At 34.6% G+C, this 61339-nt stretch overlaps 2 long non-coding RNA genes and 2 other non-coding genes across 6 annotated transcripts; 3 read left to right on the top strand and 1 right to left on the bottom strand.

Annotated features, from left to right (window-relative positions):
- Positions 1-6931: 6931 nt before the first annotated feature.
- LOC127064165 (uncharacterized) lies at positions 6932-59691 on the bottom strand. 3 transcript variants are annotated; one of them, XR_007781605.1, is made up of 4 exons: positions 59066-59663; positions 58237-58602; positions 12808-13475; positions 6932-7668 (listed from the first exon to the last, which is right to left on the bottom strand). It is a non-coding gene; the product is annotated as an uncharacterized LOC127064165 (long non-coding RNA). The 3 variants fall into 3 exon arrangements; XR_007781604.1 differs by lacking the exon at positions 6932-7668 and having other exon boundaries at positions 9045-13475; positions 58237-58535; positions 59066-59691; XR_007781603.1 differs by lacking the exon at positions 6932-7668 and having other exon boundaries at positions 9045-13475; positions 59066-59685.
- On the top strand, positions 13445-15008 carry LOC127064166 (uncharacterized). Its single transcript, XR_007781606.1, has 3 exons — positions 13445-13558; positions 14208-14287; positions 14364-15008. It is a non-coding gene; the product is annotated as an uncharacterized LOC127064166 (long non-coding RNA).
- Positions 37125-37197, top strand: Trnav-aac (transfer RNA valine (anticodon AAC)). Its single transcript has one exon. It is a non-coding gene; the product is annotated as a tRNA-Val (tRNA).
- On the top strand, positions 37478-37550 carry Trnav-aac (transfer RNA valine (anticodon AAC)). The gene has a single exon. It is a non-coding gene; the product is annotated as a tRNA-Val (tRNA).
- Positions 59692-61339: the final 1648 nt, after the last annotated feature.

Raw genomic sequence — 61339 nt, forward strand, 5'->3', positions numbered from 1 at the left:
AAGTAAACTATGTATAGAAGGAGGGAGAGAGAGAGAGAGAGAGAGAGAGAAAATTACGAGAAAAGAACATTAATAATTTATGTTACGAAGGACGTTTTGCGAAATGAAATTTTATCCAAAATATGATGTTTATTTAATATATAATCGTGAACGTAAATAGAACAGTTTCCTCGGTGGATAGACATTTGTTTTTGCAAACCCTATGCACGTATAGCTAGTATATACTACACATCAAAATATACCTGCGTACATCGAATAATATAAACATCACCGAGATATACGGTATTAAACGTATAATTTATGTGTTTCGAGTAATGAACCACCGATGTCTGATCTGATATAGTTCGTTACTACTTCCTCGATACGATTTCGTTGAAAAATATTGGGATTGCTTTCAGATTATTTTGCTAAAAACTACATGGATCATTAATCGGTGTTTTTTTTTCTTTTTTCCTTTCGAAATAAATCATTTCGAATCAGGAAGCAGTAAATTATTCTTATCATCCGTTTCGGACGGGTCTCTCGAATCAGCCATATCATTTCGCTCTCTCACGTCTTTCTTCATTCTGTCTCCCTTAGTCGAAAGATCTTTTCTTCCAACGGACTATTTCCTCCCATCATCGTGACGCCGTCGAGGAAACCCAAGATCCGCCCTTATAATGTAAACGAATCGGAAGGATTCGCTTTTATGTTTCTCGAAAATGGGATCCGTTTCGCTTCGTGTAGGCTTCCAAGTCGTTTCCTCAGCATACTCGAGAATTTCATTCTTCCGTAGCAATCTCTTATTCCTTGGTGTTCCTCCTCTTCACAGTGCCAGATACAAATTCGTCCAAGTCTAACTTCGTAACTCTTAACGTATCCGAAAGTAGTTCCAACGAGAGAGAAAATACGATCCCGATGATACCCACCCACATACATATCTTTTACTCGACGCGTAAAATTTAAATCACGTAAGACGGTAAACCGCATACTATCGATCGGAAGTTCCATTATTTTGGTAGCTTTTCGATCTCCTTCGAAAGGTATATAGATTTTTCTTCGTAATAATAAACGAGACAGACTACGAAGCCTGTCATAAATGATAATAATTAAACACGTTGTTCGAGCCTTCCGAAAGAAATTTCAATCAATCGATACCTTCGATCATCGCTACTCTTCCTTCATAATTTTCTTAACGACAAAGCTTAACTTCATACAATTTATACCGCATTTTCCTCTTATTATGATTTACGATCACATCATCATAAACGTCGACTCGCTAAGGGTTACGAACGTTGCTCGATTTCCTCCCTAGCTTTTCCTTTGGATTTTCCGAGATCGCACGGAACGAGAGAGAGACAGAGAGAAAGAGAAAGAGAGACAGACAGAGAGAGAGAGAGAGAAGGATAGCAAGAAAGGGCATCAACGAAAGACATCGTCCGAATGAAAGCGAACGGGAATGCACTGGAGATCATGAGAAAGGGACTCTATTTGCTACGCGCCTTTGGCAATTTTCATTTCCATGTTTACCTGGGAGACGACGAAAGAGGAATAAAAGGGAACGACGGATGTACGTGCTCGATGACGTTTTCAATGGTCGTCGACTCCTCCCCCTCCCTCTCTCACTCTCTCACCCTTTTCCTCTATCTCTTTCTGACCTTCTCCTTCCTCTCTTCATCTCCTCCCTCTCTCTCTCTCTCTCTCTCTCTCTCTCTCTCTCTCTCTCTCTCTCTCTCTCTCTCTAACACTGAACCGAAAATGGAAAGGCGAACGCAAATCTGGTAGAAACGATTTCAATTTCTACCGTTTACCTTATCTCGCGAACGATGTCGAGAGCATATGAATTATTTCTAGGCGTATAAGAGGAATTCAAATGTACCTAAGGGTAGCAAGAAAGTAAGAAACGAACGCGCGAGCCGAGAAGAGTTAGCGCGAATAGAGGATAGAACGGGCAGTGTGCCAGTGGAGTACCAAAACCCTTCATCGATCGCCTAACAACGTTCTCTGCTTCTCTGTCTTCGTACCCCTGGCTTAACTCTTTCCCACTTTCTACCATTTGCTCTCCCGGAGGCTACTGCCTTTACCCCTTCCTCTACTATTCTTTTCTCTCCTATTTTTCTCTCTTTTTTATTCATTCTTTCTTTCTTCGTTTCTTTCTTCCTTTCATTCTTTCTTTCATTCTTTCTTTCTTTCCTTCTTTCTTTCTTTCTTTCTTTCTTTCTTTCTTTCTTCGTCCTCTTTACGTTGCACACACCAGTACAAAAGACCGACATAGTGATGTACTTAACACCACTACCTGTCTCCGATTTTTCTCGTCTATCTCCTTTTCTCTTTTCTCATCTTGCTTCTTCTCTTAACCTCGTCTGGCTCGTTTGAGAACAGTTTTAAAGTGAGAAAATGACGAAGGATAAAATCTAGCACGGCATGGAGCAACTCGTGCGATGACGAAAATCCTCTTCCACGGATAAAAGAGACAACGATCGGTAAAAGTCGGTAGTAAAAGTCGAGGCGGAGAGGAAAAAAAAGAAAGAAAGAAAGAAAAAAAAAGAGAGAGAAAAAAAAAAGAAGAACATAGCAAGTCTTCTTTTTCTTTTTCTTCGTTTCGTTTCCTTCTGCTTGTTTCTCTTTTCTTTTCCTTCTTTCTTTTTTTTTTCATCTTCTTCGTATTTCAATGGGAGGCCATAAAGTCCGTGAGCTTCTGCTAATACTCGCTCTTAGAATTAATTACGCGGCTAACGACCCACGAGCCAACTGTTCACTCAGCTTTCGTTCGTTCGTTCGTTCGTTCGTTCGTTCGTTCATTCGTTCGTTCTCAATTGTTCTAACTCGGTTCTGGTCCCTCGTGGATGGAAACGATACCATCTCGTCCCTCTTCTTTCGCGATAAAAAAGTACATTCATCAAGCTGCTATTCTTTTCTCGCATTATTCATAAAGAGAGTAGGGTGAAATTGCAGCGAGCGCAGTTCGCGTCTCTTTCTCTCCCATTCTTTTTATAATCTTTAAGAGAGATAATATCGACGGATAACGGATAGAGAAAGAGAAAGAGAAAGAAAGAGTGACAGAGATAGAGATAGAGATAGAGAGAGAGAGAGAGAGAGAGAAACGAGAGAGAGATCGAGATGAGTGTGGTTTTGCATTCAACGTTAAATACGAATGCACCTCCTGGGAAGAGTAAGCATCTATAAGACAAGAGATTTTATTCACGATTTTCTTGGTCTATGTTGTCCTTCGGGTTAGGATGTGACCATGAGCGACCACTAACCACAAACTACCCAGTCTCGACTCTTCCAATTCCCTAAGCCAACTCGTGCCATTCTCTCCCAGAGGAGGACGACGAGTTGAACGTGAAGAGAACGAGAGAGGTAAATGAAGAGGTCGACTCTTGCGCGAGATACTGCTAGCAACTAGGGTGTAGTAACCATTAAACTAGGCGTCTAATAGTTCCTCTCGTCCACCCACGAACAATAGTCCGTGGCGAATGCCATCATCCTCTTACGACCCCTTTAGGAATAGTAGCGTTCTCCGTGGGCACCCGGTACACGTTTCAGCTTCCTCTATAAATTTCCTGTCACCCGTCGCTCTCGGACGATGTTTAAACCAGAACTATCGTTTTTAATATCTTTTGAAAATAAAATCTGAGATAAAATGAAAAAAAAAGAAAGAAAGAAAGAAAGAAAGAAATAGGGAAAAGAAAAGAAGAAGAGAATATCGAAAAAAAAGAAAAGAATAAAAGACGAGTGAGATAATATGGCGAAGTTAAAGCTTCGCCCTTTTTTGTCATTGAAATTTAACGAAAGTTCTTTTTCTTTTTTTTTCTTCTCTCTCTCTCTCTCTCCCTCTCTTTCTTTTTTTTTGTGAATAAATATTCCTCGCACACGAAGATTTTCTATTCTCTAGAACTCTCGTATTTCTTGAATGAGTAGGAACCGGTAGAAACTTCCATAGAAAGATGCCACAAACGTACTTATATAGTTCCTCCTAAGAGGGACGAGGCCAGCACCTTCTCTATACTCATACCAAAGCTTGAAGCAGGTGTACTTTGTTGAGCATATATCTCTGTCCGTAGCTAATAAATATTAACTAGTTGGCTGAACATATAGCTCTTGGACCAAACAACTTGCCGAGAGAACAGCTGAGTACCAGGGATATACATATATATATATATATATATATATATATGCGCACACCAATGCGTGTGCCTGCTCTTCTTTCCTTTCTTTCTTTTATTCTTCCTATTGTCATTCGTACGATTCTTTTTTCTTTCCTTTTTCTTCTTTCCTTTTTTGCGAAAATACGAAATAAACGCATTTTCGATCTCATTCAGCTATATTTAAAAGAGTTTAGCATTCATTTCTCTTTCCATTTATAATATATTATAGACAATGTTCCCTTTAGATCTGTCGTTTATAAAGAGATAGATAGAATGGATAGTTCGTATCAAAAGCTTCGTTCAAAACTTTTCGTAAACTTGAATTTAATTAAACTAAATTGCACGTTCCATTGAAGCGAGAAAGGCAGCATTCTTACGTCTAACGTAAAAGAAGCTGCAATGCGATCGCTCCCTTTTAACCTTTCTGTTCTTCTCTATTTATTTCTTTTTTTTCCGATTACAGTGAACAGAGCGAAACAATTACGGAAAGTCTCTTCGTCGATTTTCGATGTTCCAAACGATTCGTTGCCAACTGTTTGGCATTAACATTCACCCGGTATATTTATCATAGAAACAGCGAAGAAAGTTTTTCGATTCGGCCTTTTGGCCTTTTTGAACGAAGCCGACCGTTCGAAGTGAAAACTCAATTCCACTAACACCGTTAGAATAATTTCATTCTCGCTTTATCGAAACGAATCGAAAGTACCCTTCGAAAGTTGACGAACCAGATTTAATTACTTTCTTTCTAAATTATTTCAGGTGAAATTGAGGCTGCCGAAGTGTAATTAATTATGATCGATCAAGTACGCTTATCCAAAAATTCGGATTAGTCCAAAATTAGTTCCGGAAAGAGTTGCCTCAAAAAATATGGTCGAGCTGGTTAGAGTTTAAAAGCTTTCATTATTCGATGGATCATTTTTTTTTGGAGTAACCACAATTGGATCAGATTTAAACTGGTTCAATCGAAGGATAATTTTCGAATTTTTGAATATCTTTTCTATTTATCATCGAATCGAATTAATAAATGAATAAGGGATAAATTATTTCCAACAAAAATTTCATTATTTTAGATTCTTATTCCTATTAAATAATCATTATCCATGTATAAGAATATAATCAATCAGACGTTTTATCGTCAACATTTATTTATATGATGAATATAAAGATTAATCATCATTATTAACGGTTAATGCATCGAGTTTCGGATTTATCTCTCCATTATGATAGATGAAAATATCGTTATTTTTTTTTTCTTGAAAAACTGCTATTTTTTTCTTCTATTTAATGCTCATATAAGTGTGTGTGTGTGTGTGTGTGTGTGTCATATAACGAAGGAAAATCAAACACAAAAAGAAAAAGAGGAAGGGATCGAGAAAAAAAAGGAAGAAAAAGAGAAAACGAGAAAGGGAAGACAATATTTTGTAGGATGCGAACGTCGTATTATCCATGGATTAGTATTATGTAGAAACTTTCAAATGCGCCGTTCGCACGAACGCGTTTTATTTCGTCCATATTCAATAACATTATAAATGCATGTATAATCGAGCGAACGACCGAGCTTTTGGGAGATTACAAAGTTCCTCTGTGCGAACGAATATAACGATCGTTCTATTTACGACGGATATTATGAATATTTATTCGCTCACTCATTCTTTCTCTCTCTTTCTCTTTTTGCACTCTATAATCTTTTTCTCTTTCCTCTCTCTGTCTTTGTCTCCTTCTCTCTGTCTCTCTCTCTCCTTCTCTCTCTATATATACATACATATATATATATATATATATATATATATATATATATATATATATATATATATATGTATGTATGCATGTATGTATGCATGCATGTATGTATGAATGCATATATCTTTTTCGTTGATAAATAATCGCGAAATTAAAATCAAGCTGTTTAACCAACTTTATCCCAATTTTTGATCCATTCGATAAAGTTTACAGCTAAGAAATTCCGGTAGACGAGAAACTAAGCGATTAGAAGATATGAAGCTATGAGAGAAAAAAAAGAAAATAAAAAAAAAAAAAAAAATAGAAAAAAATAAAGAAACGAAAAGAGAGATTATTTTGTCAGGAATAGGAAAATACGGTTAGGTAGACGTTGAGGCGCGGAAATGAAAGTATTACCAGCAGGAAGCAATTAGGAATAGGTAGTAGGTGCCCAGGGATTAATTCCGAAAAAGCTTTGGGAATGGCTGCAAACGAGAAGAGGAAAAATGAAAAGAGAATAAGAAGAATATTAAAAAGGAAAAAAGAAAGGGAAGAAAAGGAAAAAAAAAATAATAAATAAATAAAAGAATAAAAAAAGAAGGAAAGATGTGAGAAAGAGGGGAAACGAGACTGGAAAAATGGCGAAGGCACAGAACGAAGTCGTTACGGAATAGAAAGGTGTGCAGGAAAGGCAACCTTTTCAGAATCTCAGAAAAGGTAGACCATTCAAAAGTATTCACGCTAAACATCTTTCTTTTTATCTTCTTTTTTTCCACTTGCATTATGTAATCTTAAGATTTAAATTCGGATTATGTACCGCCTTAGAACGATAGAAACGAACGTCGTTTTTATTTTCTTTACCATTAGTTTTCTAGAAAAATGCAATGAGATACGATCATAATCGTTGTTCCTTTCGCTTTAGTTTTAACGTCGATTAATCGATATTCCATTTTTCCCCATCGCCCATGAATAATGGACGATCGTCGATTCGGTATTCTCCATCGATGAAAAAAAAAAAAAAAGAAAGAAAAAAAAGAAAGAAATATATAAAAAAGGAGGGAAAAAGAAATGAAAAAAGAAAGAAAATTAAAATAATTTCATACACATAAAAAAACGTACAGTTACATATGTATATATGTATATATGGTAGAGAAAGAGGAAAGTAGATTATTGCTCTTTCTTAAGATAAAGGCAAACAACGTTTGAGAAAGTGTTGCTTAAAAAGAATAAAAAAGAAAGCTTCTTTTTCTTACGGTTTTAGGCGCTTTCGTTGACATCTCTCGCCTCTTGTACCTCGCGTGTCGAGTCACGCAAACGTGCCGTGGCAATAGCGGAGAACTACACTTTTCTCGAAGTACGCTCGATTTTTCTTCTTGTCCACCGAGCCATTTCTCCTCTCAAGCCCATATACAAATTTTCTTGCTTCCGACCATCCAGAGTTTCCTTTTTCCTTCCTACAGGACTCTTGTACGTGAGATGTGCTCGTATACGAAATGTGCTGTTTTTTTATCTCTATTCTTAATGAGCAGCGTCAAATTCTCCGAGACACTTTCTCTCTCTTTCTACCTTTCTTTTCCTTTCATCATTTTTGTTTCAAAGGTTTTGTGAAAGCTGCGAGATGCACCGATCTTAATTCCTAGTATGAAAATGAAGAACAGTCATCGAAACTGTTATTTTAAAATGATAAGGATAAGCAGTGTTTCTGCAATGGCGATTGTTGGTATATATAATTCTTGAAAAATAATCTCTTCGTCTAGTTCTGTCGGTTTTGTCCGAGAGGGTCTAATTGACAAATTGAGTTTCTAGTTTATCCAACAAGCTGGAAGATAGAGTTATAATTAGTAACAAGCCGCAATTTTCGTCTTGGTGCGTTGAAACGTGAGACGAAAACGATACGTCATTTGACGAAGTTAAAGAAAGTTTCGATGAGGAAGAACATAGTCTGAGAGTAAAGTATTTGGAAACCTAAAAGAGAATGAAAGCGAAAATGTTAGAAGGGTGTACGAAAGAAAGAGATAAATAGATAGATAGAGAAAAAGAAAGAGAGAAAAAGAGAAAGAGAGAGAGAGAGAGAGAGAGAAAGTTAAAGAAAAAAAGAAAATGAAAAGAAGAGAACATTTTCTCGTTGGTGTTGTGTGCTCTCGTCGAACAATACATACATATGAAACTTTCCACGAACGATAAACTTCTCTATTGTTTTTTTAGTCGAACTTTCAACGGACCGTACGATCTAATTAAACGAGTTTTACAATTTTCATTGATTATGAATTTTTCGAGTTTCGTTTCTTTAGATCCTTAATAGGATCTACGATTGAATTTTTTTCTACCGTAGGATAAAACTCGAATCCATTCGATATCCAGATGCTTCTATTTGATTTTGTCGACGAGCCGAGCCATCGGATTGCGTCGATTCATCATTCTGTGTAAATATAAACATTGCTAATCCATCGAGCGTAAATGCGCGTGCCGTGTATATATAAAATCAATAATAACATCGCGGAAAAAGATATACTAAGGAGTAGAATAAAATCAATATGTAATATAAATTTTACAAATCGTGCTATTCCGTAAATCTATGTGCAAGTATCTGGGTATTAAATTTTTTTTGTCTCTTCCTCTTTTTTTTTTTAACCTCCTGATACGAGTTCGAATGAAAATTCAGTGAAAATTCACGCTTAATTCATAAACATACCTACCGTTGCAAATATCTCTGCGAAAGAGATAAATGTCGAGGTACAATTTAGTAATATTATGTAGAGAATCGTAGGAAATAAATTTGGTACATATTCCTACATACGTTTGGAGAGACTTCGTTAATTTAAATGAGTTTTGCTTAGATCAACAAAAGTTATAGCGTAATCAATCACCTGGTAAAATTCGAAACGTTCGAAAAGGGCAAACACATACACATACACACACTCAGAACTTTCTGCTCGTTATTATTCGATCTGTTCGCATAGAAGCCGAGAAGCTCAGATAAAATACGAGCGACGGAATGGAATTTCTCGCGGGAGTAACAAGTTTTGTAAATGCTGTTTTTAAAGAATCGCAAGTTTTGCCTGTAAGTTTGTGGATTACGTACGAGACTCGCATACGAGTCTGTCTCAGAGACCCTAAGTGAGAAAAAAAGAAAAAAAAAAAAAGAAAAAGAAACGTTTCTCCTTTTCTGTGCAGGATAAAATATGTGATAAACGATTTGTAAAAAACGAAAAACTTCTGTTTTTTTTATTATTTTCGTTGTGCCGTGGGACCATTCAGAATCATTGTTCCGCATTCGCAAAGTGACCAATTATATTCGTCACTTTAATGATACGTCGTATAATAGGTAATTTATGTATCACGCATCTTACAAATGTCATTTGAATAGATTCAACATAAATTTTTTACGGAGTTTGTGCTGAAGATTAAAAAAAGAAAAAAAAAAACAAAAAAAAAGAGAGAGAGAGAAAAAAAGAAAATCTAATATTTTATTTATAACAAAGTATAGCGATCTATGTGTCAAAAATATCAAATCTAGGGAAGATAAAATTGAAATGTTATTAATAATGTTTAATCTAAGCGCATTAGGAAATATTTTCCTTCGTCGTATTCGTAGAGATCGATTATGGCAGTACTTTGAGTAATAATATCTAATAATAATAATAATGATAATAATAATAATAATAAAAATAATAATAATAATAACAATCACAACACCAACAACAACAATTAACAACGACAATAATAATAATAATAATAGTAGTAGTAATAATAATAATAATAATACAATAAGTTAATTATTTTTTTTGTTCCATGTATCGCGTGCATACATCTTTAGTTTTTGTTGATATTTTTTTAAGTCGGAAAAAATCTCAAATTTCTTCTTTTCTTTTTTCTTTTCTTTTTTTGCGAAAGGATCCTCTCTATTATAACTTATAATATTTCCTTTAGATTACAAGAGCGATATGTACCAACGGATAATTACACCTTAATCGTAAAATGTATGTATATAATATATAATTATATTTTATCATTTTTAATACTTTTCCATCTGAGTTTGTTCATTTAACTGCCGGCAAATCAGCGTGCATTTACATAGATATACTTTATACGCTTATCAAACGTATCGACTTCCTATGTAAATTCACGTTCTGCACCCGTTGCCTCTTATCGTCTAGATAATAATTTATACTATGTATACAAACTTCGTGTTCACTTTCATATCGATGGCCAATTACCTAGACACATATTCGAGGGAAAAAATTTCGATAGCACATTCGATACGTTCAAAATCGTATATTCAATAGAAATATCAAAAATTGTAAGTCGATAAGAGTATGTGCGTCGAGCTTAACCTGATCGTATTTGACAAAAGAAATAGAAAAAAGAAGAAGAAAAAAAAAATGTATGCCATTTCAATATTATCTCGGTTAAGTCATTTTTTTTTTATATTCGACATTGATAATATTATCTGATTCACGAATAAAGCTCGAAATGTATATCTACATATGTGATCAAACCGCATATTTACTAATTAAACGATCAAGAAACTTCCTATATATCGTTATTCTAACTCCTGTATCTATTAATCCTTATTCGTACTCTTACTTAGTTATCTATCGATAAATTCCCATTTCGCTCTCGCAATACATTTCTCTTGGGTTTAATCCGAACTCTTCAAACAAAAGTTCAACTCTCTGCGATATGCGTTTTCGCGAAACACCGGTTACAGTCAATGTCACACCTGTGAACGCATCTTGCAGAAGCAATTTAATCAGATCCTTTTGATCCTTAACCCAGCTGTGCTCGGTTGCCTTTTTAAACGAGAAAAGAAAGAGGAGAAGAAGTTTTTTTTTCAAGCGAATATATATATATTATATATATCAATATGCGTAAGTATATACATATTATGTATATGTATGTATACAAGAACGAAACGTAACAAGCCAAGGACAGCTGGGTTTTACGAGCTAGACTACAAGCTAGTCTTAACAAATTAATCCTAAGTCTAATATAATCTTACCATTATAAGTTCTTAGAAATCCTAGCCGAGGTTTGTAACTTAATGACAGTTCGATATATATATATATAAAGTAATTTTATTCGTTTTAAGTTCATATTCGTTTTGAAACCCTCGCGATTAGAACATTTAACGAACGTTCTTTATTAAGCGATATCTCTAAAACTTTCTTTTCGCGAGAGACGGTAATATTTTCGTTAACGTAATCGTTTCGATGACACCATCAGAGGTGTATTAGTATTCGTACGTTTGGCATCGTGATCTTTCGCGAATAATACGAAGGAAAGGAGGATGGGAATGGGAGAAGATAAGGGAAAACGAAAGAGAGAAGTAAAAGAAACGAAGCGATTCTTCGTAAGGACTCGGTTAGGAAAGTACGGTGTGAGTCGAGAAGAAGGTTAACGTGCCACTAATTAATTCCACGAAACTTTCTGATCGACGGATAAAATGGTCGAGTAAGTTTGGTAGTGGTGCTTCGGTAGGGGTTTCATGGTGGTAGTAAAGCTAGTGGTGGTTGGGTTGAGGGTAGTTGGTTGGTAGTGGTAATGGTAGAGAAAGTAGTGATATCGAAGAACGGCCAAGAGTTTCTAGAGTGCGCGCGCGTGTACGCGTGCGAGGATGGACGGAGGGGTAAGGAGGTTCTTCAGAGGCTATGGAAGAACGTTCATTTGTCTTCCGAGGGAGTACCGTGTGTTTCGTTTCATACCAAGATGGTGGGTGGCTCGCTACTTTCCATCGTGAAACAATACACCAGTCTTCCGGAGCTGTGGCCTGCAACAATGGCGGCCCTCGAAATGACAAGAGAATTTCGCAATTTCTCTTTTCGGGCCACCTTTTTAGATACTACTCTAGCGCCTCCTTCAGACTCAAGTGCCATCCATTGATCACGAGCGAAACGATCATTGTCTAGTCGAGTTCGATTTCAAAGATATTCCGACGATACTCTATTTTACGAGAAAAGAATGATGGAACAAGGACGAACGTAATTTCATCTATACATTCCTTCTCTCCCTTATCAATATCTACTTCAATATTCTTTTTGACGATTAGACGAACGAATCTTTGTGCCGACGATGTGTCCTTTTGTTTTCTTTTTTGTTTTCTTTTCTCTTCCCTTCTTTTATTTTTCCGTTTCTTTCTTTCTCTATTTTTCCTCCAGAAAAAATAACGTTACGAGAATGGTCTTAAGTATTTACGTAAGCAAGTATACATGTTCGTCAGTCAATCTCTCTTTTTTTTCTCTCTTCTTCTTTTTTCCCCCTCGCACGCGAGAAATCGATCACTTTTTATTTCTCCTAGCCGTTGATGCCAAAATTATGACAAAATATAAGCCTAAGTACTCTCGGTTCGCTTACGTCCAACTAAAGCGAAAGCAATTTCACTAAAACGAAGATTCAAAGGTGCCATTACGATGTAAGCGCGGCATGTAACTTAGCCAATAAAGCGACACCGGCTGACTGCCCTGTGATTAATTATGACGAATGAGCAACCTGAATTGCTGTGATCGCTTTCGCTTATTTCTACGACGTGTCACGCTGCTTCTCTCTTAATAATTTAACGCTTAGAAAGATAGTTTCCAAGTGACACTCTCTTTTATATTAGACAAACACGTAAGGTTTATTACGTTCTTAACGATTGTTATCTCTATCTCATGTCGTCCTTGTTTTTCTTTTTCTCTCTCTTTTTTTTTATAATTTTTTTCTCTCTTTTTTTACCTTTTTTTTTTTTTTTTTTTTTAATTTAATTATAGATACATCGCAAATAGTAACAGAATAGTTTTATAAATTGACTGACGCAGTTTATGTAACCTCCTATCAGTCTTGAATAAACGATCGATACCGATATCATATTTTCTCTCTCTCTTTTTTTTTTTAATAGAATAATATCATTCGTTACAAAATCGTTCTTTTCATTCTTTTCACAATCCAACTTGTATTCAGTTAACGCAACGTCCCTTACAAGAATTTGTTCCCTGTCTTAAACTCCACAATCGGCTTTCGATATATATATTTTTTTCTTTTACGTTTTTCTTCCTTCCTTCCTTCCTTCCTTTCTTCCTTTCTTTTTTTCTTTCTTTCTTTTTTTATCGATTCAATGCAAACTATCATTGATATCGAATTCTAATAATAACGATTCTCCGTGTTATCATTTATGGCTTATGCGCGGTAACGCTAGTAACTTCGACGTAAACTCGAGGAAATCGGTTTGCTATTTCTGTGGACATAGTAAATCGAGTGTATCAATGTTCGATGATGCGAGTCAACGTGCGAAAATAATCGGACGATTGTTCTTTCTCTTATCGTTTTTTTCGCACGAAACGATACGAGAAACGAAAGTGTTCATTTTAAATGATACATACACGCGATATCCTATAAACGCGTTAATTGTTTGCGAATTAATTTGACAAGAATAATTAGTATAATACGTCTTATGATTATGCGATGTGTTTGTGTTTCGTTGAGTTTTCTCTTGAAAACTTATCCCTCCGTTCGAATGGTTTCGTGTTTGGAAGAGGGATGATGGCCTTGGATAGTTCCCTATGAGAACTAGCAGTCGTCTTGCGTCGAAGATGACTGTAATAGAGCTGCCACACGCTCGGAAAACTCCCCCGAAACGGAATGCGAACACTGGAAAAAGAAAAAAAAAGAAGAGGAATGATACTGTGATTAATTACATTAGTATCGTTTGCTTCTCTCATTATTTATACGTGGTAAATGTAGACATGGGTCTCTTTTTATACGGTTTTTATACGTGCCGCATAAAAAAAAAAAAAAAAACTAAATAAATATCGTATAAAAAGAGTCACGCAAAAATTGATTTACAAAAAATATAAAACTTGTGTCAAACCGATGCAAACAATATATATAAAAGCAATTTAAAATAAAAAATGCATTTATTAAAAACAACATTGTGCTTCATATAGAAAGTTAATGCGTCGAGAAAAAAAATTTTTTTCTCTCTCAAATACGCGTATGATTTTCGTGAAATTTTCCCTAAATTAATCAATGCGTTAAGAAAATCGTATTATTATTAAAAAAAAAAAAAAAAAAAAAAAAAAGACCGTGCAAAAAGAGATCGAAATGTACATATATTATATTTGAAGTATATTAAAGCAACATCAACGTGCAATCATTTTCGGAGATATCTCTGATATATTCATTAGAGAAATTCAATGATATAGGATCGTATTGATTCGTAAAATTATAATGTTCGATATTATTCGAATGTTATACCTATCTACCTATTTACGTACATATATACGTATCAACAAAAGCAGAGTAATGAAAAATCGACAGTAAATACTTGGTATATACGCTCACCGATTAAAATCTTCAAATTTCATGTTGTTTCTGTTTTAGAAACGCATACTATCGCTGACAGTACAGAGAATGTTGATTTCCCGACGGAGATACCACCCATCTGAGAATCTATAGCTAAGGTTTGTTTTTCCAATACATGTGTGTCTGTGTTTATATCTACCAGCGATACGATAACACTCTCTGTTTTTCCTATAGGGGGAAAAAAAAAAGAAGGAAAAAAGACAAAAAAAAAAAACATCGACGATTTGCATTCGAAAGTTTATATATTCGAAGTGTCGTAACGAACAAAAGCCAAAAATAAAAACTTTAGTGAGATATTTTTATGAAATAAGGATTCCTTTTACAATAATGGAGGAAAGAAGAAAAATAAAGAAAGAAACAAACAAACAAACATAGTAAAAACTACGGATCGTGGGGAAAAATGAGGTTCAAGTTTCTTAAACTCGTTTTTCCAAATCGAACTGTCCCGTGCACACATTTTTCATTTACCGCCTGATTGTACCGCTGGAGCCTTGGAGGTGTCACAAGCTTTCTACATCTATATATTAATTAAAACTTTATGAGCTCAGCGTGAAGAAACGAAAAATTAAATTATTTAGAACTTTGAATTTTTTCCAAATGTTGTCAATCAGAGAAATATTCACACGGTAATTTTGGAAATCGTGAAATTCTTTTTCCCCTTCAAACATAAGCAAAGTTAAGTTATTCTTTTTTTTCCAACGTAATGACGACATTATAGATCTTGATATGTAAACAGAATTATTTTACATCTGCTAACAGATCCTAACAAATATTATAGCTTTGTTAACATACTATATTATTTGATATATTTTATATTTATCTATTTATACCTTTTATATATCAATTAAAAGATCTGAAATAACTTATTACATGATAGATTGATTTTAAAGATATTGACAGAATCGACAGGTAAGATAATTGGATCTATAAAAAACTATATATTTTTCTTAAAAAGAAAAAAAAAAGAAAAAAAAAGAAAAAAAAAGGAAAAAAAAAGAAGAAAAGAAAAAGAAAAAACAGAAGAGAAAGAAAATTATGGATAATTATTTAACAAATAGACGAGTATATCTCTGGACATGCTTAAATTCGAAACATTAAATTCCATTGTTTATGTTCACGTTTCGGAATTAGTAATATACAAATTCGTTAGATAATGATTAGCTGTGACAAATTAGATCATAGGTAAAGCAAGCGATAGTACTGTTATCGGTATAGTTTATACCTAGAGAATTGATATGCAAACTGCACCGAGGTCCTATTACGAACTAAATACACACTATATGGGTTACACAGTGTATGTATAAACATATACATCAAGATACGACCATACAATGCCGTATACATCGAATGCGCGCGCATTTATGCCAAGCATTGTGAAATTTAATTAATATTCAGTCAAGACACAACGATGTGCATCGTGTGTAACCTACAAGTTACAGTTTTCCTTGTGAGTCGTCCAAATTGTCCTTTCAAAGATTAAGAGAAATATGGGAGTTGCAAAGTATCTACGTGACGAGATTAGAAACTGTTCCAGAAACCTTCCTCGATATCATTATACTAGAAGAACGTTTTTTTCTTTTTTGTTTTTTCCTTCCGAATAAGTTACGGAGTAAACCGTTCTTCTTTTTTTCTTTTTCTTTTTTTTTTTTGGACGTTTCTCCGCGATATTTCTTTGTTCTTTTCGTGGCATCGCCACGACGAGCAATCGACTTGAAAGCTATCTTCAAAGAATAATGTGGACGTAGAGAGGACGTATTTCGTAAATTAACATTTCACCCCTTGAGAAATCTTCAAGGACGATTTACATGGACTTTTTTGTGGACTCTGCAAGTAATAACGATGAAAAAGAAAATGTCAAGTGGAGAGATGCTTTAAATATCTAAATATCCCTTTTACGAGATTGAAGAATATATATATATATATATATAATTATTAGAAACAAACATAAATTATTGTCAATAATTGACAATTGGATCGTTCGTCCGTGTATTAGAACGAGAAGTTTCCGATTGAGATGAAAAATCAAAGAAGCTCGTTTGGTCTGTTAAGAGTAAAGCGAGATAGTGATTGACTTAAACTTCGAGTAACTACTGACGTCATCGTTTGCCCATAGGGTAGTAATTATTCGTCAGTCAAGCGTAAGTTTCTAGCTACAGTCTCTCTCTCTCTCTCTCTCTCTCTCTCCCTCTTGTTTTTTCTCCTTCCGTTCTTCCACCTTCCATTTTCTTTCGTACACCCTATCCTTGCCTCTCTCATCTGACCTCTACTCCGTTCCGGTGAATAATGAATCCGTAGGATCGACGAGAACGACTTTCGCGTTACTTTCTTTTACTCCGTCACCGTGGCTTCGCTTTTTCTGCTACGTTGCAAAAGGTAAAACGAAGGAGGTAACGAACCTGCCTGTCCGTACCAACCGTTCGGTTATCCCGAACATCTTAGAAATCTTGGGTTAATTTACACGAAGAAAATTACTCGACGATAAAAACATTGAAATTATATATATATATATATATATATATATATATATATATATATAAAATATTATTTTAAATGCTAAATGTACGATTTTCAATATAATTTATTTATTTGTTCGAAATTACAAATGTAATTTTATTCGTGATTGAAATTGAAACGTCAATCGAACTGATGAAAATTAATATTTCAGTAGACATTTTATTTATTCGAAACAATGTGTAACTGTTCGTTTCTCGCTCTCTCTCTCTCTCTTCTCTTTCTCTTTCTCTCTCCTTCCCTTTCTCGTATAAATCCAATCAAGTAATCTATTTAACCAAAGTTGCTGCATAGCGAGAAATCTTGAAATGGTGAAGGACGTCGCGAAACGATGGGTGTAGGGGAAGATGGAGAACGTAGAAGAGGAGAGAGGGAGAAATGTTGGAGAAGGTGGTAGGCAAGCCTCAATCAACAGTGTATACATCCGATTTGGGGCGTCTCAGTCTGGTCCTTCTCAAGCAAGAGTTGAGCCAACTAGAACGTTCTAGGATCTTACAGTTCGTAACGACCCTTGACGGGCAAACAGTTACGATCCTTTCCGCTTTTTCTCTCTTCTCGTTGCTTCCCTTATCTTTTCTTTCTTTCTTTCTTCTTTCTCTTCTTTTTTCTTTCATTTTTCTTTTTTTTTTCTTTTTTTTTTTTTTTAATTTTACGTTCATCATTTCGTTCAACGTAATAAAGTGAAAAGATAAACGTTCCGACAAAATTTCACGCTGCATCGAAAGGGCGAATAAATTATTCATTCGAATAAAATATCAGGAAGATAATGTACGTATGTATGTATATACGAAAGCTCAAAAAGTTTTAATGGACAACGCATTAAATAAAGTAAAAGATTCTAAATGTACGTCGATAATGTGTTAATCTTAATAATTTTTTTCTCTTCCTGTTTATCTCTCTCTCTCTCTTTCTCTTTTTCTCCAGTATCTTTTTTTCTCTTTTAGAGTACACACAGTTTCACTATGATATTTGTACTTGTGCATAAATATGAAATTTGCCACGTGGAAAACCGCAGGCAGTTGTATTAATTAGCGTGGGAAAGTGCGCCGGTTGAATGCATTTTGAGTTCATTCATATTGATTCTAAAGAAAAAATATAACACGCGTCGACATTTAATTGAGGAGCTCCGAGCGAATTGATAGGAAAATTTAACCATATCAATTCCACGTGCCACGGATAGAGAATTAATTAGTGTTTCTAAGGATTGCACGAACTTCTTCGAAGAACTTTTTTGTGACCGTTCGTGAAAGTGTGTAAAAGTTTTGAGCTTTTTAGCTTAACTTTTTTTCTTTCTTTCTCTTTTTTTTTTCTTTCTTCGAAACACGTGGAGCTTTTTAAACCGAAACTCTTTATAAAAATCATGAAAGGAATATATATTTTTAATCTTTGTAAAGAAATTTTAACGCGATGTTATTATAGCCAAATTATCTTGTTATGTAATATCAGAGAGTTAGTAAGAGAAATCGTGTAGCTACGCTTATGTATATGTATCGTGTGTAGGTACTCGTCGAAGGGTTTGCAAGCGTGATATGTTGATAGGGCCTGTTGTTCTAATCAACCGGAAAACCGTAGGTACAACGTCCAGAAACAGAGCAATCGAATTAATTTCAGTAACAAGAAGGTTTCTAACCGCTAATGATAATTACGATTTGAATTCTCTTGCAAATTTAATTAGCCTGTCGATGCGAGCATTTAAATGAATCCTTTGAACTTCGAATTTTACTATTAAACTGAATTTCAAAATGTCATAGAACTAAGAACGATATCCCTATACCAAACTATTAAATAATTAAATAAAAGTAATATATATATATATATATATATATATATATATATTGAGAAATATCAAAAGCATACGACGTAAATTAACGGGAATATTACTACTTCAGTATAAAATACAAAATTTACATTTAGATTTGTATTACGTTTCCCAAGCTGGCTAAGCTATGACGTAAATGTACGTTTGTACTGCTCAAAGGGTTGTAGAAATGGTTTCGAGAAATCTTGGACACCTGCGCGAACACTTAGCAGTTGAAGCGAAGAAATTTAATCACCATTTGAGAACGGCTTTGGTTCGAATTATTTAACATTTCAAAAAGAAATTCATTCGATGGAAACGTCATGATAAGATTCCACGATAGTCCGAGGAGAAATTTAAACTTTCGCAATCCCGGCTTAAAAGGTCGAGAATTGTAAGATCGAGGTGACACAGTATGACACAGAGGTTCGTATTGAAAAAGATAATGCTCGATACTTTACGGCGTCGATTTTCATAAAACAAGTTTCGGGACGAAAACCGCACAGAACTTTTTTTATTGTCAGGGATGATCAGCCGTTCGTACGTATGTATTTTACGCGACGATAAAAAAAAAAAAAAAAAAAAAAGAGAGAGAGAGAAAGAAAGTGGAGGTAAGAAAAGATTGAAAGATGTAAGAAAATAAAAAATAGGAAGAGAAAAAAAGGAGAGAATGAGAGAGAAAAAGAAACGAAAGGAGGAAAAAAAAAGAAAAGGGAACAGGAGGGAAAGGCAATGGTAGGTGATCTAAAATGTCCCTGGGAAGTTCTACTAAAACTACGAGTCTACGAGTCTTCTACCCGTGGCTCCTTACCTATCCAAGACCTTCCTCGTCGCACTTATTTTCCCTTATGGCCCATAAAAATGGAAGCGCGCTTCAAGGACAACGGAGAAATGTTCCCATGGGATTACCGTGGGATAGAGAGAACCACCAGAAAGAGAATGGCGTATAACAATAAAAGACCAATAGAATATCGTGCACGTACGACCAATACATATTGCATGGGCTAAACCACGTCTCACTTCTTGCTTAATCTTAAAATTCTTAACTTGTGTGTTTTCGAACATTTTATATATGTATATATATTTTTTTCCTTTGTATGATTTGTATTACTATTATTGTTATTATTTTTTTTTTGGTTTTGTTTCGTAAATGTCTTACAGTCATGAATTTTGAAATAGGCCAATATTCCTTCTTTCTATCGCCCATAGACATTCCTGAAACTACAGGAAGCTTGGAGTTACCACACCCTCGCCACAGCTGTTCTTCCTTATTCTAGTGCTGGACTCAAACCACTAGCACTCGAAGAAATACTGAGACAAAACGATTCCAGCCACGACTCCAACGATAAATGGCGTTCCACCGTTTCTTCTCACTCTGGAGTACCTTCTCGACGAATTGAGTCTCTGTGTTGATGAAATGAACGGAATTAACTGGTTACGAGTATAACGGACTATTAAACACAACGTGGACTTTACTATATTGTCAGAATACATTTTTGAACATGTATTTAATATGTACAAATAAACTGAAGATATATACGCGGAAGTAGAAGGAAAATGTGCTTGAGATAAATTAATGAAGTGGTTAATGCGTAGAATGGTAAACCTTAACTGGATAAATATCTAATATCTTTAATTTCTCGTGATAAAGTCCCAAACCTAAAGTGAAATTTTTCTTTAAAATGTAGATGACATTCTCAGAGGATATGAAACAAAATCGTTCTATTGATATAAATCCTTTTTTCATCCTTCTTTATTTTTATTATTACTGTTATTATTATCATTTGCTTTTTTTAACAAATAAATTCTTTTATCGATTATATCAGTGACTTGGGTGAAATCAATTTTTCTCTATCTTCCTCCAGCCAAACACATAACTGAGTTATCTGGCTTCTTTTTAAGTTCGTGAGAAACTAAGGTATCCTTTAACCTCCCTCCCTCTCTCCCTTCCTTCTCTTCTCTCTCCTTCTCTTCTTCTTGCTTGCTCCACGATTATGATGAACCCTTCTGAATAATGTATGACACGCAGTAGAGATCCCACTGTTCCACTTTCTTTTCTCCTACAGAAACGTTGGATTCGGTTAGTACCTTTCTTCGTTTATTTTCCTCTTTTCGCGAATAGTAGCATCGATAAGACCAAAGAGTAGTTTACAGAATCGAAAGAGAAGATGTACTTGATTTACCAATGCTAAAGCATGAAAAAGATTTTATCACATGTACTTATATATATACACGTGTGTGTGTGTATATATATATATATATATATATATGTATAGGTATATACATAGTTATATATTTAATATTATATATATATATATATATATGTATATATATATACGACTGACTTGTTTCAGTATTTTTGGATTTTTGTTCTTTTCCATACGATATTCGATAAAATCGATGTTATCAATAAATAACGGAATGGTGAAATAAACAAAACCTTTCGCATCACTTTCGTATCATCTCTCTTGGTACAAAGTAAAGAGAAAAAGCCCCGGGGTAAGATCGAAGCATGCATATCTGCGAGCGAGGATAGAAAAACATGTGATGTGTTGTAGAAAAATCAACCTGGAGGTTATATAACTAGTTCACAGTAAAATCGAAAAATCCTATCAAAACGAATGTTATATAATAACAAAAGGTATTCGTTATATTTGTTATTAATATATATTCATATTTCGAAATTTTTTCATTTGAGTTTTAAACGAAGATAATAAAAGAATGTCTTTGTACGTAGCTATGATGTATATTGCAATAGATTTATGTTATAATAGAGTAATTTTCACTCGTACTTAACTATTAATTTCGTTATACGTTTCATTCTGATGAAGTGTACTTTTGAATACATATATATATAAATTCTAACGACCAAAAATAATGAATATATGTATAGATAATTAAGCTGTAATAACTCGGTGTATTGTAGATTACAATAGCTGTTAATGCTAATAGTCCGTGATTCTTATTGTTAGTATTATCATTACCATTATTATTATATATACTAATTAATATTCTCAATTAAGTGTCTATGATTGGAGATGCTCGATATGATGCTACTCGTAAAATTCCCGAATAACATGAGAACAAATGAATATAAAAAGATACTAATATAGATCTTTTTAATCAAAAATTAGATGTCATAGACAGATAGATAGATAGACGATTATATCTCAGAATAATAGTGTACTATTATTATAAGAAAGTAAAATATTTAACACGAGCAATCAATTTAATATCTATATCTAAATATATCCGTAATATTTAATTTCGTGAGAACATTATTTTCGTTTATATATCGTCGAAATAATTAATTTTAAATACGTACGATTAAATAGAAATCTTATTTTTGTGATTATAAATACATACGAACATACGTATAATATATTTCTCTACCTATAAACAATTTTTAAATAGATGTTCATAATTTTTTAAAGATAGAGAGAGAAGGAGAGAGAGAGAGAGAGAGAGAGAGAGAGAAAATTGAAACTACTGTTATTTGCATGTTGGACGAAGTTATTTAATAAAAAAGTTTCAGGATATATCCTATCCAATGTTTCACGATATCTCCCTATCAGGAGATAAAAATATGTTGTCTGATAAAAGTTTGAAAAATATCACAATGGGATAGAGTATTTGTTCTTGTACTTCAATACTCTAGAACACGTTGCGCGTAATATATATATATATATATATATATATATATATATATATATACTGGAAATAAATTATTAGTTGACTCTAATAAGACAAGGCGGAAGTTATTTCATCTAACGATGATCATCCTCATTCCTCCTTCCCTTGGTTTTTTATTTTTTCTTTTTTTTTTTCATTCTTTTTTCCTTTTTTAGTTGTTGTCGTCCTCGTTTCATTTTCGAAGAACTTTACCAAGTCTACGAATTATACAGGAAACTCTTATAATATTCCTAGGTAGCGTAGCGTCAAGTATTCACTTTCACAATGAAAAAATTATAAGGTAAAAAAAAAGAAGTAGAAAAAAAAAGAAAACATTGACGCTTATTCTCTCATTCACGTTTTTCGTCGAGAATATAATACAATACTTTCCCCTTTTTTGCTTGACTTCCGTCATTTCGCATTTATAGTGTTCTAAGCTACATTACACGATAAGTCCCATTGCCTTAGGAGGAGTGGAAGACCAATGAAAGTTCTCTCTAAAGGATAGGATAAAAAGAATACGGAGAGGGATAACTATAAGGGGGGTAGAAAGAAAAACGTGTGGAAGGATCGGAGAGAAAGAGAGAGAGAGAGAGAGAGAGAGAGAGAGAGAATTCGCTAATAAAACTTTATATCGGTGATCCCATGTTTTATAGTTCGAACCACGTCTTTTCTTTGAAATCTCGAAGCAGGATCTGCACCCTCTTTGTACTTTCTTCTATTTTCTTTCTTTCTTTCAGAAGGAAACTTCTTCAATCCCACGTACTTGTTGATTTTCCGTGGAAACTTTAAGATCGCTTTTAGTGACGGCACTGTATCGTTAACTTATAAAAGAGGACCAAGGGATTTGTACCTTTTTTCGAGAACCCTCTCCGATCTCTTTCTTTGTCTGTTTCGTTTTTTTCTTTTTCTTTCTTTCTTTTCTTTTATTTTCCTCTCTTTTCTTTTCTCTCGTCTATAAGACGATTCTATTTTTTTTCTTTTTCTTTTTTTATATATAACGCGAAACGAAATTGTACGCTTAAACGAGTAATAATTCGTCGCGTTAAATTTTAATAGGATTTCACACTAAAAGACAAAGAGAGTCTGAACAGAGAGAGAGAGAGAGAGAAAGAGAGAGAGATACACAAATAGATTCGAAAATGTTTGAAATCTCGTTGATAACTGACGCGGCATCGCGCGAACACGATCTGCCACAAAGTTGAAGAAGTTTCGAATGTATTTGAGGATCCGTAAAGTTTCGACGAACGAAGTAACGCGATCGTGGGCGGCTTCCATGAATGCGTCGAGCGGAAAACAAGGAAGAGCCCGGAGAAAATGGATGAATGAAAAGCAATTATGCAGTTGCCTCCTGCGAGTATTTAGCGTGCAAGCCCGCCGCTTGATGTTCGTATTATTATTCGAAGAAAGAGGTCGAGAGAGCGCGTTGGTAGTAAATATATATATATGTGTACTTATACACATACATACATACATACATACATACATACATATATGTGTATATGTGTGTATATATATATATATATATATATATATATATATATAAGTTGGGTACGTAAGTAGTATACGCGAATAGACGATGGCGATATCTCGAAAATGTGAGCCCTTCGAGTTTCTCTCTTACGGCGAAGGATTGCACTAAAGTGCTTCCCTTCCAGCGTGGCAAAAGGACGGATTTACAGAGGAGAAAAGAGAGAAAGAGAGAGAGAGAGAGAGAGAGGGAGAGAGGGAGAGAAAGGGAAAGAGAGAGAAAAAGAGCAGAAGACCGGTTGCGCAAAGTCACTATAACTCTCCAGGATTTTCCGGACGTAGTGATATAAAATAGGAAGAGAAAAATAGAGACAGAGAGAAAGAGAGGGGGAGAGAGAGAGAGAGAAGAAGAAGAGAATTGCAAATCACGCATTACGCATTCGATGCGTACGAGCGAATCTCCCTATCGTTACGGTTATCGTCAGTTCGATATCCCCATTAATTCTCTTGGGAAATTTTATAACTATCACCGTACACGATTATGTACGACATTGCATTCTTTCTCTTTCTTTGTCTTTCTCTCGGTATTTTCCTTTTGTATTAAAGGTAAACTGGACTGCTACACACGAGACGAATTTCGAGTTTGAATCTTTTAATCCTTCGACAAAATAAATACAAGCAGATAAATGACGATGGTAGGAATACGTGAAAATAGGGATTAACGAATTTCATCTCGTGTCTCTCCCTCTTTGTCTCTCTCTCTTTATATTTCTCTCTCTCTCTCTCTCTCTCTCTCTCTCTCTCTCTCTCTATCTCTTTCTCTCTCATTCTCTAACTTCGTATTTATCGGATTACGTGTGTTGCGAGACATTAAGCCACAGAAGTGTGTTTTGCGAATTTATCAGGTTGAATCAGAAAAAAGAGGCGTGAAGAGAGAAAGAGAGAGAGAGAGAGAAGCAAAAACATCCCTCTCTCTAACAATAGCTCACCTTACACGATAGGAACTTTAATCCAAGCGTAACGGCTTCTCACGTTTTCTTGTCGTCGCTTCATAAAACTCTTGCGGTTTTCGAGTACGTCGGTTTAAACGACGTTAAAACTACATTATGGATACATATATGCTTTGCCCTTTAACTTCTCGCCTACCATTCAAAGAAAAAACAAACTCGTAAAGTCACCGAAACGATTCTACTTGTAATATGGCCAAATCTGTTCTCTCTATCAAGTACCTTTAAAGATACGTTTTAGTGCGAAAGTACGATTTTCTCGAAAAGAAAGTTAAACGATGTTAGAATAGCTGCATTTTGGCACGTCTCTTTATATTTCCCTCTTCGGTTTCCAATCCATAAAAAACTATGTCATAGTAGAAACGTATGAAACGAAAGTTTTTTTTAACGTGTTGCACTTATTATCTATGTATTTTTTTTCCCTCCCCCCTCTAAAATTTCCTCTTTCCTATTAATATTTACTCGTGTTATTCCGATAAAAAAATAAGAACAAGATAAAAAGTATAAAAAAGAATTAAAAAAAAAAAAAAAGAGAGAAAGATAGAAATAAATAAAAAACAAAAACGGAAGAAAATCGAAGTAACTCTTTTATCTCTCTCTTTCTCTCTCTCTCTCTCTTTCTATTTATTTCTTATCGATCTCGCAAAGTTATTTTTCTAATCAGTCATTAAGTTCAATCTTCCGTTCTTTAAATGATTATCAGGTATATCCAACAAGATTCACGAGAGTACATACACACTATTCGGATTTAGTGGGTCTCTCGGATCGTTTATACGTTCTAAAAGATATTTTCCTTTCCTCGCTACGTTTTTATACTTACGATAAAAAGATTGAACAACGTCGTTCTAATTTCGTATGGATAAATCGATCTTGATTTGTGGGAACAAATATCCTCGTAATCCTTAAGCGATCTATGTCAGAAGGAGATGTAGCGTGACGTAAATGGTGAGTAGTAAAAGGTGATAATAAAAAAGGCGAAAAAAAAGAAAAAGAAGAAAAGAAAAAAAGAAAAAAAAAATGATAGAAAAGTGCGATCTTTCTCGTCGATCGTTAAATTTTCCTGATAGCCAGAGTGCAAGTTTATTAATTCGCGGTTGGATGAACGTGTTTCATTCGGGACATGCTCGGTGGACCATTAATACTTGGCGAGCAGTAACGTTACGCGACACAGTACTCGATTGTGGCCACTTCCACTCGATGCACCAGCGAGTACAGAGAATCTGGTATAGAAGCTTCAGAACGGAGATTGTCCTATGCGAGACCTTTCGAGGATGCGCGAGATATGAGGGCGGAACCCTTCCCTTCAGGAACTGCCGGCAGGCTCCATTAAAGCCACCGGAGGTGCAGCCGCACTAATGCACTATGAATTAGTGCATTGCCGATATACCGTAAAGTCTGGACACTCGCGTCCGGTCCGACGACTCATCCCTCATTAAAATTTAATTATGAATAGCTGCCGATAAGAGTCGGTGTTTATGCTCGAGCCGTTTCGCTTGGCTAAACACGATTGCAAAGACCTCGACTGTAATATCCTCGTCGTTTTCTTTGAACGAGAGGACAAAGGGTAAAAGTAGAGGGTAGAGAGTAGAGAGTAGAGAGTAGAGAAAGAGCGAGAGTAAGAGGGTGAGAGAGAGAAAAAGAGAGAGAGAGAGCGAGAGAGGAGATGAGGAAGCTAAGTTTTTAATCCCGCATCTCCAAAGACGCTCCTGCTTTCGACGTCTAACGCGTACACGGTTTCTTAATGGAATCTCCGAGTTTGAGAGAATTTTTCGCGGAACTCCCGGTGGGGGTAGTCGAGCGGTATCTGAGCTAGACAAGCGAGTAGTCAACTGATATACGACCGGCCGTCCTCCGATGGTGAAAGAAGTAAAAGCCAAAAGAAGAGAAAAGGGCCGCGAGAGCAAGAGAGCTCGAATCACGTATTTATTTTCGCAGGCTCCGGGCCAAGGAAAAATCTTTCCTCGGCTCTCTGAATGGAAACCGTGAAAGGGGAGATAGGGTTTTCCACCGGCAGAAAATATATATCAGGAAGATATAGGCTGGATTCTGCTAAATCTAGCGGAATTAAGCGTTGAAGGGCACTTAAGGAAAGGGAAACTCCTCAGGCATTTATCTCGAGGTCTTCATGAGTTAACGAACCGATACGTTCATTGTGTCTGCATGACGTCCAATACACGTGGCAAAAAGACCATAGCTGACGCGTTCAATGAGCTGACAGAAAAAGAAAAAGTAGAAAAAGAAGAAAAAAGAAAGAAAAAAGGGGAGAGAGAAAAAGAGAGAGAGAGAGAGAGAGAGAGAGAGAGAGAGAGAGCAGTACGATACACTCGTTAACCATTTGCATCTCAATTTCAAGCTAATGATTTTCAATTTGAACCGTCCGCTGCAAAGAAAGCGCGTTCGGTGAGCTCGAGTGAAAAATTACGTGACCGCGTAAACGTCGAAAACGCGAATGAATGCGACGCGTGGTTAGGCGATTTTCAACGAAAATATCGGCCGAAACATTTTATAGAACGCTTGAATTATTCCCCGATAAATTTTAGAGAAAACTGTCCAACGCGCGCATTTATACGCACGCGTGCTTTTAAAATGACCCCTCGAAGCTTATAAATCCCTGGGACGAACTTACACATCATAAGCTATCGTATATAAATGCAAATTATCGAGTACGGAGGGACATTACAAAGCTCGTTTGATTTGCGTATATATCGACATCTATCCTTTCTCTAAATCAATCATTAAAATATAAAGATACATTTCGCGTAATATTTAATCGTACGGGAAATCCGTTAATAAAATATATATTTTATATATATTTATATATATATACATACATACATACGTATACATATACATATATATATATGTGTGTGTAATCTCGAACGCGTTATCGCGATATATTCCACGAATAGCCGTCCATTTTAAATAGAACGTCACAGATTTACAGAATTGGAAATGAGAAATATCAAGTGGAAGGTAAAAGTGGAGATATCGAAGGGTGAAACTTCTGACGAGAGAGAGAGAGAGAGAGAGAGAGAGAGAGAGAGAGAGAGAGAGAGAGAGAGAGAGAGAGAGAGAGAGAGAGAGAGAGAAATAGAAAGAGTAAAAGGACAAAGGTTAAAGAAGGGTCATCGATTACGTAGCATAGATTCGAAGCGAATGGTAAAACGAAGAAACGAAGGAATATACAGTGTCATATCGTGAATAGATTTTTAAATTTCAGGGAGAAAAATGATTTTGGTATATTACCTATGCATTTCGTTTTAGCCATTCGATCGAAAATATTTTAAGGAAGGAGATGGATGCAGACTGGCGGACAAAATAGGTTTTACGTAAGAAAATACGAAACGTTTCTGTATTGCAATAACTCGTACACCTACGTGCACGTCCGTGAACATGAGTGACACTTGCACACAACTGCCGAAGGAGAATATACCTACGTTTGGTTGGAACGCGTCTGAGACTGACGGGTATTGTGTGCGCGTGCCTCTTCGACTATGCCTTTACACCTATCTTTCTCTCCTTCTTGTGCTCTCTGTACGTTGACACCTAAATTTCAGTGTCATGCGTGAATTCGCGAACGTCGCCTACTCGGCCGACTTCCTAGAGCAATAGTCACAGGGTGAGTTTGCGCATTTAAACGATCCGCCTTGAAATAATCTACCTATACATATTTTGCACATACGCGTGTAATAATATTGTGACGATTCTATTATATCACGGAAATATGACGATGAAATTCGTGGATATTGGAAAATAACAATGCCGGCTGGTTTATCAAGCAATACGGAACTTTTCTCTCGACAAAAATTTGACAAAGCCAACGTCAAAAGCACGTTTTACGAGATTGAAATTATATAAAGGAACGAATTTAGTTCGTTAATTATCTTACGAAACGTTAATGCCGTTTACTTATCGATTCGTAAATCCAATCCCTCTACAACACACCTTCAGCAACATATTTATCTTTTATCCATTTTATCCATGTCTTTGAACATCGGACCGTACAACATACCGTTATCAAGGGCCATTCATCTCTCGCGCTTCGTCCACAAGTCACGAGTCCATTAATGGTGCCTCGAAGGATCCAGTTTCTGTACCTTCCTCCTTTTCTTCATTCCTTCCTTCCTTCCTTCCTTCCTTCCTTCCTTCCTTCCTTTCCCTTCCCTTCCCTTCCCTATCCTCTTTTCCTTTTTTCTTCTCTTCTTTACTTTTCCTTTATATTTTCTTTTTTCTTCTCTCTTTTACTGCCAAGAAGTCGATGGTCCTTTCTGAGAAAAACCTCCTTCTCCATCGGCCACGTGTTTTTAAATTACGTACTTCAAGGGGCCACTTTGTAGCTCGACACTTCCAGCCCGTGAAATCCTCTCTGGACGATGTTCTCCTGAATTTTAAAGGGTACTTTGCCCCCTCTCGCATCTACGAAGGATCTGCTTCGACGGACACAAGCACAGCAAGTAAATTTTCTTTCTTTTTCTACCTCTTTCTCTCTCTCTTTCTCTTCGTCCCTCTCACACTCTATTCCTTCTCTTTCTCTTTCAATCTCTTTTACATATACCTATACTCATATAGCGTAAGATTTTGTCGATCTTTTCTGTCATACATAATTTACGAAGTTACTGACAAAGTAATCGTTTCCTTCGTGTATCGCACGATTCTTCGTATGGGAGGGTAAACGTTGCTGACTGAAAGCTTCGAGATACGACAATGAAAGGAGGTTGCATATAAGAAAACGATATCAAAGCTTCTCTCCTATCGTCCTATCGATAAATGGAATTTTAAAGAAGCTGGAGATTACACGTCTAACATCGCAGGAGCATGCTATAGAAAATGTGAGCTTCGAAACGATAAATATGACTATTATTGGATAACGTTGAAACGTATCCGTGTAAGTATATCCGAGTGTTCCAATTTTTCAATGTTTTTATAATTGCATAGTTTTAATTAGAATTTAATATGATAACCGTATCCGTAGCGTTACAATATATTTGAAAATTTCTTCGAGTAAATGGACGAGAGCTTGTTCGTGCTATTCCTTCCATGTTATCGAGATAACAAATTTTTGTTAGTTGAAAACTTACGACGAAAGAAAAGGTATTTCACTTTTCACGAAATAATGTCTGTCTTTTTCGCGTGGCACAAAGCACGCAAGTTCATGTCTCTCTACGAAGATTTATCTTTCCATGAAGAAAGTCCATGGACTCATTACTTAAAGTTAGTGCTGGTTTTAACAGTGAACCATTAGAAAGTAGACGGCTTACTAAGTTATATACCATAGCTTCCTAATATCATTGGCCTTTGAAATTAAACGGTCTCACCTAACGTCAAGAATTTCTAACGCGCAACTTTCGATTACCTCCTATTCCTTTTGCAATTTCTAAGCTTCCTGCGAAATAATGACTTTCTTATACGGCAACGATTCACACCTTTCTAAACCCTCTCAAAATGGATATTTTCCGAAACGTATTTTTAAATCAAACGTCAACCTCTTTTGAAAATAATATGACAATCAAGTTAGGCCCCTAATTACCTTTTTCTTTTTAATTAGACTTTCCACCGTTTAGATCGAAATACGTCGAGGTTGTCAAAGTTTATAATTAACCTGTCCTTCAAACGGTTTAAAGATAAAACGCATTAATTCGGTTCTAACGTTAAAAAATTTATCTTGAGGGAACTAATTATAAATAAATTATTAATCAATAAATATCGATCCTGTCGAATATGTATTAATTCACATTTTACCTTGTTTTTGTTCTATCTCCCTTTCGATGTTTTATCAAGCGTAAATTATTAAAATGATTAAGATACTCTTTGTGACTATATACGGAGAATTTCTAGATGCAGTTGCTTTGTGACGAACACAAAACGGATTCTTTGAGAAATTGGATAGCAATTAGCTCCATCTCTGTCCCTCATTAAATCGTCAATTAGGGCCAGCTCCATAGTTCTATTCAATTATGACGAATTGGAGCGACTATAATGTCTATCTTTTTACGTTTACAGGAAATTAAGAGGAAAATTTTTTTTTATCGTAAAAAAGTATTGGCATATCGATCTCCGTGCGAGAAAAAAAAAAAGGTGTTCAATTTTTCAATATGAAAGAAAAAAAAAAAAGGAAAAAGAAGATGAATAATCCATAATACGCGCTACGTAAATGTATTTGAAGAAAATAGCGATGTTCAGACTTTGGGATCATGGCAAAATTGAGAGACTAATTTCACAAATGTAAAAACTTACATTACTCTAGTAACAAAAGCATATGAATTAGTTACACCCTGACCCACCACACGCATACATATATACGTATGCATATTGTTCCTGTTCCATACAATAAATGTAACTACGCCCACTCATAAGCTTTTTGCTCTTTCTCTGGATATAATATACCTGACTGCGTTACAAGCCGTAACAAACTAATGACAAAAAAGTTATAAAAAATATTCTTTAATAATATAACGAAATTTAGCTTTTAACGTGTCAATAACAAAACTTTGCACTTTGGTAATAGGAATATCGCTGTATATAATAAAGTTGCTTTCTCCTGTGGTAGAATTCAAGCCCGTCGGTTTACATGGCAGAATCTCTAGCCACTTAATTCCAGAATAATGACCCGTGAGCAATAAAGTGAAAGCACCAAAGAGGTGCGGAATCGTGAATCGCGCGAATGAAGCAACACGAATGGTCTTGCTGGTCTTTTGTACGACCCTTTGAATGAGAAGAGTCGATCAATTTTTCCTTTCTACTTCTTTTTTTCTTCTCTTTCTTTCCTTTTATTTTATCATTCTTTTTTCCTTTTCTCTTTCCTTTATACTTTTTTTTTTTATTATTATTAATTTCCTCTCCGTTCTTTCAGACGACGACAAATACCCGATAATACGCGGTAACGTGTTATTTATTATTATTTTTTTTTTCAACGTTCGAAAGATTCTCCAAAGGGAATTAATTCTCCTTGAAGATAAAGTAACTTTACGAGAAGCACACCAATACGTTGATCCTGGCTGGCCTGGGATGCGATAAAATGCGATTTTGCGGATTAGATTCACCTTTTCCCGTGTGTATGAATCAATCCTACCGCAACACAAAGTGCCAAGAGTGAGATAGAGTAAGAAAAGAAAAAAGGGGAGCATGTGCAAAGAGGGAGGTGGGGAGGGTGGAAAAAAATAGAAAAGAAAGGAAACGTAACGTAACGAAACGAAACGAAACGAAAAGAGAAGAAAAGAGAGGAGAAGGGTAGAAAAAGGGGAGAAAAGAAAAGAAAAGAAAAGAAAAAAAGAAAAGAAAAGAAAAGAGAAACGACGAGAGACGACGAGAGAGTTGAACTCGTTCGTTTCTATGGGCGACGGGAACGACCAGCAGGCGTATTCATTTATTTACCGGACCTCCAAGTCCAAGGAGACCAACGAGGAAGAAAAACTAGAGAGAGCAAAGGTCTGAAACTTTTACTTCTTTCAACTGTGTCGGTACATGCGTTTGTCGCGAAAGAAGGAAGTAGTTAACCCCTCGAACGATCCCTCGACAAAACGGTCCAAACCAAAGCTTGATCAATTCCAACACCCGCGATAAGCTTTCGATTAATTATCCTTTCGAATTGAAAAACGGATATAACATGATTTCTGAAAGGACGGTGCGAGGTCTTTCTCTAGGCCGATCAAAAAGGTTTCTTGACTTGTAATTTTTCTTTTATTCGAAAAGAAAGAAAGAAAGAAAGAAAAAGAAGAAGAAGAAGAAAAATTAACGTATAAAAAGTCTCTCGGAAGAGTGTAATCAATTTTTAAAATCGTTTGGGAAAACTTTTGGCCTACCCGTTCTACCATCTTTTCTTTTCTTTTCTTTTCTTTTTTTTTCTTCTTTTTTCTTTTTTCGTTTTTTTTTTCTTTTTCTTTTTCTTATCTCCTTTATCCGTTTGAAATATTCAGGATACAATTCCTTCGCTTCAAAGCGAGATTATTAGAGAATAAAAGCATTTATCCATGTAGAAAAAGATGTTATTTTGATAATGTCCGCGGAGGTTAACGCCCACTGATGATTCGCAGGCGATAATATGAACACGTTGATTTTTCTTTCCTCTCTCATTTTTTTTTTCTTTTTTTCCTTTTTACAATTTTTTTTTTATAACGCAGAGGTTGTTCATTGTCGGCAATAAACGTTATCGTGCAACACATTGGACCACCTTGCAACCGGCAAATGATGAGAACGCACGCAAGAATTACGTACTGCAATATGAAACGTACAAACGTGTGACTTACATTACGGCGCGTGTAAGGGTTAATTATTCGCAGAAAATATAGTTTATTTTTATAATACTCTTAATGAGAGACATCGTTACGAGTTCGTTATATAATTTTTAGCAAATTATATTATCTCGTCGTCTGACAAATAACGCATAGGGACGGATATAAATTCGTTATACTTTCCTACTCTAAACTTGTGAAAAACGTTGCTAGATGAAGGATTTATAATGATGTTTTGATATGAACATATATATATCTATATGATATAAAGTCAGGGAAATAAAGAAAAAAAAGGGAGAGAGAGAGAGAGAGAAATAAATTTCCCCTTTTTTATACGGTATTGTGAAGATCGATTAAATATCAAATGGTCATGTGGTTACGATATATTTTTACGTATCGATAATATAATAATAATAATAATGATAATAAAAAAAAACCTCGATAAATCCTACTAAAGTATTGAAATGTTTTGGTGCTCACTACTATACGTTTAACTTTGAACAATACGAACGTTTAAGTTGATTTGGGGCGATTTCATTGTTCACATGTTTTCAATGAAGTACCGTTGAAACGTATCACCCGACGTTATCGCGTGAAAAAAAAAAAGAGAAAAAAGGAAATTAAAAAAATATATAAAAAAATAAATAGATAAACGAAAAAGAAAAACAAAGACAAGGAAAACAAAACGAAAAAAAAAAACAAGAAAAATATTTTTTGACGCGCATAAAGCTAACAGATTTTCGTTGTTTTTGCAAAGTAAAAGCAACGTAGAAGCCATCGTTCGTTAGCTCGATATTGGTTAAATGACGCTGCTTTAACGACGATCTATGTTTACAGGAGAATTATTTAACGAAGGTAGTCCAAATCCCTTTGAAGGAAACCACATAGGCGCACTGAAGTATACCTATATCCTATGACATAGTTTCGAGAGAGACAGGGAGGAGTTTCTAAAGCAAATGATCTTCGTTTTACATATACATACATACGTATCCAACATGTGTTACACTAAAATATAGATGTGCAGTATTCGTGCGCGTCAACGTGTATAAATATACCGTAGAGAATGGTTGTGTTAATTTGATAACGCCGTAGAAAGGAAAAAACAATTCTCTGTAAAGGATTAATTTAAAAAATATAAACGTAAAGATGATAATAATTGTACGACGAAATCAAAATAGACTAATAGTTTAGAAACTATCAAAGAGAAAATGAGACGATAGATCAAACTAATCCAAAGTTCCTTTATATCGCAAAATCATGTATGTACCTACGTTATTATTCATAATCGATACGATCAATAAATTTATTAGCGAATGTACCAAGCAGGATATTAATTAATTCTAGAGAGGCATTTACAGTATATTGTGCGTAATTGCATAAACACCACAATATTACATTAGCTAAGCTACACTGGAATATATCGATGTAACGCAGAAAGCTTCATGGAACTGTCAGTCGATCCTTTTGGTTGACCTCACACGATTAGAATATATTTCGCAGTTATTTTCGTTCGAAAAACTCCTATCGCTCGATGAAACCGAACAAAATAATCTGATTAAATTTATCCGGGATAAAATGTACGAATGAAAAATAATGAATCGTAGATAAAGAGGACATATATTCGTGAATATAAAAGAAATTTCAACTTTTTATCTCGGGATTTTTCGGAAAAAAAAGAAAAGAAAAGAAAAGAAAAAAGAATGTATACGCAAGAATTTTCTCGCTCGTAAAAGAAGGAAACTCTTTCGGCTAAAAAAGCGTGAACGAGTAAAAGTCAAGCAACGCAAGAAAGGAGACAGAAGTTGAGAAGCGAAGTGACATCGACAAAAAAAAAGAAAAAGAGAAGAAAAGGTACACGAGTGACTTTAACGGAAGTTGGTATCAAGTGGAGAGAAGCTTTGATGAAAGAAGCTTGGACATCTTCTTAAACGATGAATCGAACTTAAAAACTGTGAAATTAAGATCGTAATAGAGTGAGAGAGAGAGAGAGAAAGAGAGAAAGAGGAAGAGACTTGTTATACTAAATAAAGTAAATATCGTAGTACGATAAAATCTACAAAGAAAAAAAGAGAGAGAGAAAAAAGAAAAAACGACCGGAACGCGCTGTGTGATTAAAGTTTGTAATTAGCTGCAAAAAAGGAAAGAGCAAAAGGATAAAAAACGAAGAGCAACTTTCATTAAATTTACAAATAAAAAAGGCGAGTGACAAAAGGAATAAACAAACAATGATAGTGATTTATTGAATTGGATCAATATTTGAAAAGATTTTTAATTATGATTTTAAATAAATAGTCAATATTTCTAATAAAGTAATAGTACGTAATATGGGTGATCAATATAGTTTACAAGCGATTAATACAAAACCTGTTAATATATTAATTAAAATATTTATGAATATAATAATTTCTTAGCATTTCAAATAAATCGTCGTTATTTATATTAAATCCAGACGCAATTCAGACATAATCCAGGCGCAACTCTGACGCTTAATTATTTACGTTGACCACATACGTTAGATACGTACTAATATTTTATTATAAATATCAATATTCATAGAAAATGTTCATATATAATGAACAACATTTATTTTACAAAATGTTTACCATTAATTAATGGAAATATCGATCAAATAAATAAAGGCTCGACGAACAATGACAATTTTATATCTTATCGGTAATATATCGAACGTACAATATGTACGTACATATTATACTTATGTAGGTGTATGACTTTAAGCTCTCGGCAATTCGCGTACCTTTCTCCTACACACGACAGTCAATCCAGGAGAGTATGGTTTGCATCGATAAGATGAAAGTTTGGATTAAACCGTGAATATTCAAAGCCAAGCCGAAGGCCTCGAGGAGAGTACACGTAAATACATAGCTACGCTCGTGCGCGTTCAGAAATGATTAGAGGAATGGGCACGTTCTTGTGACGCAACACCAGAAGAGATTATGCAAGTTTGTTTTACGGATTATTAATGACATGTTTGTATAACATATGGCAAAAGGATAACTCGATCGTACTAAACTGCAACTGCATATGTAATAACTCTCTCTCTCTCTCTTTCTCTCTTTCTCTCTTTCCCTGTCTCATGAGGCTTAAATATTTTCAAGCTTCAACGAAATCTGTTTAATTTATAAAAGAAGCAGAATCTATTTATCTTTATCGTATATATATATGATAAAGAGCACGTGTTCGTGAATGGTGCATCTGACGAGATAAGTAAGTACGTGAGTTCATCGTATGTGAGTTCATTGTACGTGTATTCATCGTATATTAATCCACACACCCACACACACATTAAAATCCCAATTATTATTTTCTCATATTTCTTTATATTACCAAATAGAGATATTAATCGTAATATTTTCGATTGCGATATAAAATTATTGACCATGCAAAAGAGAATTCTGAATTCGTATTGAATTTCTGGATATACGCTCGATATACACATATAATTCGTAAGAGCGATAAAAATCATACGTATGATAGGTCATATCGCGAAAAATAGCAATTTCTTTTTAAGCTTTACTTGGAGAGAATAATACAGATATTTACAAAAAAATCATCCTATGAATATCTACCAATCAAAAATTGTACAATATGATAAAGATTGTAAGCGTTGTAAAATTTGATATATATATATAGCCCAGAGAAAGAAAACACGTTCATAAGTCAGGCGTAATAAATAAGTAAATGAATTTATTGTCGTTAAAGAAACGTTAGTGAAAAATCAGTGGAATCATATAAATTTTCAGAAAGAAATAAGGTTTGTTAGACAGATTCTTTCAAGATTAATCCTAAATTTTCTATATATATTCGTTCTGTAAAAGAGATATGGCAGAAAAAACGTCAATACGTAAAATAAATTACTTCGAATAAAAAACAAACTAATCTTCGAAATAAACAAAAATAATCTTATAAATTAGAACGACTGAAATAAAACTGTAAAAATTAGATTATCTGGAAATTAAGAAGATCAAAAATAGCTACACGTATTATAATCAAATATACGGTGTATCCTTTAGAATCGAAGTCGTTCAATTTCTATCAAAACAATATATATATATGTATCAATTATTATCTGATAAAAATTTAGCACAGATATCTATCAATCAACGCCAATCCTTGTAAAGGTAAAAAATTAAAATGTATAATTAATTAAAAATTAAAAACAATGAAGAATAGACAGTAATCATAATTAGAAAACGAACGGATTTATTATGGACCAAAATTTAGTCATCGAGTTTCCGTGGTGTAGTGGTTATCACATCCGCCTAACACGCGGAAGGTCCCCGGTTCGATCCCGGGCGGAAACAAATTTTTTTTTCGTCTATTTAACTAAATAATTGTATCCTCAAACAATCCAATTACTGCCACATATATTACGTTTAACATTATAACATTGTAAAGAATTACATATTTTTAATGTTATTAAAATAATATAAAAAAAAAATATCGTAAAAAGATATCGTACTTTTTTCCGATTGAAAAACTAATCGATTTATATGAAAAGTATATTTGTTAGTCGAAATTTATTAAGTTTAAGAAAAAATTTTTTCAATTGGAATCGTTATATAAATGTAACGAGATCAAATCGTTTCCGTGGTGTAGTGGTTATCACATCCGCCTAACACGCGGAAGGTCCCCGGTTCGATCCCGGGCGGAAACATTTTTTTACCCTTATGATGATAACTTATCAGAAAAATATATACTATTATTCGTGACAAAAGGCTGACCTTCCGTAAAGAGATCAGATCGATTGATAAATTTGAACGATCTTTTTACAGAATGGATCAAAAGTACATAAGTGATGTTCGATATCAATTAAGTCTTTTTCCAGATGTTTTACATTTTTTTTTTTTATTTTGATATTGTAAATCTACAATCTAATTACGAGTTCAAAAAAAAATCCAAAAAAAAAAAGAGCAATTGACATTTAATATCATCTAGGAATTTTTGTTTCACCTAAGGACTTTTGACCCACCCTGTATTATAAAATAGTACTTATTAGATCTCTTTCGATTGTTCTGAGGTCACGAAATCTAGGTCGAATACGTTTAAACCTGTCTCGAATAAGAACAATTTTCATTTTTAAGTGTTAAACCAATGGCCTTTATACAGCAAGACGTTATTAATTGAAATGGATTATTTAATTTGATTATATAATGTTACTGCATGTCTTAAAAAAGAAACGAAAGACGATGTTAATTACCCAAGCTTTCTCCACTCTGCCTTCCCACCTCAACCCCACCCCAACCCCACCACTACTTGAACTATATTTATCATCATACTTATTCCAGTTGACACGAAAATTCTTCGTAAAGTACAATCTTCCTTTCTCGGATGTATGACGCGAATTAAGTAGTTCCCGGCTATGTGACTTTAAAAATTCTATCTGTCAGGAATGCTTTTAATGAAACGAGATTTCCCTTGCGATCTCGTCAATCTAATTTTCTTATCGTACCGCATCTTCTCCTACTATCATAAATTATTCCAGAGTGAAACCGAAGAAACGTCAAAGTAACGCGTTAAAAATCGATAAATATCTCAGTCGAAAAAAAAAAGGAGAAAAGAAGAACAAAGAAGGGAGGAAAAAATGAAAAAACAAAAATACAATAATAAACAAAAAACAAAAATAAATAAATAAACAAATAAAAAAATTAAAAAAAAATAAAGAAAAAAAAGGAAAGAGAAAAAGAAACGAAAGAAAAAAAAAAACAATATTCGTTCCGCGCTATTGGCAAAAGACACGAGGACAAAGTTGAGGAACTATAAAGTTAGGAAAACGGTATTCGCGTAAGAGGTAACGGTGTGAATATTGAGGTTACAATAGACACACAATATAACCCGGAATTGTGGAAAGTTTTGGAGGATAAAGGATTGACCCGGATGCAGGACACGAGCTTTGCAATGTGAGCTACATGGAGCGGAGTGAAGAAAAGAGGGTCACCTCCGGTGAAGCTTTCGAGCTTCCAACTTACAATACTTTGTCTCGAGATAGGAAAACGCGCCTTAGACCGAGCCCTCCTGCATCTCTCCGAGCCTTCCTGGCTTGCTTGCTTTCTTTCTTTCTTTCTTTCTTTCTTTCTTTCTTCCTTTCTTTCTTTTTCTACCTTCACCTTCGTGCCTTCCCGTTTCGAGCCGTCGTTCTTCCCTTTCATTCTCTATCCCAGATACTCGGGGATACATACAAATTTTATGAGCGTTGTCCTATCCCGGCCCAGAACTTCTCCTCCACTACTTCAGTCAGACACAGACTTTACTTCTGCCTTTTGTTGTAGTCGCATATCACTTATACGACCTCGACAATGCACTCACCCTGAGATATTTCGTAGATATTGTATCTACGTAAACACGCTACAAAATCTAGATTAATATGTTAAAAATGATGAAAATGTCGCTTACATGTTAACCCTTCGGGATAAGAATTAATATTATAATCACGAAATCTCAACTCGTTCTTCGTTAATTCTCTTTCTCTCTCTCTCTCTCTCTCTTTCTCTTTATCTCTTTGTCTCTGTCTGTCTATCTCTCTTTCTCGATCTCTCGATCTCTTAACCATCAAGTATTCAACGCGATTTTAATTATTTTCAATTTAAGAAAAGAAACTCGCGATGTAAACGACGATTAAAAGAACATTTCGCATTTAGCTCGAGTATCTTGAAATTATTGGAAAAGTCGAGTAATAACCGTTCGATATCACTGTACTTTAGAAAAACGTCAACAAGTAGATAGTCGTTTGATCATTTCCATCTTCAATTAAACATATCGTGAGTTTTAAGTAAACCGTTATTGACTTCGTTCCCTTTCAATAATTTTCTCTGAAACTTTTCTTCTTGTCGTTGTATGCTTCTTTTCTTATTTTCTCTCTCCCTCTCTCTCTTTCTCTCTTTCCTATTAAATCTAATATACGAGATATATGCAAATGTGCGAATAAATAGGTCGATAAGGTACAACGTTAGTTCGTTTTTTAATCTTAATTGGTAATTCGCTTGATTATAAGAGGAAGAAATTCACGTACCGCGTGCTTCCTTCTAACAATTTCTCCTTCTTTCATTAGTATCTACGGCCTGAAAACTATTTAAGATTCGGTGTCTCATAATATTGTCAAGCTGGAAACCTATACTAGAAAGAAAACGAATAATTCTCATCAAGCATTTCTATTTGCGGCGATATTCCGTGTCGTTCTTTCGCAGCTCGATAAATTATTCGAACTTAAGTCCGGAGCTCGACTCCGTTTGAAAAGAATTAAACACGCTTTGTCCATCGCTGAAATTCTTATTAAAGCCGTGGAAAAATTTTCAGCTAAAAAGAAAGAGAGAGAGAGAGAGAACAAAAAAAAACAAAAAATTGTGCAAATATCATGTAGGGTTTATATGCGAGAATCAAGAACGAGATAACATTACGTTATGAATAACGGAGCAGAGAGAACGTCGCTCGATAAAAAAAAAAAAAGAGCTCTTCCTTTTTTCTCAAATTCACTGGATATAGAGAGAAACCGGCATTCCCATGTACGTACGTACGTACGTACGTACGTATATATGTATCTATGTATTGTATGTGAAGCAAAAAAGAAGCACTCGACCACGAAGTTTCCGTGCTTACGAAAAAAAAAAAGAAAAAAAGAAGAAAAAAGAAAGAAAAAAATTAACAAAAAAGAAAAAGATGAAGAAGATGAGAGGGAAAAGTAGACTCGGGGGAGGAGGGTGAGGTGGGGTGAAGGGAAGAGGGGAACACCTTGGCTTTCAAACTTCCCTGAGTCGATCTTAACCACCCTTCGCTTGTTTCGCTTTATTCCGTAGCTAGCTATGAAAATGTAATTTATAAAACGAATGAAAAATTAATCCACGTGAAATTTCATTCGATCTGTATAGAAAGATTCGTAGGAGGTAGAAAAGTTTTATAACGATCGAAAAAAAAAAAAAAAATCGGTACGCTTCTTCGCAATAGAACAAGGTCTCAAGGTATTCTAAATTCTCTACGTGAAGATCCAATAACATAAAGTATTCTGTAGTATGCATATATGTATAAAGGAGGGTGACACAGAAACGAACCTCTACCAGCTGTGGTACACTACACCTTTTCCGATACGATCCCTGAATACCGATCATTGTCTCGTCCATCAACGTCGATGAGCCAGATGGAAAGATCAAATGTTTGATTCTTTCACGAAAGAAAACTGGAAGGATAGTTGAAAAATCACGATATTTTCAATTAATTTATACAGAACCGAATCGTTATCCGCAGGAGATTGCTAACAAAATTAAAACGATTGTATACGTTTTATCGCGAATATATCCATAAAACGTTAATTCCATTTGTACGGATTTAATTATTTGTAAAATGAAAATAATCGAACGATTCTAAATAGTAAAATTCAAAACAATTCCTATAATAATTCTCCGACGATAGAAATTATTCTTTTTCCTCTCTCTCTCTGTTTCTCAATCTATTTATCTATCTATCTTCCTCTCTTTCTCTCTTGATCGCGCATCGTTCGTAGAAAATACATATCTCGCGTCGACGGTGGCACACGTATCAACAGCACGTGGATATTATAACGCGCAGTCATGCATATGCGGCGACAGATGCATATGTGCAGCCGCACATAAGATTGCGCATACAGGTGCATAAATCGCGAATATATCTTCGCATGGCTCTCGCTCGTGTTATCTCTGAAGCGGCTCTCGCTTCCTTTATCCGTAGGAAAAACACTGACCCTTTATATACATATGTATATATATATATGTATGTGTATATATATACACATACAAACATATATTCTACCTAAAAAATGCTACCTAAGCTGACGACATTCATCCAGCATAGTTTTCACCGTGTAAACTACCCGTACCAAAGCTTTATACAAAGAATCCCTACGCTTTAGAGAGAAACGTTCCTTCTTAGAAACTATAATAATACTTTCTCTCTCAATGTTTCTCTTTGTTAATTATATCCTCGAAAAGGAAGTACGTCGAATGCAATATTTAATCGACTTAACAAACTCATTTCTTACGTACGACGAACTAACTTTGGCGCTGAACAAATATATCCTTGTCTTCGATGTAATGTTACTTCACAACTTGAAAAGAATTTTTTAGCGCTATACAAACAAGAGGGAAAGAGATAATAGAAAAGGGGGAACGAACACAAATACGAACAGATGGCACGAAGGGCTTCTAAGTCGTAAGAGGGAAAATCTACGAAGAACGGAGAACTGGTGAGACTAACGTCTCTTATGATAATGATCTTGGAAATTCGTGAGATCCGAGTCGTAATAAGCGTTGGTAATAAATGAAGACGATATCCCCTTTTCGTGCGAAACGAGAACGAATCGCCGTTTATCGTTGTTCTCCTTTAGTTTCACACCCTTCGAAAAGTTCGAGTAACTTTTTTTTTCCAACCACAGTAAACACAGATTGTGTTCTTAACACCCGAACGTTCAAACTGTCCTAGAACTTACCTTACTCTATCTAAGAAATGATACTAAAAGCAATTGCTTTTAACTGAGATTTAGATCGAGCAGTTTCCTAAAATAGATTGAAATATCTTATTTACCAAATGAGAGTACTTTCTGAACTTTTAACGAAAACAAATGAGAGTACATTGTAGTACGGTATGAGGATATATTTTATGTATCCATATTCGATAAAACGAAAAAGCTTTTTTCAGATATTTATAATTAACACGTTGTATGCCTTGGGTAATCTCCGATTACCGGTATTTTATTTTACAAATTTCATTTAAAACGTTTTGAACAATTCTTTTTTCAACGTTTATAAAATTAAACGTACACTTTCTAACAAAAATAAAGTCTATAATTTATGCACGAACAAAAGTACGAATGTTAATCAATAAGTATTACGTATATTGATTTGCACAAAATTGATTCGACCAGATTAACGCGCTAAATCAATTGTTTAGCCTGATCTCGGGACGTTAATAATTTCTTAAATAATTTCAACCTGACAATGTACGTCTCTTTTCTCATCGAGGATGTCATTCGATCAATTCAATTGATTTACATTCGTGAAAAGGCGAGCAAATTCGCACTCGGAGCTTGCGTGATCCAAGCTACTTTGATAAAGGTTCTTAATATGCTTTCATTGGCATACCAGCTATTGCATATATGCGTGTATCCATGCACATATGTACGTCGGAACACCACTACATAGAAATTACAAAAACGATTGAAGCGTACGCTGACCCTTCTTCCACTACTTCCTTCCTTCGTATACTTTTCGTCGTGTGTCGACCGAACGGCTGACACGATAGCAATGAAAACGAAAAGAACAAAGATTTTCTTCGGATTTCCCCGGAATCTAATTCGTTGTTGAACGTACGCAGTCAACGTGAAACGGCTTTACGTGAAACGTTAGCACAAAGCTATTATTTCTCTCTTAGGTTTTTTTTTTTTATACCTCCAAGCGATCGCTTTGAAGTCACTAGAAAATATATATTGCAACGTAGACAATATATATATATATATATATACACACACACACACATATGTGTATATATATATAACGAATTATACTGTTTTTCGACAAGAAACTCGTATATAAATGATTTTTTTAACATATCTTTAAATCACAATGGTCGATTGCGACGCTGAATTTTTTGATCGCACGAAAATATGAAAAAAAAGAAAAAAAAAACGAAAAAAAAATCAAATAGAAAAAAATGACGCTCCCATGATAACTACATACATTCGTTCTGTTACTATTTGTACTCGACGAAACGAAAAACAGGGGAAGTGAGAGAGAGACAGAGAGAGAGAGAGAGAGAGAGAACGGTATGATACAATCGTTTTCCTATTTAGCACGGAGAAATCAAATCAACGTCGAGCACAGCCGCAATCGTGACAGGACGTGTGTTCGGTTTTTTTTGCATCGCGTGCGAACGGTATACACACATACATATATACATACACCCATACATACATGTATATACATTTACATACTTATATACATGCATATAACATACATACATACATACATACCTATTTCGAGATATAACAAAAATTAGAAGAATAAAAGAGTCAAACAAATGTTCGTTCGCGATTTAACGAGTATTATGGGATAGAACGAGTTAAGAATTTCATAGTGTAAAAGCGGAATAAATCATGACAAAAAAATGTACGTATATATGTATATGTATTTCTTGATCGTTTCAGCTCGTTTATCATCGAAAAGCTTTTGGAATGCGTTTAGATCCTTCAGATGCGTTTCTGCATTTGGCAATGGACGTCGCTTAACACATGTATAATCGCGTGTATACGGAGAAGGATAGGCCTAGATCACAGTAGCAAGCATATTGCTACGGTCTGCTCGATACAAAGCGCATCCAAGCAGCCAACGTTCATGCAGGCTTATCGGCTGGACTATTGCACGCCGTTAGCGATGTTACTGCAACGATTACGGATTATTTGTTGCTGACGGCGAATTAATCGTTGGCCGACACCTATGCCTATATAACCATAGTGTTATCTGCTTTCGAACGTCGCGATAACGTTAACCAATGTATTAAAAAAAAAAAAGAAAGAAAGAAAGAAAGAAAGAAAAAGAAAGGAAGATCACATTAGAAATTAATCTTCGATACCATACCTACAATTATCTAAGTAATTAATTATTATCACAATGATCCCGTCAAGATCCGGATTAATGAGAGATATTCATTATCGAATACCGCGAAGTGGCTTGGGCTATCGTGCTATCTGGACTTGCAAGAAGAGCGTGGCTAATTAATTGCGCGGTTAAACGCTGAAGCAGCGTGAAAACGTTCGGCCGAAGAATGGCGCGTTACAGTGAATTAGACAGACGCAGTCCCACTTGGACAGTCTCATAAATTGCTTCGCGCCCATAAAGGACTAGCTCCTCGTTTATCATGCGCTTTCTTGCCCACCATCTCCGACGGCATCGCTAGAGAAATATTAAGCGAAGTACATCGGTACTCTCTTGGAAAGATATTCAATAAAATGAAATATTCAATTTAGCCAAGTTCGCTTCGTTTTCAATAACATAAAAGTAATCATAGATAATCGTATCGAAAGCGTAAATTGATAAACGACCAAGAAATCGGATGATTACATTTAGATCGAGAAGAATTATAAAGATATAAGTTCTCTTATCATTTCAACAAAACAAACATCGAAGTTATATAGGGAAATAGAAAAAGGAAAACAAAAAAAAAAGAAAACAAAGATTTGCGTGAGGAAGTATCTAACCGACTAATCGGGTAATAGATGAAATTTGGCCAAAAAATAAAATAAAATAAAGAAGAGCGTGCAGAAAAAAATAATAGCGAAAAGAAGGGTAACGTTGTCACGTAACACATTAGTTTCCTCCTCTTGGCAGAGAATGCTTTATGTGTATGTATCTGAAGCTGGGCATCATAAATCGTAAAAACATCCGTAAACGCCGGCCACTTCATTTTTCATCTCCTTTGCCTGTCTCCGGGATGATACAGGAACGAACCTCCTAGCTATGTGAACCGCGAACGTGCTGATCTATTCTGACGGAACTTTCGATTGACGAGGTATATACGACAATGACGACATTTCATCGTACTCCACGTTCCTTTATTTATATAAAATTTTCCAAAAAAAAAAAAAAAAAGAAAGAAAAAAATCTCTCTCTCTCATCGCGAAATTAATAGTCATGAAAATATCTATCATTCGTAGATAAAAGATAAAGCAGAATCCTCTCGTACGAGGAATCCGTCGTCCTTATTCTTATGGAGAAAACATGTTATCCGTGAGTGGACAATCATAAATCGTACGACACATACGTAAACGTCCTGCGTTTTCGTTTTTCATCGTCTCTATTGTCTCCCAAGGGATACGATGATGGACTCGATGTATACACGAACCGACAAGGGCTTTAAAGAATACCACCCTTTTCTACAGAGAGAAAGCTACCTCCTTCATTCTCTCGCGCGTGCGCTCAATACATAAAAATAATGAAAGAAACGCGCGCGTACGTCACCCTCGCTTGGCCCCAAGAGCTTTCTTCGAGATCGATAGCCGTTTCAAAGAGCCGCGAAAAAATCATATAGGAGCCGTCGTTCGCACGCGTGAGATATTATCGCTCAATTACGACGCGATTTTGTGCTCTCTCTCTCTCTCTCTCTCTCTCTCTCTCTCTCTCTCTCTCTCTCTCTCTTTCTCTCTTTCTCTCTCTCTTTTTTCTTTTACTCTCTCCCTTATTCTCTGTAAGTGCTACGAAAGAAGAATGCTGACTACGCGACGAGACGTTCGTGTAGATCGAAATCTAGCTCTTGCACGATTAAATAAAAATACTAAGGGCATTGTTTCTGATAATAATATTAATAATAATAATAATAATGATGATGATAATAATAACAATAATAATGATAATGATAATGATAATGATAATGATAATGATGATAACAACAAAACAATATTAATAATAATAATTTTAATATAACGCATATACTCGCGGTTGTCATCCATTGCCAGTTTATCCTAAAAACCTAAAACTCTGCACTTTTCTTTGTTATTTTTTCCCCTTTTTTCTCTTTCTCCCTACCCTCTCTCTCTCTCTCTCTCTCTCTCTCTCTCTCTTTCTATCTATCTATCTATCTATCTATCTATCTATCTATCTATCTATCTATCTATCTATCTATCTATCTATCTATCTATCTATCTATCTATCTATCTATCTATCTATCTATCTATCTCTCTCTCTTTGTCTGTGAAGCGTAGAGAATTTTCGTGTAATTAAGGCTGCTACAGAGTTATGCAGTGTTCAAGCTAGGGAATGAACGCTCGTGCATATAACCAGGTAGTAGATACGTGTATACGCGAGCGAGTTATGCACCAGGATGACTGATAACAGCGCGCACATTCGAACGCAGTCACGCATGTTTAAACGGTCCAATATCTCGCACATGCCGCATGGTAATTAATGACAGGTGCAGACTTGCATCTAAGAGAAAGAGAGCAAGAGAGATCGATTTGTTTAACGTCTTTCTCCTTTTCCGTCAATTCTCCTCGTTGCGAAGAGTCGAAAGAAAGAGAAAGAGAGAGAGAGAGAGAGAGAGAGAGAGAGAGAGAGAGAACAATGCCTTTCTAAATCATGTTCATGAAATGTAAAAGTCACGTTGAAAGGGAACAAAAAATTCAATAGCATAAAGTAGGAACGTGCACGGACGTACAAGAAACACCATCTGACTTTAGCGAAATTTTGAGCGACGTGCGACACGTAATTTCGAAGACGAGAACACATTTGTAAATGCATGCAACGTGTTTGCTAATCGGACGGAGAATTCGTCATAATCAATGACAATTAACGTATGCGTCATCAAGATAAATGAATGTTGAATCTTATCGAACTCGGTAGAGATATCTCGGACAAGGTAGAAGAATTTATAATATCATTTACATGACAAAATTCGTGATACCCTTAACGTTGTAACTCTTTATATAAATATAAAACAAAAGGACAAAGAGGAAAACTTTGACAAGGAAAAATGTAAAAAAGTTCAAAAGTTATCCATACGAGAAATCCTTCAAAACTATAATACGAAACTCGTTACATAACGAAGCTACATAACGTTATCAAAAACATGACCTAAAAATTATTTCACTTTGCTTTTTCCTATTTCGTCTTAATAATTTTGTTTTCTTTTTGTTGGAGTTATCGTCGTTGAATACCATTCATAAATGTTACTCAACGAAAAACGGTAAAGGTACACAGATGTAATTTAATTAAAGTAATCCGGTACCGATGATGATTCGACCTTTTTTGTTCTTCTTCTTCTTTTTTTTTACATTTTTTTTTTTCACGCAACATCCCAGTACGCTCAAGTTGGAAATAAGCCAGAACGAAAAGGACCGCTGTGGTACCGAGAGTTATTTGAGGTTTGACCGCAAAACCAAACAAATGCTCGAAACGAATCAAGTTGGCAAACGGCAAATGTTTTACCAACCGATCATCCATCGCTAAAAGTTTCACAAACGAATCTACATAGGTAGGAAGGATGAAGGAGCGAGGAAAGTACTTGTTTGTATTTCCTCTTTCGTATTGCGGCCTCTTTTCCCCTCTTTCTCTCTCTCTGTTCCTTTTCCTTTCCCTCTTATCTTCAGTCCTATCAGCCGGCAGAGATTTTCGAGTGTGAAGATGTTTGTTTAGTGGGGCCACGGAAAAGCAGCAACACGGTACCGGGCCAGCTCGCGCTTATGTAATATTCAAAAGTGTAGCTAGTGGTTATCCTAATTAAAATCTCCAGACACTCATCTTCCCGGTTAAATTCTCTCGAGCTTTCCGGCTTTCACGATATTTTCCGTTTAAATTGACGCGACGGAGAAAAAAGATTCACAGTCACGTTTCTTTGTTATGTTTTCCCATTATATCTCGTAATATAGCGCTGTGAGTAATCTTATGTAATATTAACAATACCGGTTCGCGTTACGAATTGTAAACTTTATCCACTGTTCCTATTAACGAATCGGAATCGCAAAATAATGAGTTTTCTTTCGGATAAAATTAATATCCCGTAAGAATTAATTTTTTCTCTAATAATAAAAATCAATTGTTTTTAATAAATGTAAAATAAATGATGGTGGTCAGGAAAATTCCGTTTTCAATCGAACGAAACGATACATTAAACATACGTTTCTAGAAATGTTCGATGTTTGGAAACGCATGGAAATACACAGTGTATCTGCATACATGACTTTTTATTCTAACGAAAAAGCCTTATCTTTTTCCTTTCGATAGTGAAACAGGTGGTAACTGGCCGAATGAAAGCCGTCGAGTGAATAATGAAGAAGGAAAAGGGCTAGAAGAGAGGACGGAAAAAGATCACTCAAGGGTGTATCCATGTATACACGGATGCGCGTGTGTATTAATGAGAAATAGAAAACGACGAAGAAAAAGATAGAGTGAATAGTAGATAGATAGAGAAGAGGAATGTAGAAAAGAGTTAAAGAGAGAGAGAGAGAGAGAGAGAGAGAAAGAGATGAGAGGGAAGAAGAGAGAGAGAGAGAGAAAAGCTCAGTTCCAACGCTATTTGAATGAAAATCGAGCCTTCCAGTGCTACCAACCACTCGAGTTGGCTTCAAGCTTTTCGATGGTTCGATTCGCGTTTTATCCGGAATAGTGCGTTGAAGCAAAAAAAAAAAAAAGAAAAAGAAAGAAAGATAAAGAACAAAAAAGAAAAAACGAAGGAAAAAAAAAGAATAGAACGAAAGAATTATTAGATGTGAACCAAACTCGACAAAATCTCCACACATCGAAATCGTTTTCACGGTTTGTTATATATAACCGAAATCATTATATTTCGATTGTTCGCGAGAAACGAACTGATAGTGATTTATCTAAACTCAGTTTAACTTAGGCACGCGGTACCGTATCGGACGGAAGAAAATAATTAACGAGCGTTCGGACTTTCGATAATGATTAATTGAACGGACGAAATAAATGATCGAAGAAATTACTTTGTAGATAACATGTCGTAGACATTTCAGTAATGCCAATAGTATGAAAACACGTACATATAATACAATGCAAAAAATGTTCTCTCGCAGAGGCCTGATGAAATTTGATTATGCAAACTTCGCATCAAAAGCATTCCTCATTATGTAAGCGAAGCACATGTATTTCACGCGTATATCTAACGTATACTAAAAGCTCGTGTCACATATGTACTCTTTATAAATGAAATTTTTTACGAAAGAACGTGTATTTCGAGATATTAATGGCGCATCATGTTTCCTTATTCTTTACGATCTTTTATTACGCACGTAAATTTTTCTATTCTTCTTTCATAATTCGTAAGAATGTATGAATAAATACTTGATTTACGTTAAAATATTTTTTATTACGATGTATGTGTGCGTGTTTTAAAAATGAAAGGAAAAAAGAGAGAGAGAGAGAGAGAGAAATACTACGACTATTTTATATAAATTAAAATATTTTTAATAAAAAGTATATCTTGAATTTAATGGCTCTTTAAAAAATATACAGGGCTGATAACCAACTGGCATACTAATTGAAGAGGTTAACGCGATTATCTCTTAACCTTCTGCGGTATTTGCAAGCTGAAAGCTAGTTCATTAGTCGCTTTTGAAGAACGCCGATTAAAGTACCGTCGCAGTAGAAATAATACTTTTCTGACACGCGCAAATATAAAACAGAGTGGATTTCGTAAAATAATATGCAATTTCATCGAAATAATTTCAAATAAATTTACTGTGATTATCGAAAATTGATCTTCAAAAGATACGAAAAAAAATTGGGGCAGAGAGAGGGGGGGGGGGGGAATAGAAAAGAACAAAAATATTTATTTCGCATACTAAAATCATACTTTCATCGTACGATATGAAAGATGCGGCATTACTTTTATGTCGAGATATTCTTTATTTGCAGCATCGAAAGTAAATCTCGTATAAAAAAATCGATTCGTTCGCGTTGATACCGAGTTGACATGCATCGACAGATAGATGGATTTATTCTTGTTTGAACTATGGACCTTTAAAATCACAGGTACGTGTACTATAAAAGATCGAAAGGGGGGGGGATGTATATGAAAAAACATTCGGACGACAAACGTTGAATTCGTGAATATCCCTAGCGAATAACTTGACAATCAATTTCAAAAGATTTTTCTTGGAGATAAATAACAAAGGAAATCAAACGATCGAAGAAAATCATGTAAAAAGCTTAGCTGCCGGATGCAACACTTAACAACATAGATAGACGTGATGCGAGACCTACGCGATTCGGTGATACATAATTCAGAAACCACGTTGTTGGCTGTCAACGACATTGACATGCATGTCACGTCATACTGGAATTATACCCCGTTACATTATAATGGTAACGCGGCCAAACTTGAGGTTACAAATCTGAGAGCTACAGGAAATGAAGATGCCAGAACCCATTTCCGCGTAACGACGATGGAATACTTTGAACGCGAGATAAATATGTGTACTTATTTTGCGATCTTTCAAATACGATATACTGGGTGTTCGATTTAACGATCGCTACGATTTTTCAAGCACTTCCGGTAATGTGACCCCTGCCCTCTCAAAAAAAAAAGAATATTTTAAACAAAAAATCAGTGCTCGATCGTCAACAGATTACATAAGTAAAAATTGCAAAAATGATCTATCTATTTTTTCAAACTGCTATGCTGAACACTCGGTATAATATACACGTGTATATGTGTGTGTATATGTATATGTATATATATATATATAAAATTTGTATTCGTATATCGATAACATGGTGTTTTTATTTTCTCACGATCGTATTCTGATTACGATTATAAGATTTTTATTCTCGATTTTGCACTTTTCCTTTCGCTTTTCTTCGATGACGAATACATGTTGTAGAAACGATCGCACAATGCCAGGAAAATCGTGAATTGCGACGACGTTTACATCGAGATCGATCGGCTTTTATTCCTCAACTACTGCACTCGTCGCGTCGGTGGAAACGGTTACTCGATAACAATTGTTTGCACACTTCCATTTACGATCTGAATTTTCCATGCCGCTATTCCATTCGTACGCCAACCATTACCGTTGCCAACATCGTATAATAAATATCATGAACTCAATTTTATGCGCTATCGTTCCTTTGTATCGACGTTATCAAAAAAAGGAAGAATAAATAAATAAATAAATAAAAAAAAATTAAATAAAAAAAAAAATGTCGGTCCATAATACACTTTAATTATTTTGCTCATTGTAATCCGTAAGCGTAAAATTCCTATCTAATCGGAAACTGAATCAAAAATAAAACAATACAATTGGAAATAAATTGTCATTTCTCGTTGAGCGATAGCATTCTCGCAAATAGTTGGACAAGCGAATATCACAGATTTTCATTAGCAAAGGGAGCAATAAACGCAAGCGGAGCTTTTTCAGTATTTTTAATATCACACGATAATAAGGTTACAAAATATCCTTTACTAAACAGAGTTACCACAAGTACCGTCCTATAAAAATATACGTATAAATACAAACTTCCAATAAAAAAATTGAGGAAAAACGAAAAGAAAAAGAATTGAAAGGAAAACTTGACGTCAGCTGGTAACTTTATTGTCTTTGCCTGTAGGTGTGTACGTGTGCGTGTGCGTGTGCGTGTGCGAGCGAGAAAAAGGAGAAAAATGAAATTCGTTCGTTTTATTCGAATGAAAATTTCTTCGGGGAAAGTCTAAGAGAAGAAAAAAAATTTAATGGAAGAACGAGCATGGTGTGGGATCGATATCGAATCGTACGCTCTAACAGTACCCATCGAGATATGTGAAACGTTCAAAAAAATCTTATTGCTTCGATAAAGTTATCCTTACGGGCATCGTGTGTCGAATCACTTTGCCCGAAGCGCATGGTCTAGGTCGAACTGGAAGCCAAGCAGGCCGATTTGACGCTCGATTTCGTTACTCTACAGTCCATACGAGAAGCCTACTCTACAGCAACACGAAACATTCTTGTCCCGTTTAATGCGTTCCACTTCCTCTTTGTTTCGAACGACATAGAAATAAACCTTGAATATATAATAATGATTTCCCTACAACGTGATAGTAAATACGTACGTGTGTAAAGTGTATTAAAATAAAGTCGAATGAAACGGTATTACGATCTTATTCACACCTTACATTGCACGAAACCTTATCTACGAAACAACAAAGACCACTTATCTTTATCAACTCCGTAAATTCAGTATAATTAGACAAAACGTTTGACCAAGGATAACGTTTCACGTTTAACGATAATAATACTTTGTTAATTGAATACTCTTTCCATTTTTTTTTCTTTTCTTTTTCTTTTTTTTTTTTTTTTTTTTTTTTAATCACTTACTGTTCGCCTAAGTACAGTCCTGACAGTCTCGACTTCCTGTCTTGTTGGCCAACGTGCGTAAACGACGCCACTGAGGAGGATAATGAAAACACCGATCCAGATCGTCCACGCAACAGCATTCTTCGTTCTTGCTAATAGCTTCTGTGCAGTCCTCGTAGATATAACCTCTTGCGTTGGTATTTCCAGCTTTTGAGCTTTCCTTAAGATATCTTGCAGCCGACGCTTCGCTTGTTCCACATCAGGTACCCCCATTTCCTTTATTTTATCGCGTCTCAATAACCCTTCGTTCTCCCTATGAAATCTTGATCGCACTCTTGTTTACGAGTGATTATACCTCAATGATAAAAGCGTAAAAAAACTCGTAAGATCATTGCATTTCATACCCCTCTATTCTGGAAAAAAAAAATTAATTTCCTCTTCCATTTTTTGAGCATCCTCTTTTTTCAATATTTTATCGAATTTTCAATTTCGATTCGTCCAAAAGCCTCCTCTCATCTTTATTCCTTTCAAAAATCTCAACGTAACACACAAATAAATATTTTCTTTCGTTCGTTATTGCATATAGAAATAAAAAAAAAGAAAGTAAAAAAGTAGAAAAAAAAGGACGAAGAAGTAGAAAAAGAAGGAAAAGCAAATCAATTTGTCAAACAAAATTTGGATTACACGAACGGTTTGCGACACTACAGCGATCGATCGAAACCTAATCTTAACGTAGGAAGTTCATTTCTCGATCTTCGTTTGTAATCGATTTTGGGATTATATCCAGCGCACTACGGTAATTACCTAACAATTCTGATATCGATCTCTCTACGAGGATAATGCATACGGAAACCCATTCTAATTTCCACCCTTCCAAAGATTCGACCCACTTTACTCGTAACTAGGATTAAAGGTTCGTTCGCGCGATGGACGCGTCGACGAACCGACGCGCTATTGTGCTTAATCATTTTCTAATCCGTTCTCCGTCGTGCTATTATTTCGATTCCTGAAAGTGGAAAATCCGCATCCCGTAATTTTTGTCTTACATTTATGTCATATAGTAAAATTTATATCTAGGTGTCGTATATAATGAAATATATCTCGTGTGGAAATTTTAAGATGGATTTTTTCCCTTCCTTTTTCCTTTCTCTCTCTATCTTTTTCTTTTTTTTATCTTTTTTCTTTCTTTCGGATTTTCGTTAGACGGTGCGAAAAAAAATCTTCATCGAATCTTCGAAAAAAAAGTTTTTCTCCTTTGGAAGTTTGCGAAAGGAAGAAAAAAGAAAAAATAGAAAAAGAAAAGAAAGAAAGAAAGGGGAAAAAAAAGGAAAAAAGAAAGCACGGTTTATACTCTAAAAGAACTTAACTCCTCATGCACGAAGAAAATATATCTTACGACGATCAAAGAGCGAGCTAACTGTGAAAGCGTACCAAAGAAGCTTCACGTTGGATATGTTCGAATATATTTTCCATTAAAGTTTCTTAAACTCAGTGAGTTTTCTTAAAATATAATACATACTAAAGAGCGGATATCGAAACTGTAAAATCTACCGATTCTCATTAATTTGTACGAATCAACACGCGAATAAGTTAGAACTCGTTAATTAAAGTAAATATACGACTGTTACGATATACGAGCCTTGAGAAGAGTTCTACTCTGACGAATCCTCGATCCACTCTAAAGAGATGTTTGCCAATTCATAAGTATTTCCTTTTCCAAAGACTAATTTTAAGAGGGATCCTTTCGTGCAGTCACTGTACAAAAAGTCCAGTAATCCAACATGGAGTATAATGCCCTTCTAACAGATACTGACTGTGAGTTTACTATATTTACACACACATATACATATATGTATATTTCTCTATATATACATACGAACACACATGTTAACTTGTATATGTTACTGTTGGTAAGGATCAAAATTAAATCTTCGATCTAGTACTATTATCTCCATACGTGACATCAAATAATTACTGGTTTAATAAAGTTAATAAATTCGAATGTAACAATCGTTATTGGCAATGACCAGAAACGATGCGATTGGATTTTAAATTGAATTGGACTAGGAAGGTACCAACGATAAACATATATTAATTACACATCATGCCTCATTATCAACAAATATCGATCTAATTAATTAGCAAAGTCCCTTTCACAATATTCACGATAAATTAATTTTCAAATCTGTTATAACAAACGTACGCTAAATTAATCGATCACTTTGAAAAATAAGTCAATGTCATTGTTTTCTCACCGAGAAGAGGCTTTTCGAATATGTTACGAACAAATTGAAATCTTGTCCATTCTCTTACTCGATAAGATTATTCTTCTCACGTGTTTCAGACACTTTTATTCATAGATAAATATCTCTTTTTGCATTTGTAGGAAGAGTTTTTATTTACTTGTTCATTTATTTATTCCTTTTCTTTCTTTTTCTTCTTCAGATTTTTATTTTTTATTTATTTATTTATTTTTTTATTTATTTATTTTTTTATTTATTTATTTTTTATTTTTCTTTTTTTCTCTCTATCCTCTTCTCTCTAGGCTATTCCCGCGTATTTGCCATCACGACAGGTAGTCGTGCCTTTGTGTTATGACGCGTCATTGAAGAAAACGTGAGAGAAGGAAACTATGTGTGCGCAGCCTCTCGATGCAAATCACGAAAGGAACAACTACTTCCCGATCACGAGCCGACCCTGGACGGGCAAGAACTGTCCGACCTCGACGAGGGTAGCTACCCTTATAGATATAAGACAGATAGCTTGCGCATGTGCACTAATATGTTGCGCATGCACGATTCAAACGGGCCGTACCGCATCTTCAACGTTGCAGATCCAAAGCTGCAGTACCGTTAGAGCCACTGCTATGCTTCAAAATGATGTCGCTTTGGTTTCGAATCTATTAGGTCTCTCTATTCAATGAGATTTCAAATCAAAAAATGTATCGATCAACGAAATCTTTCATTTTTTTCTCTTTAAATGAAATTCGATCGAATTGACTCTTAATCTTTAAAACAATGATAATAAAATACGCAAAGGGATTAAAAAACGAGTACTAATTTTTTATCCTTCATTTATCAAAGAAAATTTCTCTCTCTCTCTCTCTCTCTCTTTTTTTGAATGAAACTTCCTTCCGTATTTCTTTTGCTCGCAAAATAAATATTCGAATACTTAGAAATACGAAGCAATTATTCTTCCCCGATCGTGCAATGGACAACAATAAGAGTTATAAATGCGAAAGGCCAAGAAAGCGAAGAAAACGAAGGGACAAAATAAGGAAGGAAGGAAGAAAGGAAGGAACGAAAAATAATGTTTCTCATGCACAGATCGCGTTATATGAAATTGATGCGAAGGATTCCCCGCGTGCTCAATCACTCGCGAAGATAACGAGATCGTTAATTAGCGTACGAGTTACGTTTTCACAAAGGGAGAGGGAGTTTTGAGGGAACAATGCCAGGAAGAGAGGAAAACAAACGTAGAAGAAGAATACTTCTATATTGTGCATGTTTAAAAGGGGAGCGTTGCGTGGAAAATAGAAAAGCATAATATATATATATATATATATAAAACGTAAGAAAACTCGACAAGAGAAAATAAGAAAAAAAAGGAAACGAGAAAAATAGAATGAAAACAACTTGAATTCGCGAAAAGGAATGCAAAGCTGGTCTACGTAAATACCTAACGTTCGTCGTAAATGTAAAGGAGAAATAAGATAACAGGATCTTTTAATTAGCGCGTGAAATATGACGGAAGTAAAGAAATCTGCGAACAAAAGTAAAGAGAAAAAAATATCGAAAGCTTTAGACTTCGATACGGACTTTGCCGTTCCTTTTTTTTCTATATACTTTTACTGGCAACTACCATGAAAGCTCATTTAAAAATGATTACTCAATTACGATATCTTCATACAAGATGAGGATAAAGAAAAAAGCTGTGATATATTCTATTCTAGATTTATCAACTCTGATATCTAATTATGACATTTTTAAGGGCAACCGAAGAGAATGGAAAGATCACGCGAAAGATGGAAGAGAGTAATAATGGCCATAAAAAGGCCATAAATTAATGAGAAAAAAGCGATGCAGAATGGGAGGAAGGAAATAAAAAAAAAAGAAAGAGAGAGAGAGAGAGAAAAGAAAAGAAAAAAAAAAGATGTGACAAAGGAATGTTCTCAAAGATAAAAAGAGAAGATAAGTAAAAAGAGTCGATTAGTATGCTAAATTCTAATCAAACGACAGTGCAATCTACTGTGAAATCACAAGCAGACAATGAGACCACTTGCAATCACAGATTTTGAAAAAGAGACGCGTAATCGACGATTTAAAAAAAAAGATTAACAAAAACAAAAAAAAACAGAAAGAAAAAAGAAAAATAAAACGAAGTAGATTGTATAAACGCGTAATACGAAGGAAAAAAGTCTGTGTGGAATAAGTGGCGGAAAGTGCGCGAAAAAGTGGCATACTGGAGTTACCTTGAATGTAAACGAGCTTCATCGAGTTTAACGTTTCAGAAAAAAGGAGATACATAAAGAAGAGTAACGTAAAGTAGAAAACGATGCTGGTGAAAAATCGGGGCAGAGAAAAAAAAATAAATAGGGTGAAAGAATTGCCGTCTTATAGAATAAATGCAATCTTATAGAATAAATGTTTTACGGAAGATTTATCTATTTATATGCAACGAAAGATTTGTAAAATATCTAATTGCGCTACGCGAAAATAATAAAAACATAGTAATGGAAATGATACGAATTTTAAGACAAACATGATCTTGTTTCAACCTTGATCAATATCAGGTACTCGAACGTTTGTCAATAAAGCGCCAAAAAAAATCTACGACCAGTTGAAACAAGTCTTTATGCGTTCTAGACGTTCGTTTATTATCTAGAAAAGTCGCTCGATGGATTGAACGAAATTACGATAATTCATTGCACAGTTTAAAGATGCCTATCTTCTTAAAATGCAGTATCGCACGTACTCTCTTCTCTTCCTCCTTTCTCTTATTCCTTCTTTGTGATCTTCTACCTTCTTTGTTAAAAGATAAAGATCTTAACGCTTTATATAAATTTTGAAAAGAAAGATAAACGGCAAAGGAGTAAAAACATTAATGATTTATCAAAAACGTCGTGATATATATAACTAGTAACATTTAGTAAAATTTATAAATTAAACGCATTAATGAATAAATTATTATCTTCCTATAAGTAATTAGTAATTGCAAAAAAATATTCACGTATACTTAATAATGTTATAAACACACTTAGATTTTAATAAATATATTTCTCGTGAATTATCTTGTCTGTGATTAAACGTCTCAGCAGATATTTATTCTAAATTGATAAACGTATTATGTACTGAAACTAAACTCGAAAAAATGAAAAGTTTTAAATATTGATGTTAAAGTTAAATCTAAAATACAATGCACTGAATTGTGAAGTGCTTATTCCAAATTATCATTATCATGAAGAAACAAAGATAAAGAAAGATATACAAAAATTATAAAGAGAAAAATAATAAATAGCTATAATGGTTATGATTTTTTGACTTACTACTTATGAAGTTCTGCGATGGCTCCAATATATCCCCACTTGAAGTAGAAAGGTAGATTGCAATTGTATTATGTTGACATCAAGATATGTTGAAATGCCAGACTTTACTTCGTTGATTAACACTTATATACACTGAATCTAGTAACTCGTAAATATACATATAATTCTATATCAAAGAATCTTGACTGCACTAAATCACCGAACACTCACTTTACATCACTGATTTTAATAACTTACGTATTTAATTAATTACTCACTACCTTGCTCGTAGTCACTAATAATTCAATAAAAAGGTAATGCTAAATATAGAAATAAACGATATAATAGTACACGTTTCTTGTAGATAACCTTCGTAAATAACTTCAACTACACCCCAAAAAAAGTGTTATAATATTTTTAATTTAAATTATTAAATTTATATTTTACATATATATATATATATATATATATATATATATATATATATATATATACACATACATATATATATCGAATATATATTGAATGTGTATAGAATCTATTTGCTTAACATATTAACAGTAATACTTGCACTGATTATTATAATGCAAATACACGATATTATGTAAAAACGAATTTTATAATACTGAATCACGAAGGAGATTTTAGTAGCGGGATGATAAGAACCAATCAGGGCCGAAGAAAATTTCAAATGTTTTCTCGAATTTTTGTTACACCAAGATTATATATCTTTTGTTTTTTAGAATGGAATATTATAACAATAACACATATATTTTTAATGTAAAAATATCATAACATTTTGCAAAGCACGATTATTAAACTTGAAAGTTGAAAAAAATATATTACGCACCAAGTTACCGGCTGCATATTCAGGACACACTTTTACACAATTTATTCGTATATACGTAATAATCACAATTACACAAACGATTAACTCTTATTTAATTAGGATAACAGAACATTAAAATACTTATATTAATCGCGATAGAATTTATTAACATAAGATAATTAATTATTAATTCTTATCAACGCTCGCGAAAGACTAATCGTAACGAAGGAAGAAACGATACTGCGCAGTCATCTATATGATTGGCATAGAAAATGATTCGTATAGGCGCGAATTTAAGAACCAATCAGAATACAGGAAAAAGTTAAACTTTTCAAAGTAACCTCTCTCATAAGCTCATTACTTTTTGTTCGTAACGTATGCGACCTCAACGACAGATATGGACGAAACGTGAACTACAAGCAAAATAGGGAATTACTATCCCCACTATACGTCTATTTATTGATATAAGTTGTGTAGGTTATGAATACTTACGCATAACCTACCAACCGGTTTAGTTGGCAAAATCAAACTATCTAAATCGAGCTCAATTCTTCTCTACTGAAGGAAAAATCTGAATTCTATAAATAAAAGTAAATAAGAACTAATAATAATTAATAAAAGAAATTAAAATAAATAAGAAATTTATGGATATAATGGCGAGCATAAGTACAATAGAAAATGTGATATTTATATAGAAAATCGATAAGAATTAATAACAAGGTATATAAATAAATAAAAATAATACAGAAATTACAATTTTTGGATACGTTTCTTTGAGTTAAATTATGATTATTTTATATTTAACGTATGTTACGGATTATGTAATGTTTAAGCGAATATACTATTGTTTAAATATTAGTTTCTTGTATTTCGTATACATTATAGATAGTTTAAATAATTACAAAATTATCGAAATTATTATTTATCTCGTGTATTTCGAAGGAAACAGTTCCGATGTCTACTCGTCGGAATGCGAAAGAAGACTGGATCGATAAATATCAAAGTCGGTCGAACGTTTGTTTTTGTTGATATTAAATATAGTCTACGACCTTATACGAGGGTGAAAAATATTAAATATCATAAGAAACTTACGCCGTTATGCTTTCCTTGTGAGAATAGATCGTTGTCGTTTGTATGTCACGTATAACTCGTGTATTATTGTTGTACTTATATATATATATATATATATAACACGTGACGCACACTGAATCGAGAAGACTTGGCGAGCACGATAAGAACTTTCACAAAGTTCTAAAAGAGAAAGACGGAAAAGTGAGAAGAGAACACATAAATTTTTTATTATGGAACTATACTTCGGTAGATATGATTTATATGTATGCAATATGCTATCGCATGTAAATATATGCGTGCGTATAAGTTTTAAAGTGATCTAATAATAAGAAAATGTATCGTATGGAAATAACAGAAATGGATGTACAGAACGATACACGAAGAAATTTGTTAAATGTAATTCATATCTTATGAAGAGGTATGAAGAGATTTGTAAAACGTAATTCATATTTTAGAAAGCAGCTTTTCAGGAAAGCCCACTCAAATATAAGACTGGGAAGAGAAACGTGAAGGAGAAATGTTGTGCGCCAACCTTTTCCCTTAGAAACTCGTATACATCTCTTATTCACAATCATTTATACTCATCGCTCTTATCGTTTATATATCTGTCTTATTCTCTTTACAAATCCTTTCTAAAAGATGATCATTTTTATTCGAGAATCATTGATGATTTTTCAATTAATAGTCTTTTATTCGTCTATTCGTTAAAACGAATAAATTTATTATCAAGAGAATGAAAAAAAAGAAAATATAAATAAATAAATAAATCTGGTAAGAAAAAAATGATGTAAGATTTCGTAAGAAAAGAAGATCTATAGAAAATTTGTTAAAACATAGATTACGTATCATATAAGAAATAATTGTCATTTTTTATGCTATGACTTATAACATGAATATTCTTCGATTAATTTACAGCGTTCGCCAGTTAGAATTCTTTTAATTTTTATTTTCTTTCTTAATCGCTGATCCTTCGTTCGTGTCATCTTTCCTAATATTTTTTTTTTTTTTCCTTTTCTTTTGCACGACATCTATGTACGAATATACTCTCACGTATCTTTTCATTTTGGCAAAGAGCCCAAAATCAAGAGAGTACCCTTAGTCATCGCTTTTCAGTTCTCGGTTGTAGTCGTTCCTACATGATGGAGGTAGATAGTAAGATAGAGAGAAAGCAAGAGAGAAAGAAAAAGAAAGAAATAAGAAAAGTACTCGATAATATTTGAAGAG

Source organism: Vespula vulgaris, chromosome 5 (genome assembly GCF_905475345.1).
Source record: "Vespula vulgaris chromosome 5, iyVesVulg1.1, whole genome shotgun sequence".
Lineage (NCBI taxonomy): Eukaryota > Metazoa > Arthropoda > Insecta > Hymenoptera > Vespidae > Vespula > Vespula vulgaris.